The sequence below is a fragment of the Cricetulus griseus genome, chromosome 6, assembly GCF_003668045.3.
Source record: "Cricetulus griseus strain 17A/GY chromosome 6, alternate assembly CriGri-PICRH-1.0, whole genome shotgun sequence".
NCBI lineage: Eukaryota > Metazoa > Chordata > Mammalia > Rodentia > Cricetidae > Cricetulus > Cricetulus griseus.
The window spans coordinates 87,993,625-88,062,836 of NC_048599.1; the positions used below are offsets into that span (position 1 = coordinate 87,993,625).

At 38.4% G+C, this 69,212-nt stretch overlaps 3 protein-coding genes and 1 pseudogene across 3 annotated transcripts; 3 read left to right on the forward strand and 1 right to left on the reverse strand.

The window, feature by feature from the left end:
* Positions 1–8,120: 8,120 nt before the first annotated feature.
* LOC100770446 lies at positions 8,121–18,374 on the forward strand (annotated as a pseudogene).
* Positions 18,375–21,678: 3,304 nt separating this feature from the next.
* On the reverse strand, positions 21,679–22,608 carry LOC100758769 (olfactory receptor 4P4). The gene has a single exon (XM_027421114.1). It carries the CDS (start codon positions 22,606–22,608, stop codon positions 21,679–21,681), a length of 930 nt encoding a protein of 309 aa, XP_027276915.1.
* Positions 22,609–39,091: 16,483 nt separating this feature from the next.
* Positions 39,092–40,027, forward strand: LOC100770727 (olfactory receptor 4C46-like). Its single transcript, XM_027421115.1, has one exon. It carries the CDS (start codon positions 39,092–39,094, stop codon positions 40,025–40,027), a length of 936 nt encoding a protein of 311 aa, XP_027276916.1.
* A 14,481-nt stretch (positions 40,028–54,508) lies between these two features.
* LOC100771015 (olfactory receptor 4C46-like) lies at positions 54,509–55,444 on the forward strand. The gene has a single exon (XM_027421116.1). It carries the CDS (start codon positions 54,509–54,511, stop codon positions 55,442–55,444), a length of 936 nt encoding a protein of 311 aa, XP_027276917.1.
* The last annotated feature ends 13,768 nt before the right edge of the window (positions 55,445–69,212 follow it).

Genomic DNA, 69,212 nt, shown 5'->3' on the forward strand with positions numbered 1-69,212 from the left:
CATGATGCCTTAATGGCTAAGCAGGCAGCAGACTGTGAATCGTTAGAGATGGCATGCAGCCGCTTAGAAACTCAGCTAGGCTCTCTCTCCTATTCCTTTGTCACTAAGGTACAAGAGACCCAGAATAGGCTTCAACAATCAGATAATGCCACTAAGTCAATAGCTGGGAAATGTGAGAGGGACTATAATGAACTTAGAACTGAGCTTCAAAGATTACAGGAGGAGTTACAGACCAGGGTTGTCAAACTGGAAATGTCCACCGAGTTAATGGCAGAGACTAATCGCAACCTTGATTCTAAATTTCAATCTCTGGATGGCTATTTCCAGGCCACCCAAATGCTAGCTAGGGATGAACGTATTACTCGTCTAGAAAATCTTACAGGAGAATTGTCGAAGCAAATCGAGGATTCCGCATCATGCCTTGAATCCTTCATGGTGGATGAGATTAAAGCCTCGAGTGAGGAAATTCTGACCCGGCTGACATATCTTGAACAAGAAGACACTGACTCACTCCGATCCGAGATGCACAATTCGAGAAGGTATTTCAATCACCCTAAAGTGGTTACATACACACCTTTAGTATACCAGGCCATGGTGGTGGACAAGCAACCATCTAAAAAACACTCCCAGGGGCAGACAGCATATACATGGCAACCAACCCAATTAAAGGATCTTAGGCATATTAAGGAATCGGTTGTCTCGTATGGTCTTCATAGCCCATATGTAAAACAGCTGTTGCATTCTTGGGCCACTTTTAACAGGGTGACGCCCGCAGATTGGGTGGGTTTGGCATCAGCTGTCCTCGATAATTCCTGCTTAATTGAATGGGGAGCATTGTTCAGGGAAGAAGCTGGAATCTTAGAACGGCAAGCCGCCAGGGACGGAGTTGATGCACCTCTCCAAAAAATCCTAGGAGAAGGCATTTATTCTGACCCACAGATTCAGGCTGAATATGACGACAATACGCTGTCCCTATGCAGAAGAGCAGCACTAAATGCATGGGACAAGGTTCGTGAATCAGGAGAACAGCTAGAAGCTTTTACAAAAATAGAACAGGGACAAACAGAACCATTTAAAGACTTCTTAGACAGATTGACCAGAGCTGTAGACAAACAGGTAACAGATCCAACAATAAGACATCCAATTGTGTATAGTTTAGCTTATCACAGTGCAAACCCAATGTGCAAAAGAATACTTTTGCCTCTAAAGATCAGATCAGCTCCACTAGAAGAATGGGTTTTGCATACTGCCCATATTGACTGTAACATACAAGATACTGGAATCTGGGCAGAAGAAGCTGTCCCAAGAGGTTTCAACAAACAAAAGGAGATTAGAAAAGATAGTAACAGAAGGACTTGGGAAGGAAGAGCACCTTACAGGAGCTCACACAGGTACCGTGAGGCCAGTGCTCATTGCCACCTTGACCCAGAGCCTCGCATAGGAAGAGCACACTCCGGAAGTCCATGGAGGCGTCAGGAGAATAGATGTTTCAGCTGTGGTAAAATAGGACATACAAGGAAAAATTGTAGACAGAGAAATTCACGCGACAGGTCGTTGCCCTCTGGATTATGTAGGAGATGTGGTAAGGGCAAACACTGGACTAATGAATGCAGATCAACTAGGGATTTTCAGGGGAAATTATTGGCGCCAGAAAACTCGGAAAGGGGCCTCGAGCAGGCCCCTGCCCCGAGAACAGTTCGATCAGTAATAGTGGAACAGTAATAGTGGAAGACAATCTCTCACAGGATGAATAGATAATTCCTTGCCTATGGTGGAAAATGATACTGCTCTAGAGGGTAGTTTAAATAGTGATGAAGAATCACATGTGACTGGTGAAAATGACAAACGCGTATTTTGGCAAGCTTCTATTAATGATAAAAGGCCTCAGTTACAAATTAAAATTCACAATAAAGTTATGTCTGGTTTGGTGGACACTGGAGCTGATGTGACTATTATCACTCAGAAATGTTGGCCTAAGAATTGGCCACTTAAAGAGGCCAATGTACAATTTTTAGGAATTGGAACTCTATCTAGAGTTCGACGGAGTGTTAACTCGATGGTTTGTATTGGACCGGAAGGACAAAAAGGAATATTGAAACCTTACGTAGCAGATATTGCTATAAATTTATGGGGTCGTGATTTATTACAACAGTGGAATACTCAAATTAACATCCCTCCAGTGTCAGATATGAATTCTAGACAACTGAGGGATAGTAGAAAAGATCGGGTAAGATGCCATGGAAAATGGTTACCAACTATCCGGGCTGTACAGACATTAAATACAAATGACAGGCCTTCAGAGGAACCAAAGGCCCTGCCATTAAAATGGCTTACAGACGAACCGGTCTGGATAGGGCAATGGCCTTTGACCTCTGAAAAGCTAGAGGCTCTAGAAAAGTTAGTACAGGAACAGCTAGAGGCTGGTCACATAGAGCAATCTACCAGCCCTTGGAATTCTCCTGTATTTGTCATCAAGAAGAAGTCAGGTAACTGGAGAATGCTGACAGACCTGAGAGCCATAAATAAGGTAATTCAGCCTATGGGCGCTCTACAGCCTGGAATGCCATTGCCTTCCTTAATACCTAAAGGATGGCCGATCATAGTAATTGACCTTAAAGACTGCTTTTTCACTATACCATTACAAGAAAGTGATAGAGAAAAGTTTGCATTTACGGTGCCAACTCTTAATAACTCACAACCAGTTCGGAGATACCAATGGAAGGTTTTACCTCAGGGGATGCTAAATAGCCCTACCTTGTGTCAACAATTTGTACAACAACCTTTGGAAATAATTCGTAAACAATTTCCACAATCTCTTGTTTATCATTATATGGATGATATTCTTTTAGCAGATTCTAGTGAGGAAACTTTAGAACGTATGTTTACTATGGTGAAGGAGGTTCTGCCTAGATGGGGTTTACAAATTGCCCCAGAAAAGATACAAAGAGGAGATTCTATTAACTATTTAGGATATAAGATAGACTTACAAAGAATCAGACCTCAAAAGGTACAAATTAGAAGGGACCGTTATCAAACTCTTAACAGTCTTCAGAAGCTACTGGGAGAAATATCTCAATTACAGACAATTATTGGTGTGGAAGGACATGACTTAAAGCATTTAAAAATGGCACTAAAAGGTGATAAGGACTTAAACAGTCCACGAATATTATCGGCTGAAGCAGAAAAAGAGCTACAATGGGTAGAAAACAGAATATTGGAAGCGCATGTAGATCGGATAAACCTTGATCTAGACTGTATTCTGGTCATCTTGCCATCCAGAGAATACCCTTCTGGGATTCTGATGCAGAGGGAAGACACTATATTGGAATGGATATTCTTGCCACATAAGCAGAACAAAAAGTTAAAGACGTATATAGAAAAGATTTCTGATTTGATTTTAAAGGGCAAATTAAGACTTCGTCAGTTGACTGGGAAAGACCCAGCAGAGATTATAGTACCCTTAACTAATGATGAGATTTCCTCCTTATGGAAGGATAATGAATATTGGCAAATAGCTCTCACCGACTTTTTGGGAACAATTAGTAACAACTATCCCAAAACCGACAGAATTAAATTCATAAAAAAGACAGTTTGGATTCTTCCACGCATTGTAAGACAAACTCCCATTTCTGGAGTTCTTACCTTCTACACTGATGCTAACAAAACAGGTAATGCTGGTTATAAAGCAGGTGAGGTAAGTAAAATAGTTCAAAGTCCATACACATCTGTACAGAAAGCAGAATTATATGCAATTCTTATGGTGCTCATGGATTTTACAGAACCTCTTAATATAGTTACTGATTCCCAATATGCAGAAAGAGTCGTCTTGCACATAGAGACTGCAGAATTTGTCCCTGATAACACTGAACTAACCTCGTTGTTCTTGCAGTTACAGGAAACAATCAGAAACAGAAGTAACCCACTGTACATTACGCATATCAGATCCCATACGGGTCTGCCAGGCCCACTGGCACAAGGCAATGATGAGATCGATCGTTTATTGATTGGCACTGTGCTAGAAGCCTCGGAATTTCATAAAAAGCATCATGTAAATAGCAAGGGTTTAAAGAAGGGCTTCTCCATCACTTGGCAACAAGCCAAGGAGATAGTGAGAAACTGTCCTACTTGTTCCTTTTATAACCAAACTCCACTGCCAGCAGGATGTAATCCTAAAGGCCTTCGGAGGAATGAGATCTGGCAAATGGATGTTTTTCACTTTACAGAATTTGGAAATTTGAAATATGTGCATCATACCATTGACACATTCTCAGGTTTCCAATGGGCTACTGCTCTCAACTCTGAAAAGGCTGATTCCATTATTACACACCTACTGGAGGTGATGGCAGTTATGGGCATACCGGCGCAGATAAAAACTGACAATGCTCCAGCATATGTCTCCACAAAAATGGAACAGTTTTTCAAATATTATAACATTAAGCATGTCACAGATATATCACACAACCCTACAGGACAAGCAGTCGTCGAAAGGTCTAACAGGACACTTAAGGAGATGCTCCATAGGCAAGCTGGTAAGTCGAAACCCCCCAAACATAGATTGCATAATGCCTTATTAACGCTAAACTTTCTTAATGCCAATGACAGTGGGCAGACAGCTGCGGAAAGACACTGGACTACGGAAAAAACAGCTGAACTGAACCAACCAGTGTATTACAAAGATGTGCTGACCTCGGTATGGAAACCTGGACATGTATTACGTTGGGGTAGGGGTTTTGCATTTGTCTCCACAGGAGAAGAAAATCTTTGGATACCATCAAAATTGATCAAGATTCGAGTTGAGGGAGACAACCCCCTCGACAAGGATGACTGACAGGTATTTTCTGAGGAACCCCCCTCTATAAGTCAAAGGACATTACATGTATGGATACTCAAGGAAAGAACGTAGCTATAACCATCGAACAAAAGGAATGTGCTATACGGTAAAAATTTACAGCTGTCTCTCGAATGACTCTATGTCTATTCATTTCCTAGTCCCTATTCAACTAAATCGAGACTGGATTTAGAGTTGGGTTTGGCTTTCCTACTCTAAAATCCAAGCATGTTATTTAACAACATTTAAAAGTTTCTGTGTTATATCAAGAAGCCAATTGCTATAATACAGAATAAATAAAGAATAAGAGGACTATCTTTGTTTTTTCTTGGCTTTCCTTTTACACCCTCTCATAATCGTTGTTAGTCAAGGTTCGTCAAGGTACCTTTCCCGGTACACATACATAAACAAGTGAACATTTCTCTGATGACACTTATGTTTGAGTCCCATACAGCCATCAAGACCCAGCCTGACATCAATCCCTACATGCTCCGGAAAAGGAATTGGACTACACCTTCCCGACTACACTGGATTCAACTCACTCCGTTTCGACTGACACTCCAACCAGAACCTCGAGTAACGACTTCAATCAAGTTGAGGATTTCAATGTAGATCTTCAATCAAACAAATCATCTAACATGGACTAGACATAACTCATTAGAGACTTTCCCTGTACTGGCATTTTTTTCCACAGGGCCCCCACATGACCATCTTCGTCCCTTTTCAGCAGGAAGTAACCTAGAAGATGCTACGCCCCCGTTCCCCATTATTGTGTATTAGGGTAGTGTAAGCCTAGTTAAGAATGACCTTCTTATTGTTTAGAGTTGGGATTGGAAGAAGGTGTTCAAGTTAGACACTTTTTCCACATGACTTTAAGACTTAGCTAGAATAGACATAGGATGTATCATAGCAGATTATTGTATATTCTTGTATTCCACCCTTATGATTGTTAGTTTTGGATATTTTACACTATTAAGTTTTAATCCTCTCTTAGACTAAAAGGGGAATTGTAGGGAGTCACCCTAGCCCTGCCCAATAGTCCTGGGGCAGGTACCAGGTGGACCCGGGGACTCGCCCATAAGGGCGTGGTGAAGGAAAGCCGGGATGACGTAAGGGAGCTTCTTAAGGGGCTGCACGTGGGGACGCGGGCCCCCTTTTGTTCTGGCCGCGCTGGCTGGGTTCTTAACCTAGCTCTGGCCTGTGCTTCACCCGGATGTCCTCTGAAATAAAAAGACCTTAATCCAATAGAGACCACTAAAGAGGAAACAACAAAATCCCTTAAGGAAAAAAAGTAAAAAATTAAATGAAATGGATGAAAAGACAAACTAAATAATTCAAGAAATAAACAAATCTCTTAAGGAATCTAAAGAAAGCCAAGAAAAAACAACCAAAGAAGCAAAGGAAGCACTCGAAACAGTTCAAGAAAAGAAAGATGAAATACAAACAATAATGAAAACATAGAATGAAGCGATGATGGAAATAGAAAGGCTAGATAAATGATCAGGAACTAAAGATGTCAGCATAACCAATAGAATTCAAGAGAATGGAAGAGAAAATCTCAGTTGTTGAAGACTCTCTAGAGGATATACAGGCATCAACCAAGGAAAACTCAAGTCCAACTAATCCTTAACACAAAATATCCAGGAAATATGGGACACCATGAAAAGACCAAATCTAAGAATAATAGGTGTAGAAGAAGGTGAAGAAATCCAACTCAAAGGTACAGAAAACATACAACAAAATCATAGAAGAAAACTTTCCTAACATGAAGAAAGATATGCCAATGAAAGTACAAAAAGCCTACAGAACACCAAATAGAGTGGACCACAAAAGAAAATCTCCCACATCGCATAATGATTAAAATATCTAACATATAGAATAAATAAAGAATATTAAGAACAGCAAAGGAAAAAGGCCAAGTAACATATAAAGGCAAACCTATTCAAATTATACCAGGCTTCTCCATGGAAACTCTGAAAGCCAGAAGGACCTCGATAGATATTCTACCAACTCTAAGAGAACAGGGATGCCCTCCCAAACTACTATACCCAGCAAAATGTTCAATCACTATAAATGGAGAAAACAAGACAGTCCACTACAAAATGAGATCTAAACAATGCATATCCACTAATCCAGCCCCACAGAAAGTATTAGAAGGGAAACTCCAACCTAAGGAAATTAACTACACTCACAAAAAAATAGCCAATTGATAAGCCCACTTTACCAAAACCCAAAATAAAACGAAGGGTAAATCCACATACACTACCACTACCAATAACAAATCAAAAGCAAACAAGAATATGAACTCAATCGTCCTTAATGTCCCTCAACACTAATGGTCTTAACTCACCTATAAAAAGGCACAGGGTATGGATTTTGGGAGCCCATTCAACATAGAGGGACAGAGGCAAGACATATGAGGGAGGGCCTAGGCCCCATCCTAAAGGATATGATAGACTCTGGTGACAACCCCCAGTGAAGGCCTCACCATCATTAGGGAGCAGAAAGGGTGTGTGATAAAGAGGCTTTTAGTTGGGGAAGGGGTGGGAGTGATGGAGGGGAGGGAGGGTAACTGGGATTGACAGGTAAAACAATCTTGCTTTTAATTCAAATAAAAAAATCTGAAAAGAAAAAAAAGACACAGGCTAACAGAGTGGATAGAAAGACAGAATCCAACATTCTGCTGCACACAAGAAACACACCTCAAATTCAAAGACAGATATTACCTCAGAGTAAAGGGTTGGGATAAGATACTACAATCAAATGGACCCAAGAAACAAGCTGGGGTAGCTATCCTAGGATCTAACAAAGTAGACTTCAACCTAAAATCAATCATTAAAAGTGATGAAGAAGGTCGTTTCATATTCATCACAGGCAAAAGACATCAGGAAGAAATCTCAATTCTAAACATCTATGTCACAAATACAAAGGCACCAACATTCTTAAAAGAAACATTATTAAAACTCAAATCACAAATAAGACCTTACACAGTTATAGAGGGAGACTTCAACAACCCACTCTCACCACTGGACAGGAACACTGAAAGACCCCTGCCCCTGAGCTCTCTTAAGTTTGCCTCCTCCTCCGGTCGGTGGCTGGCGGGGCGCGTGGCGGATGCTTCCCCTTCTGCACTTCCCGATCACCACCTCCACCGGCCTTTACTTCCCCGCCGCCGCCAGCCCCGCCGGGCCCAGGGCGCGAGCCGGGACCAGCCAGCAGCCCATGAGCGGCTTAGCTCTCTCTCTCTTTCTCTCGCACACTCGGTGACACTCCCGTACGTGCGTGCACTCACATGCCCGGCCGCCGACTCCCCCCAAGCCGGTTCACCCCGGCGGGGCTCGCGCCCCTGGCATGCCCGCCTGGCACCGCGCCCCGGGGTTGGGGCCGAGCGAGGAGCCCGCAAGGCGGCGAGAGGGCGCCCTTCCCCCCCCCTGCGCCCCCGCTTGATGGGGAACGCTCCGTCCCAAGGTCAGCCATCTGGACGCGGAGGGAGGAACTGCCGAGTCTGTTGTACCCAAGATGAGATAGAGCCAAGGCCGCTTCGCCTAATTATCAGACCTTGAGAAAATGCTCTGTACCTCATTAAATTGTCCAATAGAATCCCTGTAACTATGCTTTTCGCTTCTGCACTGTGCTTTTTGCTATATAAGGACCTCTCTCCCTTGGTTCGGCGCGCTTGGCCCCACAGAAGTCGCCCTGAGTACTCGTGTATCCAATAAAACCTCTTGCGGTTTGCATCCAAGTCCGTGGTCTCGCTGATTCCTGGGTTCGGGTCTCCTTCTGCGAAAGTACCTCTTCTGAGGTCTTTCAACACCACACAGAAAATTAACAAAGAAACAAAGGAACTAACAAAAGTTATGACCCAATTGGGATTAACAGACATATATAGAACTTTCTATCCAAACACAAAAGAATATACCTTCTTTTCAGCATCACATGGAACCCTCTCAAAAATCGACCACATGCTCGGCAACATAGCAATCCTCAACAGGTACAAAAATATTGGAAAAAACCCTGTGTCTTATCAGACCACCATTCCTTAAAGATAGAATTCAAAAACAGCACAAATTGCAGAAAACCTCATGGAAATTGAACAACATGCAATTGCAGCATTCCTGGGTCAAGGAAGAAATTAAAAAAAGAAGTTAAAGACTTCCTAGAATTCCAGGAAAATGAAGACACAACTTACCCAAACTTATGGGACATTTGAAAGCAGCACTAAGGGGAAAGTTCATAGCTGAAAGAGCTCACATGAAGAAACTAGAGAATAGATATGTTACGATAAATCTTTCTGCCAAAAGCCGCCTGAGCCCCACCACCACATGTGAGCTTTACTTCAGCCGCCCACCTGAGTTAGAGCCCAAATGAATACACAGAAACTTGTATTAGGTTCAAAGCTGCTTGGCCAATGACTAGGATTTCTCATCTGTTAGCTCAGTCTCAATTATCATAAATCTATATATTTTATAAGACATCTTATCGGACACCTTATTGGCATCCCTCCTTGCCAGTGGCTCACATGGCTCCACTGGAGGAGCAGGGGGAAAAAGCAGATACTTCCTATTTCTCCTTGGATAAATATGAGTCTCCTTGCTTTGTCACTTCCTGCCTGGATCACCACTTCTCTATTACATTTCCCAGAATCCTCTTTGACTCCTAGTCCTGCCTAACTTGCTGCCATTGGCCAAACAGTATTTTATTCAACAATCAATAAGATGAACATACACAGAAGTACTTCCCCCATCATCTCCTCTTTGCTGTCTAAATAAAAGGAAGGGTAACTTATCTTTTATAATAACTAAAGAAAACTATAACCATAACTATCTGTCTTCAACTCTATCAAAGACCACAGAAGGATAATATATAAACTCTAGAATTGACAGAGACATCTTGCTACCTGGACAGTCACCCAAAGTTCCTCTGTAATGTAGGGGCATCCATCGTTAACCTATAGGCCACAGTGTGTCTAGCACACTTCTCCATTCCAACAGGAACCCTTCAGTACTGTCTTGTTTTGTAAGTTCAGCAGTCATTTTCTTATGGGTCCTGCATGTCCAGTTTATACAGCAAAAAACAGTCCAGGCAAGAGCAGTTTCTTGCCCAAATGGTTAATCATGCCATGTTGAAAGGGAACTCCATAATGAGTTTCTTCGATGCCCATCCTCCTTTCTGATGTAATTGGTGTGCCAGGAGCAGTTGTGTCTCACTGCCAAGAAAAATCCTAAACCATTTAAAGGCCATATTTCTGTAGGTCTTTGAAAGGTTTGAAGGATACCTACACATCTTAAATACATCTCTGTATATCTAGAAAACCTAACTAACCTAATTATAAATTCTGACTATTATAGGTAAAAGATCTGTATAAACATAATACCTAAACAAGAGGAGACATATACATATCACAAAATTGACCTTAAGGTTGTATCAATAAATGAAAATCTATACCAATGCAAAGTATTCATTCCTATATCCTATTCCCCTTTTTTCTTTCTTTAAAAAGAGATTGACTATGCTCATTATCATTGATAACCAACCATATTTAAATGAAAACAAACATTTATAAACAATACTTGGGAATTTGGGTGTCGTTCTTTCTAAACTGCTTCCTGCTGATTGGGGGCAATGTTCATACCATTGGAATCATGATTAAACATAGAAACCTGGCCAAGTCCTAGCTTTAGTCATCTGTAAGGCTGTATAATCTCAGCTTTAGGGGGTCTTGCTTGATCAAACCATATTAGTCTGCAAGGAATTCACAGCTTTTTATTTCCTGTGGAAACATAAGAAAAAACTTTTATTCCAAGTAGCCTGTCCTTAGACTTAAATTTTGAAGTCAAAGCATTTTTAAAATGTATAAGTTGGATTAATTTAGCAGCATTTATAATCAAATGTATTTTAGTAGCTGTAAGTCTTTCCTCGGCAATTAAAGAATTTAAAGACAACAATATGGCATATAGTATCCAGATTCTCTGTGTATTTTCCATCTTTATGTGGCTTTTTTACTATTCTACTTTTACTTCCTTTTGTTTCTTTTTTTCTGAGACAGGGTTTCTCTGTGAAAATCCACCTGCCTCTGCTTCCTTCAGCAAATCCTACCGGTGTGTGGGTGTGTGCCATCATAACTGGCTACTCTATTTCCTCCTGTTACTTTTTCTCTCACAACCTTAAATATATTTTTAAATGCATTGTAAACCTTTAGAGGTTTTTCTCTATCTGGATCTGTCTTTACTGTAAATCTTTACCTTTTTCTGGCCACCAGTCTTTTAACTGTTAAACAACAACGCCAAAATTAAAGTGGTGGCTTTCTTAGCTGCTGTCTTTGGTTTTTTTCCTGCTTTTGCTGAGTCAGGTAATCTCTCTTAAATCAGCCACTCAAGTCTCTGCTTGTCTCTAGCAAAAAAGAGGCCACCCAAGAAAACGCTGCTAATAAGAAGTCATGCTTGTCTCTGATCTTTTGCTGCTAAAATCCTTTTTTAAGCTTTTGTAAAGTTTACATGAAAGTTCCTAACACTACCTCCAGCTGCCTGGGTTCTGCCGCTGTTTGACTAGTCTCGAGAAGGAAGGAAGGAGGCTTGAGGCAGTGAGAGCTCAGAATCCTAACCCTAGAAACCTCAAGGCCTGCAGGCCATCTCTGGGGTGCGGAGTCCAAACCCCAAGAGCTCTGGGACATCGTGAACATATGGGAGCTGCTCTGATGCCCCTCAGCTGGCAGGCTGTGGCAGAAGGTTTCCCTCTTTCTCTGGAAACCTTGGGGCATGGGGTCATCCCACTCCTGACACCATTCTGTTATGATAAATCTTTCTGCCAAAAGCCACCTGAGCCCCACCACCACATATGAGCTTTACTCCAGCCACCTGCCTGAGTTAGGGCCCAAATGAATACCCAGAAACTTGTATTAGGTTCAAAGTTACTTGGCCAATGACTAGGATTTCTCATCTGTTAGCTCAGTCTCAATTATCATAAATCTATATATTTTATAAGACATCTTATCGGATGCCTTATTGGCATCCCTCCTTGCCAGTGGCTCACATGGCTCCACTGGAGGAGCAGGGGAAAAAGAGGATACTTCCTGTTTCTCCTTGGATAAACATGAGTCTCCTTACTATGTCACTTCCTACCTGGATCACCACTTCTCTACTACATTTCCCAGAATCCTCTTTGACTCCTAGTCCTGCCTAACTTGCTGCCATTGGCCAAACAGTGTTTTATTCAACAATCAATAAGATAAACATACACAGAAGTACTTTCTCCATCAGAGTCACACCAGAGAGTTGACATCATAGCTGAAAACTCTTGAACAAATGGGATCAAATTCACCCAGGAGGAGTAGACTCTGGGAAATAATCAAAATGAAGGCAGAAATCAATAAAGTCAAAAGAAGGAAAACAATTCAAAGAATCAATGTAACAAAGAGTTGGTTCTTTGAGAAAACCAACAAGATAGACAAACCTTTACCCAAACTAACCAAAAGGCAGAGAGAGAAAATGCAAATTAACAAAATCAGTAATGAAAAGGCGGACATAACAACAAAAACTAAGGAAATTCAGAGAATCTTAAATTCATATTTGAAAACCTATACTTCACAAAATTAGAAAAATTAAAGGAAATTTTCTGGACAGATACTACTTACCAAAATTGAATCAAGAAGAGATAAGCAACTTAAACAGATCCATAACCTCTAAGGAAATAGATGCAGTCATCAAAAGTCTCCCAACCAAAATAGAGGCCAGGGTCAGATGGCTGAATTCTACCAGAAATTCAAAGAAGAGCAGATACCAATACTACTCAAATAGTTCCACACAATAGAACCAGAAGGTGCATTGCCAAATTCTTTTTTCCATTCTTTTTTTTATTTGAATTAGAAAGAAGATTGTTTTACATGGCACTCCCAGTTTGCACTTCCTCCCCTCCTCTCCTACCACCTCCCCCTACTAAAACCCTACCTATCACATATCTTTTCTGCTACCCAGGGAGGGTAAGGCCTTCCAAAGGGGGTCATGAGAGTCTATCATATCCTAGGCCCACCCCCATGTGTCTTGACTCAAGGAGTATCCCTCTATGTGATTGAGCTCCGAAGTTCCACACCTATGCTAGGGATAAGTACTCAACTACTACATGAGGACCCATGGATTTCCAAGGTCTACTAACTGACACCCACATTCCTGGGTTCGGGATCAGTCCCATGCTGGTATACTAGCTATCAGTCTGGGGACCAAGGTCCCCGTTGTTCAGGTCAGCCGTTTCTATGGGTTTCACCAGCCTGCTCTGGACCCCTTTGCTCATCACTTGTTTGTCTCTGCAACTGGATTCCAGTTCAGTTCAGTGATTAGCTGTGGGTGTCTGCTTCTACTTCCACAAGCTGCTGGATGAAGGCTAATAGATGGCATGTAAGAGTCATGAATATCATTATCAGGGGAAGACATTTAAGGTAGCCTCTCCTCTGTTGCTTAGATTGTTAGTTGGTGTCATCTTTGTAAATCTTCAGACATTTCTCTTTAAACTTATAGTGTCTCCCTCAATCACATTATTTCTTATCTTGCTCTCTTCTTTTCTTCTCCCAAATCATCCTCCCAGCCACATCTTGTCTTCCTCACCCCTCCTCTTCTCCCCTTCTTATTCTCCTAGTCCCTGCTCCTCCCCCATGCTCTCAATTTGCTCAGGAGATCTTGTCCCTTTCCCATTCTCCAGGGGAACTTGTATGTCTCTCTTAGGGTCCTCCTTGTTTACTAGCTTCTCTGGCAGTGTGGATTGTAGGCTGGTAATCTTTGCTATATGTCTAAAATCACATATGAGTACATATCCTGCTTTTCATTTTGTGATTGGGTTACCTCGCTCAGGATGGTTTCTTCCAGTTCCATCCATTTTCCTGCAAATTTCAACACACCATTGTTTTTTTCTGCTGAGTAGTACTCCATTGTTTAAATGTACCCCAACTTCTCTGTCTATTCTTCAGTTGAGGGGCATCTAGCTTGTTCCAGGTTCTGGCTATTACAAATAGTGTTGCTATGAACATTGTTGAACAGATGTCCATATTATATGAATGTGTTTCTTTTGGGTATATACCTAAGAGTGAGATTGCTGGATCTTGTGGTATACTGATTCCCATTTTCCTGAGGAGTCACCATACTGATTTCCAAAGTGGCTGTATAATTTGACAAACTCTTTGCATGAAGGTACAATTACCTTGGTACACTATCAACACAAAGATACAACTAAGAAAGAGAACAACAGACCAATATCCCACATGAACATAGATGCAAAAATACTCAATACAGCACTGGAAAACAGAATCCAAGAACATAACCGAAAAATCATCCACCATGATCAAGTAGGCTTCATCCCTGGGATGCAGTGTTGGTACATCATTTGAAAATCTATCAATGTAATCCACCATATAAACCAACTGAAGAAGAAAAACCACATGATCATCTTGCTAGATGCTGAAAAAGCCTTTGACAAAATCCAACACCCCTTCATGATAAAGGTCCTGAAGAAATCAGGAATAACAGGAACATACCTAAACTTGATAGACACAATATACAGCAAACCAACAGCCAACATGAAACTAAATGGAGAGAAACTCAAAGTGATTCCTCTAAAATTAGGAACAAGACAAGGCTTTTTCCATATCTCTTCAATATTTGGCTTGAAGTTCTAGCTAGAGCAATAAGACAACAAAAGGAGATCAAGGGGATACAAATTGGAAAGGAAGAAGTCAAGCTTTCACTATTTGCAGATCACATTACAGTGTACATAAGTTAACCAGGGAACTCTTACAGCCGATAAACACCTTCATCAATGTGGCAGGATACAAGATTAACTCAAAAAATTCAATAGCCCTACTATATACAGATGATAAATGCACTGAGAAAGAAGTCAGAGTAACATCTCCATTTACAATAGCAACTAACAACATAAATTATCTTGGGGTAACACTAACCAAAAAAGTGAAAGACCTGTCCAGTAAGAACTTTGAATCTTTAAAGAAATAAATTAAAGATTATACCAGAAAATGGAAAGATCTCCCATGCTCTTGGATGGGTAAGATCAACAGAGTAAAAATGGCAATCTTGCCAAAAGCAATCTACAGATTCAATGCAATTCCCATCAAAATCCCAAAAGAATTCTGCACAGACTGTGAAAGAATAGCACTCAAATTCATATGGAAAAACTAAAGAGCCAGGATAGCCAAAACAACCCTGTACAATAAAGGAACTTCTGGAGGCATCACCATCCCTGACTTCAAGCTCTATTATAGAGCCATAGTCCTGAAAACACATGGTATTGTCACAAAAATAGACAGGTTGACCAATGGAATCAAATTGAAAACCCCTATATTAACCCACACACCTATGAACACATGATTTTTGACAAAAAAGTTAAAGCTATACAATGGAATAAAGAAAGCATCTTCAACAAATGGTGTTGGCATAACTGGATTTGGACATGTAGAAGACTGCAGTTGGATACATATCTATTGCCCTGCACAAATCTTAAATCCCAATGGATCAAAGACTTCAACATAAATTCAGCCACACTGAACCTCCTACAAGAGAAGGTAGGTGGCACCCTTAAAAAATTGGTACAGGAGACCGCTTACTGAACATAACACCAGTAGCACAGACATTGAGATCAACAATTAATAAATGGGACCTCCTGAAACTGAGAAGCTTCTGTAAAGCAAAGGACAGATTCAACAAGACAAAATGCCAGCCCCCAGAATGGGAAACGATATTCACCAACCACACACCTGACACAGGGCTGATCACCAAAATATACAATGAACTCAAGAAGCTAGCCACTGAAACACCAATCAATGCAATTAAAAAGTGGAGTGCAGAACTAAATAGAGAATTCTCAACAGAGGAATCTAAAATGGCTGAAAGACAAATGAAAAAGTGTTCAACATCCTTAGCCATCATAGAAATGCAGCTCAAAACCACTCTGAGTTACCATCTTACTTCTGTCAAAATGGCTAAAATCAATAACACCAATGACAATCTATGCTGGAGAGTATGTGGAGAAAGAAGAACACTCCTCCATTGCTGGTGGGAGTGCAAACTTGTACAACCAATTTGGAAATCAGTATGGCTGTTTCTCAGGAAAATGGGAATCAGTTTACCTCAAGACCCAGCAATTCCTCTCTTGCGCATATACCTAAAGAATGCACATTCATACAATAAGGACATATGTTCAACTATGTTCATAACAGCATTATTTGTAATAGCCAGAACCTGGAAGCATCCTAGATGCCTAGAGAAAATGTGATACGTTTACACAATGGTATATTACTCAGCAGAAAAACAATATGGAATCTTAAAACTCACAGGCAAATGGATGGAACTAAAAGAAACCATCCTGAGTGAGGTTACCCAGTCACAAAAAGAAAAATATGGTATTTACTCACTCTTATATGATTTTAGACTTAGAACAAAGAATTACCATTCTACATTCCACACTGCCAGATGACCTAGGAAACAAAGAGGACCCCAAGAAAGACTGCATAGTCCCTCGAAGAAGGGGAGGGGAAAAGAACTCCTGAACAAAGTGGAATCCATGGCAGAGATGGACAGGAAGTAGGTAGTAAGGGAAAAGGGGGAGAGGGAGGAGAACTAGAGGACTGAGACAGGTGAGGAATAAAGGAGGGCAAGAAAGGAGATACCTTGATAAAGGGAGTCAGTATGGGTTTGGAGAGAGGTCTGGCACAAGGGAAATGTTAGGGGATCCACAGGGATGATCTCAACTAACAGTATAAGCAGTGGTGGAGAAAATGCCATTGATGCCCTTCCCCTATAATGAGATTGGTGTCTAACTTGGTTACCATTCCTAGAGCCTTCATCCAGTAGTTGTTCAAAGCAGAAACAGTCACCCACAGCTAAACTCTGAACCATACTCCTGGAATCCAATTGTGGAGACGGAGGATGGAAAAACAAAGCAGCCAAGACAGTGCTTCAGAAACCCTCAGAAACAGTTGTCCTGACCTACTGATAGCAAAAAGAGCTCAGGACATCAGACTTGGTGGTTAGTGCCTTTACCCATTGAGACATCCTCTCAGTCCCGAAGTCTCATCTTTACGTTATGTGCATTTGAGTATGTGAGTCCACTGTTATTGTGAACCTTTAGCTTGCCTTAGTAATGACTCCACCATTCTCTTACTGGAAGTCTTTATACAAAAGTTTCCCTTTGACTAGTTTCAGAATGGACTTCTATTTTAAATATTGCAAATGTTACAGGCAATCACTTCTGCTGGATAGAAGCCATTATTTGATAAGATTTCCCAGTAGTGATTATCTGGGTGTCAATCTTATTAACATAACCCTATGAGTTATTCTGTGGAGGTAGTTTTGTTCTATTTGTTATTATCTCCATTGCATATGTGGTTGTTTCTAGAATTCTCTGGGGGTTTTTTGTCTCTGTGCAGAATTGTTAACAACGTTTGTATTCACTAATATATGCCATAACCAATTGGTTTAATTCTAGACATGCTAAATTTTTTACAACTGTATAAATCTCCTATTACAGTCACCCTAGCATTTTCTCTGAAGTATCCTATTCTTTTAATTTCATTTATAATTACATTATAATTATAAGTACATTATATTTTAAATCAGTGATATATAAAGAACGTATTCAAATATATAACAACACTAAATGGAGTACTACAGAAACACCCTATAAAAATATAGTGGGAAGATTATACTGTGGATTTATATCACAACTTAGTATCCACTAGTGGAACAGATAATCTGACAATTCATAAAAACAAGGGATGATTCTCACAGACTATCATATAATAATATGATAGATTATAACTTGTGTGGTATAGTTCTTATAGACTATCTTATACTAAGCATAATAGACTCTGACTTTTGATAAATGATTCTCACAAATTATATTATAATAATAAGATAGAATCCAACTTGTGTAATTTGTGCTATACTTAGTCTCAAATGTACAAGACCATGTCAAACAAAGTATCTTGTAGATGGAATTTGTGATTAAATTTAGAATATATCATGAAGTGGGCTTCTTATAGAATGCTAACACCTGGCAACACATACTGTGCAGAAAAGATAAAAACCTCACTGGCACTGCCCGATATGCTAGCATCAATGCACATCTCGGTATTGAGCAGAGTCGCTGAGATGACATGGAATATTTAGGCTATGTGTTTTACAGAACCAGTCTGCCATGGCAAGGGCTAAAGGCTGCAACAAAGAAACAAAAATATGAAAAGGTTAGTGCAAAGAAGATGTCCACTCCTGTTGAAGTTTTGTGTAAGGGGTTTTCTGCAGAATTTACCATGTACTTAAATTACTGTCATGGGCTTTACTTTGAGGAAGCTCCAGATTACATTTATCTGAGGCAGCTATTCCACATCCTTTTCAGGAAACTGAACCTCCAATATGACTACACATTTGATTGGACAATGTTAAGCAGAAAAGCTGCACAGCAGGCAGCCTCTTCCAGTGGTCAGAGCCGGCAGGCCCAAACTCCCAAAGACAAGCAAACTGACCAAAGCAAGAGTAACATGAAAGGTTTCTAGGCATGAATTGCAGAAGAGCAACAGCTGAGCAGATGATTGGAGCAGCATTTGTTTCACCCCAAAATAGACATTTTAGTTCATATGTACACTAGCCAGTGGTTGTAGGCAACCATTTATTGGTGTAAAGAACTTACTTTCAGTATAAACTGGCCCTGAGCAGTAAAAGACTAAAAATTAACAGAAGTAGCAAGATGAGGCCGGTATGTAGTTCAGCAACTCCACTCTTAGAGGGCCATAAATAGTTAAATTCCAAATGTTTTAGATGACCACAGACCTCCCTGGCAGTTCATGGAGAAACCCCTGATAGATTACCCCACTGTCCACTGCATTGGGAGCTGATAGGCAGGATCCTTGTGAAACAAAGGGCCAGCAACTGCCATTTACTTAGGCAAGATTCATTAGCACCTCCTGAGGCCTGAGGGTTTTACAACCAGTGGGATCTGAGGCCATCTGATTCCTAGCCCTCCCCTCAAGACAAAGGGCCTCCTAGGAACCCATGACTCTGGTCATGTACTCAACGATCAGAGAGTCGGAGCCCCTCCCTAAGCTTGTGGTTTTTGCTTTTAAAAATGCCTGTGCCTGGAGATGGGGGCTTCTCTCTAGCTTGCATGCTGAGAGGGACCCTTTGTACAAACGCTTCCGTTCATTAAAGCCTGTTGCTCATTGCATGAACTGGACTGGATATTGAGTTCTTCGGAGACCAGCCCCATAGGGGCGACTCCTCACCTTGAGGGTCTTGCAGGCAGTATTTTTGATGCTGATCCTGCGCTATAGCTGCCGTAATTGTGGATATTATCTGAGGTAGTGAAACATGGTGTCCGGTTTTCTATTGCAGTTTTTTTTTTTTTCAAGTGGAAAAGTTAACTAAATGGTTGACACACACAAACTGATGGAGAAATTGTGCATTTGCCAATTTTTTGTTAAAACCTTTTATTTTGAACTAGATAGCTTTGAGATCTCATTTCAGAAGAATGGCATGAACAGTCTTTAACCACAGATGTGATGGTTGTAAATGTTCACAATTGTGTGTCCTTAGGGTTTTCCATCCCTCTGGTTTGCAAGTTGCTAACTTAGAACATTCTTTAAATGCCTGGCTTCTTGTTTGCAAGCCAGCAGATATGGTAACAACCAAAGATTCCAGTGTTTGAGCATGTGAAAGACTTTCTGCTTACCTATCCTAGAAATAACAACATTCTGAAAATTTCAGAAAAAAAAAACCAATAGGGACAACTAGATTATCCTTAGATTATCCTAGATTATCCTTATAACTCTGTGTTAACTCTATAATATTCTTGCTATTAAAACAGAACATTTGTCACAGAAATTTGGTTACCATCTTACAACTGAACATGTATGTGTGTTTCTTAGATAAATGTAATCACTGTAAATATCTACATGATCTGGGATTTTGTTTTTATTTTGAAATGGGAGCTTTTTGTTTACAAGTTTAGAAACTAAAAACTGAAAAAAAAGAATGCTAACACCTGTTTCTTAGTTGTCAGTTACATAAAATGCTGTGTATATAAATACATAAACAGTACATGAGTCTTTATGCACAGTATCCTATGGCTTTAATGTTTGTAATAGCTTTTAAAATTTGAAGGCTGCTATCGCCATTTACTTTGTGTTGCTCTGATAAGACACTATGACCAAAACCAACCTTGGAAGGAAAGGGTTTATTACACCTTACAGGTTAGAGTCCATCAATGAGGGAACCAAGACATGAACTTGATCGGACAGTATAGACAGAAACTGAAGCAGAGCCCACAGAGAGATGCTGGTTACTGGCTCATTTCCATATGCAGCTTTCTTTCTTATGTAACCCATGGCCACTGGCCTAGGGATGGCACCACTCTGAGTGAACTGGATGCTCTCACATCAGTTACTAAACAGGAAAATATTTCATAGACACACATGCTTACAGGGTAGTATGCTAGAGGTAGTTTCTCAACTGAGACTCTCTCCAGGTGACCAGTTTAGAACAAAGTTTCAAAAATAAGTAGCACAGTAGCATTTTATTCATCCCTTCATGTTGTTATAACATAGAAAATATATCTTTAACTCATTTTCAATGAAATGTTATGTAGAACTTTGTGTGTGTGTGTGTGTGTGTGTGTGTGTGTGTGTGTGTGTGTGTTTTAAGGTATGCCAGCTGGGTGAAAATGTTCCTCCTAAAACTATAGACTTTCTTACAAAACCTCAGTATCAGGAATGGGAAACTTCTATTTGAGTTGTTTGTCAGAGAGTCCCAGAAACCCCAGACAATATATGCTACTGCTATTGTTCTTGATGCCTTCCAAAGAAAGAAGATAAAACACAATCTCTGAAGACACTACACCCTTTGGACACAGTATTTAGAGAAATTGATCTATATCTTACCTGGAAACTTCCTCACTCAGGACTAGCTCTCATAGTTTCATGGGGAGCCATGGAATCCACAACTAGTGAATAGCAATATAGCCCTATTCTTCTGTAATATTTACAAACAAAATATAACAGCATGAAAAGATATTCTGAAAACTGCAATAGTGGCACTTGTATTCAGGGGGAACACAAGTCATCTATTTGGACTTATGGCCTAATCTATAGGAGGAATTCATGTGTGACACTGTATATTTAGCCAGCCACCTAGGGATCATTAAGCTATGGATCCTAGATGAGAACTTACTATTACCCAGCTACTGAATAAGTAAAAGCTGTCACTGAATTCTAAATACTTATCAGTATGTCCACAGATAAGTGTATTTCTCATCTCTCTGCAGCAAGGAAGCTTCTTTTTACAGCAGACAGAGACCATTACAGAAAGCACAAATGGTGAAATTATAGAGATGAGCTGACCTTGGAATACGTGCCCCCAGCTAATATATTTACAGCCCAACCCCAACACTCAAATCTCAGGAACATCATGGTGTGGAAACATGGTGTGGAAAGATCATAAAAGCCAGAAGACCAGGGCAATGTGAGAACATTTCTTAAAAAAAATAAACAAGATCATAAAATGGAAAGGAAGGCAAGGGATTGGGTCTGGGGCGAATGTGAGGGAACAGTTGTATACAGTCAAGATGCATTTTAAGAAATTCTTTAAATATGAATTGTCAGAATACAGTCATAACTACTATGTAATTTACAAGAAGGCTTATGTGAGAGTAATACTCAGGCTATTGATGAAGGGTCCATGTAGAAACATAATTCAAGAGAGCAGATGTGCTTTCTGTCCACTTACCTTTCCATAGAATAAGAAAATTATTTTGCATGCACTCTCTTATGGAATGTAGTTATAGAAAAACAGAAGTAGCTCAGAAATTTACCTTCCTTTCAGAAATACTTGATGACCCCAAACTTTCTGTAGGGCATTCTTCATCTCTGTGTTTCTCAGGGTGTAGATCAGAGGGTTAAACATGGGCGCTATTATGGTGTAGAAAAGAGCAAACACTTTGTCTTCTGGGAATGTGGTGGCTGGTCTGATGTAAATGAATAGTGCAGGTGCAAAAAACAGGACTACAACAATCAAGTGGGAGCTGCAAGTAGACAAAGCTTTGCTTCTGCTCTCCACAGAGTATGCCCTTATGGTATACAATATGAAAAAATAAGACATCATCAAAACAACAAAAGTCACTAAAGCAATTAAGCCAGAGTTAGCAATGACTAAAAGACCTATTATGTGTGTATTAGAACAGGCCAATTTCAACAATGGGTACACATCACAGAAATAGTGATCTATCTCATTTGGGCCACAAAATGGTAAGAAGACAGTGAGAAGAAGCTGACTGGCTGAGTGCACAAATCCCCCAGTGCAACAAGCCATGATTATCATGTTACATCTATGCCTGCTCATGATTATGGTGTAATGCAGTGGTTTGCAAATAGCCACATATCGGTCATAGGCCATCCCTGTGAGGATAAAGATTTCAATTCCTCCAAATAAATGAGTTGTAAAGAGTTGTATCATGCAGTTATTATAGGAAATTATTTTTCTTTCTGCCAGTGAGTCAGTCATTAACTTAGGAGTCACTGTGGATGTGTAGCAAAGGTCAGAAAGTGAGAGATAGTTGAGAAAGAAATACATGGGTTGATCAATTAGCTGAGTGCATGTGATAGAAATCATTATGAGTACATTGCCCATCCAAATAGCAATGTAGCAAAATAAAAAGAATACAAAGCAGAGGACTTCAGTGTTCTTATTTTGGGAAAGTCCCAACAGAATAAAAACTGTGATATTGCTGCTTCTATCCATGCTTCAGTGTAGAGAGAAGATGCAAGTCACCTGAAATGACATGATTGAGGAATTTATGTTTAGAAGTGTCTTCTAATAGTTTCTTAACCACATTCTTAAGTGCTAAGTAGTCCTAATCTACTTCACCCAAATTAATCAGGTAATAAAAATCTGATGTTTAGTTGCAATAGCTTTCAGGACTCTGTGAAAATACAACAGCTGTTTTCAGATAAGTCTTAAATCAAAGTGAGATTAGTGTTCTATAATTGTCCAATGCAATGTTTATCCAAATCCATATACTCTGTAGACAGTGACAATAGCAAATAACTGTTATTAACAGAGTAAAAAGTTTCAATGAAGGCTGTGTTCATTTTATTCTTCTATAATCTGCCTTTACTTTACAACAACTTCATGTGATACGCAATAGAATATACTCTGCTCTGATGATAGGTATTGCATTCATAGAATAATACAGTGAATTTATTTGTGAATTCTAGTCATTTACATAGATATTACTATTTAGATATTGGGAAGAACATTTGGTACACTTAACACTGAAAATTACCATAACATTCGAGATGTTAAAATATTTTGAGCCTAGTGTCTTGCAGTCAGTTTTTCAATTGTGTTCCTTCACAAAAGAAGTGTTTAATTTTAACACAAAGAAATATATCAAGAGTGGATTCTCATTATCAGTCAATAAAAATAATAAAAACTTGAAAGATTTGGCTATATGAACTATGAAAATTGTAGTAGATAGTGCACAGACCTAGTACTATCCTGTTTGAATCATGGAAAAAGCCAACTCATTAACAGTTTGCACATTTAAATTTTAGTACTTCTAAATGAAACATATTAAAATTAATTCTTACCAAATAGTCTCAAAATGTGACCTTTAAGTTTCATGTTCAGCTCCAATTTCACATTCAGATTTTCAATGAAATGCTGTTTAAATCCTTCTACTACTTGGTATACTATTAAGTAATACTGCCATTCACATTAAAATTAATGGCTTTTTTATTGAAAATAAAGTTTTACCTAGTTTCTTCTACCTCAGCTTCTCCCAGATTATTTTCATCTCTACACCCAGACAGCTCCTTCCCTTTTCTCCCTCTTTAGAAAGCAAACAGGTAAACAAACAAACTAAACAAGCAAAACACAAAAATATCCCAAAGAAACCAGATTTTTAAAAATAAAGAACACAGAAGAAATAAATACAAACCACAACATAAAATCCTAAATTGGATACTGTGACGTGTATCCAAAAGATCAGCAAGACAAGAAATGCCAAGCAAATCAATATGAGGCAAAAACTCTGCAAAATATCATTGTCCTTGCTTCTTATGATACTGAATACGAAATGAAGACTTTCAAGAGGCAGAATTAGAGTAAAGGTACTGGATTTTGCAAAGTAAGTTCTAATCTTTCTATAAAGCAAATAATAGTAATATTTTGCCATTAGAAAAGAAAATATGTATTTAATTATTCTTAAAATAAGTTATTGATATAAATTTTCACAAGTAGAATCATACACTTTTATAATTTGTACATCTATAAATCACATAAATATTTTATGCACACAAATATATACATCTGTATGAATATAACATATATTACTAAAGCTCATAGAATTCTCAGGCAGTCTGTTCCTTTTCTTTCATTTATTAGGCATTTACTAAAATATATTGCTGGAATCTTTTGAATTTCCGTGACTCAGAAGGCTACAATTGATTACTTTTTTGTATAATTTTATTAATATTTTGAGATTAGAATATAAATATAACATTTCACCTTCTCTTCTTTTCTCCCAACCCTTCTCTATGCCCCTCTTTGCAACCTTCAAAATTGTGATCTCTTTTTTTCACTTTGATTCAGCCTGTTCACAAACATAGAAATACTGAGTTTAATTGCCCATGTGTTAGTGTTTTAAAATATTACTGGTAGGAATTTAATTACTCTTTTTACTTTAGATACCTCCTTGGTTAACATGGCAAATCAGTAGATGACTTCATATATGATCCTTGTGAATTTAAATTTAAAAATAAGCAGTTTGCTTTTAAAAAGGACTTTAAAGTTGAAATAAAGACATAATCTTCCTTTATTATTAGAGATTGGATCTGAGTATCAAGTTTCAAAATAGATTTAAAAAGATACTTGTTAAAAATATTTTTGGAATGACATCATTGTGATAGTATTGATGTGCCATTTAGAAAGGTAAATAAAAATAGCTATAATCTTATCCAGGAAGATACTTATACATGGTAACACAACCGGTATATAATCAACTACATATTGAAAAGAGAGTTTTCTGACCCTGTATCCTGAATTCAGTACCAACCTCTTTATATGTCCTGTCCAAAGTCAAGAAAAAGTAGAGACCAATTGAACATTTATTCTGCATTGCTAAATTTTGAAGTCTGTATATATGTTTGAATAAGTCAAGCAAACTGATACATTTTCTGAATTTCAATATTTGCTTCATAGCCATTATTTTAAATAGAAAACTTTTGTTTAGAAAATGAGACTATAAACCAATTTGAAGTCTGCTCACAAATCACGAACTAAATTAGTTCTGAAATCCATAACTAGCCCTGGAAAGTTGCAGATACACAGTTCTTACAAGGGTTTTGGTAGCAATATATCTTATTCTCAAGAACAATTAGTGATATTAAATTCTCAGATATTGGTCATGTGAGAAAAATGAGAGAGAGGAGAAATTTGAGTTCAAGTCCTAATAATATCACTTCTTATATTCAGGACTTGACAATTTTAGTTTATAAAATGAAGGAGGTAGAAATAATAGTCTTTAAGTATTTTTCCTATATAAATTACTAACACAGGAGTAAAGTTATTTCCAATATCACAAATTTATGAATGATAGAAGATAATGAAATTATTTACTCACGCATGTCCTACTTTTATTTTAAATATGTTATTTTACTTTATATTCATGTCTGTCCCCTTGTCAGGGAATTAGTCATGTAACTGCTTAAATTATTTCCTTGCAGCTTCTTACTTAAAGGCTTCAACACAAATAGCAATACTGATGTTTTACTTTCTATTTGACCAAGATTATGCATGAAAAATACAAATTGAATAACTATGTGTCAGCTATCAAGCTCCTAAACCCTTAATTATAGGAGGCTGTCCATTCTAGGGAGAAAGCATTTGACACACCAAAATATTATTTTTATAATAAAATCCATTATAAACTCTATAGAAACAGTTTAACTCTAAGACTTTCTAACTCAACTGTCAAGCAAGATTTTTGGCAAGCATTATTTCTTAAAGGCAAATTTTAATTTCCTCTGAAGACAGTATTAATGGAAATTTTACCATTCACATATGTTCCAGTTACCAACTCACCAGTTTAGCAACATTCTTTGATATCCAAAGTGTCAGAGCAAATTCTGCAACAGGATTATAAATGTTCTTTTAAAACATTGTTTCCCACTCATGACAAAATTTTTATGATGGTTAGGCAATTTGATGATTATGAGATTTGAGTTTCTTTTCCCTTCTTTGTAATATGGGATGGAAACTACAGTTATCATCATGCTGAGAACTAGCCTCAAGCAGTTCACACAGAGCTTTTTTGTTACATTCTCTAGGGAGGTAATATATGTTCAAGTGTGTTTTATATATTTATTTTTACAATTCTGGAAATGGTGTCTAGGGCATTGCTTGTGACAGGCAAGTGCTCTGATACAGAAAGCTGCCTCAGTGCCTTCTGTGTGCCAATACATTTCTAGTCAATTGTGAAGAAGCATAGATAGTGAATGTTGGAAATAATAGGCTAAACATACCCTGTGTAACTCATTTATGGATTGAGTTTACCAACTTTTTTTTTTTAAACAGACACACAGAAGATGCTTAAGTCTACAATTATAGATATTTTGCATGCCAAGTTTGTGTGTCCTCCAAAACCTACTCTAATATTGTTTTACTTGAAATAAGCTTACATATCATTTTCATTGCCTATATTTTAAATATAAATGCTATTCTACAATATAATGGAGTTAAGATATATAGAAAAATATATTATTCTAGAATTAGTGTGTCACAGTATAGGCCTGGCAAAGATTGCTGTTCTTTGAGACATCTGCCTCCAGCGGTAATGGAGAAACTTGGGTATGGCTAACTGTATATGAACTGGCTTCTAACCAGCTTCTGTCACTTTTTAGTAGATTCAGATAGAATATATACTTCTCAGATGTCTGAAGTATTAATGGTTGTCAACTTGGCAGCATCAGACAGTCAGATCCACTAGAGTCAGCATGCTAGCTGATAAAATAGTGACTATCTACTGTTCAGGTACAAGCTCAAGGTTTTTAGGTTTATTTTGGTTGTCATCTAAGTACAAACTTAAAGGGCTTTTCATCGGGCCAAAGGCACCTCTGTCCAATCTATACCAGGCTCTCTGGACAGAAGAAAAATGTACATGCTTATAACCCAAATCTGTAGTTTTTGCTAGGGCTCAAAGTTATAAATATGTTCCTGCTGTTTGAACAGATATCCAGATATCTGCTTTTTCTGCACTGTGGGCTTCAGTAAATAAGTTTTAACCTCTGTTCCTAGTTTAAACATGTCTTAAACAGGTTTCTGCTTCTGGCAGACATCTGAGTACCAGTTGCTGACTACAGGCTGTTCTAAGTAGACTGCAAACCCTGGACTTTCTGTGGATGTGAACCAGTCCAGCTGATTGGACACCCCTTGTCTCTGCAACAGACTCTGCCAACAGCCCCTGATGGATTCCCCATTGCCTAAATTCCTTCTTTTGTGTTTGACTAGCATTTCAACCTTCTGGGGTCCCTAACTTCATCCCAAAGTCAGCAGGAAGTAGCATGGGAAAGAATACGCTGTCCATTTTCCCTGGTCAAAATGCTAAGTCAGAAGGGACTCCCTTGCATGGGGATGTCAAGATCTCTCACTCCCTGATGGAGGCACTAGAGAGACAGAAATTCCATGATTGGAATTTCAAAAAAAAAAAAAAAATGGGGAAATGAATGGACCAGATCCCCTTTTCGGCAGCCATGGCAGTAACACATGCTTGCCATGACCTTGTCTTAGTCACTAAAAGTCAGATGCCTGCCTTGTGGCAAGGAACAAATCAGAAGTTAGCTGGTGGCTCTATGCTTTATGGCTCTGGGTGTGCTTTATGGACAAGTGCACAGCAATGATGAGCAGAGCATAGCAAACACCCTGGGAGGGCCTATGGGCCATAACATCCAATTGGCCAATCAACACAGGGCAAGCCCTCCAAGCCTGGAGGCACACCAATACTGAGCCTGTGCATACCCCTAGACATTCCCCTTATGCTGCCCTACAAGATCTCTCGGCAGCTGTTTCGAGCTGTCTTTGCTAGCCATCCGCCATGGTGAGTGGGTGAAAGACCCGAGCTAACATGGGGTTAGCTCGTTAAACAATAAAGCCTCATGCAGTTTGCAGCAAGTTTTTGAATCTGCCTGGTGATTGGGGTGACCACGGTCCTGGGCTAGGACCCCGGAGCCCTGAGTTTTTCCTGGGGTCTAAAAAGAGAGATGAATAAAGACATGTTTAAGATACTCCAAGCATTAGAAGTGTGTACAACAAAGAAGATACAAAACTTAGGGAGAGATGGCCTGACATGAAAGTTCAAATGGTCAGCTGGAACAATCAAAATTAGGTGTATTATTTCACTAAAATGTATAGAATAAAAATATAGTTTATAGTAAAAAAAAGAAATAAATGGAAAGATGAATAAAAACTTTCAAAATTTTAATTCTAAAAATTTACTGAAATAAAAACCTTAAATAATCAATTGCTGTATTTAGAAAAATACAAAGAAATCCATAACCATCACTGCACAAAGTTCAATTCCAATGGGATCACAGACTCAACATAAAACCAGATACACTGAACCTGATAGAAGAGAAAGTGAGGAACAGCATTCAATTCTTTGGAGCAAGAAAATACTTCTGAAAATAACACTACTATCACAGTTCATCAATTAATAAATGGGACCTCATGAAACTGAAAAGCTTCTGTATGGCAAAGGACATTGTCATTTAGACAGGCTACAGAATGGGAAAAGATGTTTGTCAAATTCATATCTGAGAGAAAGGGCTAATACAAAAAATATATAAAGAGCTAAAAACTGGGCATCAAAAAGCAACCCAATTAAAAACTGGGGTACAGATCTAAATAGAAAATTCTCAAAAGAGGAAGTTCACATTTCTACGAAGTACTTAAAAATGTCTAACATCCCTAGTTACCAGGAAAATGTAAATCAAACTACCTTGAGTGCCAGGGCCCAGTTGTATCAGTCCCATGCCTCTGTAGAGACTTATCTATTCCTGACTGATGTCCTTGGTGGATGTAATAGGAGCCATCTGAACAGCCTTGAGTCCATCCCTGAGTGGCGGTGCATGGACCTGCAAACTCCTAGCTACACAACAGCAATAAAGACCAGACACAGACATCTTGTCATTTCAGGAGGGTTCTCAGTCCATGCTGGAAACTGGAGTCTCCAGTTTACTCTAGCATCCTCCTAAATAGCTTTCCAACAGTGGGGGGGGGGGTGACCATAGAAGGCATCTACTATCATGTATATATCTGATATCAAGTAGTTCTTTTAATTCAAGAGTCACCAAAATAGTCCCTAGGCACATAGGACCTCAGGACAGGTGTGACCACACCTAGGGCCTAGGTGTGTTGTTATGTAAACTAGGAGACATTCTCCACTGAAGCCAAGCCAACAGGGGACAATTTAGCCAGCATCTGCAAGAAAATGGATATTCTGGCTCCGGGAAAATGGAGTGGAGGTTTAGACCCCAAGAAACTTTGTAATCAATAATTTTTGGTCCCTGACACTTGAGATCCCATTTTATACAAGTCAAGATGGCCTAAATCAAACCACAAGTCGGCTAGTATGGCTGGGCCAATCCACCCCCACTCAGGGGAGAGGTGAGCTTGAGCCCCTGTTCTTAGACCCAATTTCCCCTTGCTCTGAAAGACCCTCAGATAGAGGAGTCTCCACAAATCAGACGGTCCCCCCAAAAAACTCATGTCTAGTCCAGCTGATGTAAAAAACAATAGGTAAGTTTATTATGGGACGTTTGGGCAAATGGGCCTCCCAGTCCAACAGACAAAGGAAGCCTTGTTCCTCAAAAGCAGGCTTCTTTTATAGGAAAAAACCATAGACTTTTAGGGGTTAGGGTGGTGACCAGAGTCACAGGTTCTTTGGAGGTCTCTTATCTTTGGGGCCAGATGATCTCCTGACTCAGTGGGATAGTCTGTTCTCATCTTCATGACCCTAGGGCAGGGTGGCCCTCTGGGAATTCTTGGTATTTAGTTAGGTTGTCTTGTGGCCTTGTAAGGGAGTTATTGCTGCCAGCTAGGAAATTCCAGGGACTTGGTCATTGTGACCTTGGTTAGATTTCTGAGTCAGGGCACCCTGTTTTTAGTGTGGGAGGTTTTTTCCTAAGTTTCCTTATTTTATTTCTTTGTTAATTCTTAAGTCCTTCAGCTCACCCTGGGATCTCCTGGCCTGAACTCTGCAGGCAGATCAACATACCCCCAGCAGACCAAGAAACCACAAGTAAGTTGACATCTCTGTGCTAATCCTGCTCTCACACACAAGGAGAGGGAGTACCTCAGACTGGCCTGAACCTACCCTAAAACCCATCTACTTGCACCCACCAGAAGAGAACCTTGGACCTATACCCACCAGGAGAGGAAGAGACCCCACCTTCCCCCACTGGAAGAAGGGATGGGAACATGACAATAAAAGAATATATTAAACAATAGAAAAACCGATATGATGCCACCAGAGTCTAGGGACACTACACCAACAAAACCTGAACATCCCAAGAGAGATGAAGAAGTGAATGACCTTAAAAACAACTTCATGAAGATGATAGAGACCCTAAAAGAGGAAATGAGAAAATTGTTTAAAGAAATAGAAGAATAGAAAAACCAAAAATTGCAAGAAACAATTCAAACAGTGAGAGGTTTGAAGGCTGATATGGAGGGGAAAAATAAGTCTGAGGGAATGCTGGAATTAGAAAAGATGGGTAGACAATCAGGAACTACAGAAGCAAGCATAACCAACAGAATAAAAGAGATGGACAAGAGAACTTCAGGCATTGAAGGTACAATAAGGTAAATAGATTCATCTATCAAAGAAAATCTTAAGTTCAACAAATCCCTAACACAAAATGTCCAGGAAATATTGGACCAATCTGTGAAAAGGCCAAACCTAACAATAATAGGTATAGAAGAATGTGAAGAAACCCAACTCAAAGGTTCAGAACACTTATTCAACAAAATCATAGAAGAAAATTTTCCCAATCTCAAGAAAGACATGACAATGAAAGTACAAGAAGCCTACAGAACACCAAAAAGAGTGGACCATAAAAAAAAGTCCCCTTGTCACATAATAATCAAACACTAAACATACAGAATGAAAAAAGAATATAAAGAACAGGAAAGGAAAAAAGCCAACTAACATATAAAGGCAAACCTATCCGAATTACAGACTTCTCCATGGAAACTCTGAAAGCCAGAAGGACATAGATAGATATTCTACAAAAAGTAAGAGACCACAGTTGCCAGCCCAGACTATTATACCCAGCAAAACTTTCAATCCCTATATATGAAGAAAACAAGATGTTTCATGGATAAACCAGATCTAAACAATGCGTATCTGATATGAGATGTAGATACATTGCCCTTAGATATATAACTCAAAAGACATTATATCCTATTATAAGATACTTGTTCAACCATGTTCACTGTTGCTATATCTGTAATAGCCAGACAATGGATTCATGGCAAGAGCTGAATGGATAGGGAAAATATAGTACATTTATACAATGGAATATTACTTACCTCTTCAAAAAAATTAAATAATGAAATTGTTAAGTAAATGTATGGATTAGAAAAGTCATCCTAATTGAGGTTGCCCAGATCCAGAAGGACAAACATAGTATGGATTTGCTTGTTTGTGGATATTAGCTGAGAAGTCTTTGATAAGCAATGGGACAATAGGGGTGGAGGCAAAAGACTCCTTTTAGGAAGGAGAAACAGAGATGGGGGAGGATCAAATGAGAAGGGAGATGGGAGAGGGGGAAAGGGAGAAGCAGCTAACACTAAGGGCATTTGAAAGGTTTGTATGGATATGTGATACAGAATAAGTTTCTTAAAATATATACATATATGGAGGTTATCTACATGCAATCACCAAATAATGGAGATACAAAGGCCCAGTTGGACATCTCTTGTCATCAAATGAAGCTTTCAAGACCAAAAAATGGGATACATCTAATCAATTTGTTGTCCAATGAGGTTCCATTGGAAAATCTAAACAACCTAGTCTATTGTCAAGGTTATTGGTTTCTCTCCACAAACTGAAGGTAAGGTCCTATTGCTGAAGACAACACCTATACAACTGGTTGAACACTAAGAAGTTGAGCTGGTGGCTATCTAGGGCCTTTCAATGTTGATGATAATGAAAGGTACTCCATCCACATGATAAAAATAAATAAACGTAAACATCAACCTTGTCACAATGAAGATCTTCCTGAAAGATATGCTTGGGCAATAATGACACTAATTTTTTGTTTTGTTTTGTTTTGTTTTGTTTTTTGAGACAGGGTTTCTTTGTATTGTTTTGTAGCCTGCTCTGGGACTCATTCTGTAGACCACACTGGCCTCAAACTTATGGAGATCCTCATTCCTCTGCCTCTGGAGTGCGGGATTAAAGGCATGTGCCAACAATGCCCATCTGTAATGACACTAATCTTAAGAGAGTATCCAACCAATATCTGATTTAGTTTAATGCATACTGCATGAGATTCAACCCATAACTGATACTGCTTGTATGGCCAAGAAACCAAGACTCTCAGAGAGATCAGGGACTTAGAGGAAATGAATACTATTGTTATCCAAAGGAACATGGCAATAAAATGATTCCTAACCACATTCTGCTGTACTCATCAGTGAAGCTTCATCCTGTAGCTGATGAAAACATATAAAGAGATCCATAGCCAGAAAATATGTAGAGTGATAGACCTTGGTACACTTAACACTAAGAGGGATGTTTTATTAAATCTTTTCCTTTCCTCCTGGTTCATGGAAGTCTGTAGAAGTGGAGGCAGAAAGAGTATAAGACCATGCTGAAATCAGTATGACTGTTTCTGAGGAAAGTGGGAATCAGTCTACCTCAAGATCCAGCAATTCCTTTCTTGGGCATATACCCAAAGAATGCACACTCCTATAATAAGGACATATGTACAACCATGTTCATAGAAGCATTATTTGTAATAGGCAGAACCTGGAAACACCCTAGTTGCCCCTCAACTAAAGAATGGATAGAGAAAATGTGCTACATTTACACAATGGAGTACTACTCAGCAGAAAAAAAACAAAAACAAACAAACAAACAAACAAAACAATGGAATTTTGAAATTCGCAGGCAAATGGATGGAACTAGTAGAAACCATCCTCAGTGAGGTAACCCAATCACAAAAAGATAAACGTGGTATGTACTCACTCACTTTTGATTTTTAGACAGAGCAAAGTATCACTAGTCTACAATTCACACTGCCAGAGGAGCTAGAAAACAAGGAGGACCCCAAGAGAAGATTGCATAGTGCATTCAAGAAGGGGATGGGGACAAGAATCCCTGACCAAAGTGGGAGCCTGGGGCCAGGGAGAGGAAGGAGAGCCTTCATCCAGTTGCTGTTCAAAGCAGAAACAGACACCACAGCTAAGCACTGAACCATACTACTGGAATTCAGTTGTGGAGAGGGAGGAGGGATGAGCAAAGGAACCAAGACAGGGCTGGAGAGACCTACAGAAACTGTGGACCTGACCTACTGAAAGCATGGAGACCCTAGTCATGAAGCTGGGGAACTAGCATTGGACCAAACCAAGCCCTCTGTGGGTGCCAGCTAGGAGGCCAAGACAGTCTATGGGACCTCTAACAATGGAGCCATTCTTTATCCCTAGAGAACAAATGGACTTTGGGAGCCCATTCTCTATAGAGGGATACTATTGCAGTCCAGATTCAGCAACGAGGGCCTAGGCCCTCTCCCAAATGATATGACAGATAGAGGTGGAAGGCCTCACTATCCCTGAGGAGTTGGGGGTTGGGTGGGGAACATGGGAGGATGGGAGGGCGAAGGAATGGGGGAATGGATATATAAATATGAGTAGTAATTAAATAATTTAAATTAAATAAAACAGTATAAGACCCAGACAGGATGGAGGGCACCAAGGAAACAAGGCATTCTAAACTCAACTGATGGCCACACATAGTAACTCACAGAGACTGAGGTAGCATACATAAATCTGTACAAGATGGTGCCCTAGAGCGGAAAGAATTGTACACAAGCAGCCATACCTAACCCAGAAGCAATCTTCAATTGATAACCATTTGCAAATGAAAAATTAGTTTCTGGTAAGGGAGAGTCAGTGAGAAAACAAACCACTCTTATGGATAGACTGCATGTCCAGCAGGAGGTGGCCAACACAAAAGGAACTCAGTGAATCTTTGGAAGAGCTTTGTCTCATTATGTTGTGTCAAGGTGTTCCTTTCCTACCTCTTTCCTTCCCTCCTTCCCTCCCTCCCTCCTACCCTCCCTCTTTTCCTTCCTCCCATTCTCCCTCCCTCCCTTCCGTCCTGGTCTATCTTCTTTCTTGTCTCACAGGTCCTTTTCACATATTTTATGGCATCTAATTATCTAATTTTGTTTCTGTGGGATTCCTGTGTGCGCGCAAACGTGTCTCTGCTCTCTGCATGTATATAGGTTTCTAATGTCCCCCCCCCCCACTTTGGCTCTTTTTGTTTTGTTTTGTTTTTTTGTTTTTTGTTTTTCGAGACAGGGTTTCTCTGTGTAGCTTTGGAGCCTATCCTGGCCCTCACTCTGGAGACCAAGCTGGCCTCGAACTCACAGAGATCCACCAGCCTCTGCCTCCCGAGTGCTGGGATTAAAGGAGTGCGCCACCAACGCACCGCTCTTTTGTTGTTGTTGTTGTTTATTTGTTCTATTCTGATGTTTTTGGTTTTGTTTCATTTCGTTGCATTTTCTCATGTTTTATTATTATTTTTCCTTACACGTCTCTTTGTTTTCTAACAGATATGGAAAGGGTATGAAGCAGTAAGAGTGGGGATACAGAAGAGCAGGGAGGTGCTCAGGAAAGGAATGTCATAATCAATATATTAAGTGAAAATTTATTTTCAATGAAATAATAAATATACTTAACCAAAAAATTAATTTTCCAGTTTACTACTGTGGTAAAAGTTGAGGCTCAATTCACACAGGTCTGCACTGAGAGTAAACTACACTTAGCAGCTAATTTTCAAAAGACAGATTAGGGAAAATAAAGGCAGCAAATTTCTTGTGATGTGAAATGGTAGTCAGCACTTTAACAAATTGACTATGGTTATATGAGGTTTCGCTTCTGTAACATTATCCCCCAAAAGAGCTCAGATTAGGGTCATTCATTATTGTTTCTGCTTTTTAATGGCTTAAAGAGCAAAAAACCTGTAAAATTGAGAAATGTTTAAGATCAGAGAAGACTTACAAGGAAATCAGGAAATAAAATGCTATGTATAAATCATAGTATACTATAAATAAAATCATAGTATAATGCTATGATTCATATTCGGAACTAAAGAGAGACTAGCAACTATAATAATGATAATAACAATAATAATATTAATAGCCAGGGTGATATCCAAATACATTCTAGAGTTCAGTTGATCAGGCTGTCTTAATGCCAGTTTCTGAATTATAGCAAGTTAACTATGAAAATGTAAGTTTTGATAAAGGGGAAAGTGTATGTGAGGTATTTGGGTCTGTTTAATCTCTCAAGTTTCTGCATATCCAAAATTATTCCTAATTAGGTTTCATTTCAAAGTCTTCACTGGCAATTGAACTTTAACTGACCATACGTGATGGCTGATGTAACAGTTTTGTCTAATGTGTTCCCAGTCAGAGGTAAGAAGTGAATCCAGAATGATGGAGATAATGACTAAAACAAATCCTGTTTGTATAATGCACAATTTTTCTCAAATTAAAACAGGTTTTGCAAAACTACTTTTTCAGGTAACCTCAAAACTTCCCAGAATGTAGTCAAATAGAGAGTTTTACAATGGTGGGTATAAAAATTATTACCATTTGTGTGTGTGTGTGTGTGTGTGTGTGTGTGTGTGTGTGTGTGTGTGTGTATGTTTGAAACCACACCTATTTGCAACATTGTTTCTCATCTTAAATTTCGTATTCAGTGTTACACATCAACATTCCCCATGCCATTAAAATTTTTCTGCATATTATTTTGCCCAAAGAAATCTCACTTAGCTGCAAGACAGAGGATACGTACATACATAGGGAAGGTATTTTAAATAAGAATAGTGAAATTCACCCTTATAATAATACATGCTTTTGTTCATACACTCCCTTTAAAAAAGACAAAAAATCAGTGTCAGCTTGTTTTATTAGAAAAACTTTCCAAGAGGGCCAGAGGGATTAGAGGCTTATAGTTCAAGGGTGAGTTGTATCATCCACATCAACCTGAAAGCTGGAAGTGGCTGAACACACCTGTAAACCCAGCACTGGGGGTGATTGAAGGCTGTGGGAGAGACAGGAGTATCTCTGGACAGCCTTGGTAAAATATGGCAAGCTCTAGGTTAGGTGCTAAGTGCTGCTGGTATGTGGGTTCTTAACAAGAAAAGCTCAAATTAAAGAATGGAATAAAAACTTAAACTTTCCAGGTACTAGAAACTCAGTCCCCAGTTGAAAAACTGGCAACTGGCAAATGTATTTCCAGAACACCAGCATCTAAGAGAAGTTATTTCCATCACAGGATATAATGAATTCCTGTGAGAGAGGTCTCAGATATAAAACTGCTGAAATCTGAAAGCATACGATTTTAAACATTCTTTTAAAGTGGAACACAGATGTTTCCTCACTGAAAGATTGACCACTAGTGGTTCCATTTGGATGTTTTTCTTGCAACTTAGCTACCTCCTATCTTTCAGGACCAGAATCAGGAAACAAAAATCTATAATGCCCTCTAAGCATCTAAGTTCATACTTTCTCTGAAATAATTTTAATTTGTGTAACAGAGGAATATTTTTCTTATGAAGACACTCCCAGAACACATTTGACAGTGAATTACCCAAGGAGTTTCTTATGAAATATATTCATATTATTTCATAGTAAAAGTATCTTTTCTTTAGGGGAGGCCTCACTGAAGGTGCTATTGATGTGAACACTGAATATTCAGAACCATGGTCAAGATCATTTCCAACTACTAAGGTATGTTTTTTAAATATGCTTATTAGATATTGTGATTTTTCACATATTGGATCATCACCTCTCAATGTTTGTCAAATACAGTCACAGAAGTTTCCCACTTCACACTAATTTTTAAAATTTAACAGATAAATGTTTAACCATTTTCATTAGATAATGTGAAATAATAGAAATTAAACAATTAATAAGACATACCTTACCATTACATGAAATATTATTTTGCCCCTGTATACTTTCATTAATAATCAGAATAAATCATGAGGATAAGAATGATTAGTTGTGCCTCTCAGTCATAAGTTCAAAAGATTGGTATTAATTACATTGTTATTAAGTTATTGAATCTAAACACAGACACAGATAACGCATTGGGAGACCCATCTCTGGTTTCTTAGAAGGGAACGGAAGGGTTCTTCTTGAGTTCATGACAGGGTCAAATGTTTCTCCATGTTTTTACCCACTCACTTAAGATTATCTGGTAAGTGTACACAGCTTTAAAAAATAACTTTAAGACTTATTCTTGTCACTGCTGTACATGTTTTTCTATTTCAACCAACTGTCACAGTAAATTACAAGGCAGTTTTCACTTTTTAGACAGATGATGAAATAGCATCTTGAGGTTTGAGGAAATGAATGTAAAATGAGAGGAGTGACAGGAGGGAAAGCTGGCTTCTTTCTTGCTCTTTTCAATTCCTGAATGGAGGTGTTTGGCCACAGCTTCAGCAGTCCCTAATGGAATTCTGGGACCCCCACTTTATAATAATGTTAGCAAAAGGTAATCTTAAGACAGTCCAAGCTAAAAGAACAATTCCAAGAATCCAACAGCTTGAATTTCTTAGTACTTATAAATATGTCACAATGCTTCTACATGTTTGCTGAAAAAATTAGTCATTTGAGCTTATCACCCAAATCATATCAAATGCAATGGAGTGTTGTAAGCACACTCAGAATAAATTATGAATGCCATTTGTATAAAATTATTATTATGGAGTATAAAGTTTAGTAATAAAAGTGTGAGTAATAGTAATAATATTGGTTAAAAGTTGAAGGGAGGGGGAGGAAGAATGGGGAGTAGAAAAAATGCATAGTTCAGTATAAAACTCGTCAGGCAAAATTAAGTACTAACAATCAAAGTAATCAATTTTCTTCTGGTTTCTAGCATAGTAACATTAACTCATCTGGTTTTATATTATATAAAATGACTATACATATTACAATAGTAATTATCAAGTTGTTTTGCAACTGGGATTTAATGAACAAATACATAAAAAATTACTATTAAGAGAAAGTTTTGTCATTTTATTTAATATTGATATTGATCTTATAAATGGTTCTATTAATCTATTCCATACTTCTAAATTAGATAAATAACAGCAGTAATACAGGTTATTAAGAGAATGAGGAATAAATGTGTGGCAACAGTAAAAATATTTTATTATAGCTATTTTAATCCTTTCACATATACTGTCAATTATTATACATTATTTTATTTTATAGAAAATATGTATTCCTTTATTAAATAGTTTCTATTATTACCGGACCCTTCTTCATATCCACTATTGGGCTGTTTTAATTGTGATTTGATATTAATTTTATAAAAGTATATCAAGATGAATGTTTTTCTAGATCCTGGTAATTTGTCTGAAAAAGATAGATTCATAACTTATTTGTATCTTGCAAAGCAAAATTCCCTTATTAAGTGATGAAAAGAAAACTTGATGGTCTAATTCCTAATATTCTTCCCTGGGTTGGATAGAGACCTGAACTTAACTCTGTTTCTTCAAAGGCACAAAAGTCAGTTTACTATAATGGTGTCCAGAGTTTCTTATTCAAATGGTTTGTTGGTTGTCGAGTTATATTTTCTTTTATGCTTCCCTGTTTCATAGTTTTAAGAAGCAACTTATTTAGCTTCACATTGTGGCCACTACTTTGATCTTCCACTTACTTGAAGTGCTCCACTTCCAGCTTTATTTACAAAAGTTGTTCCTATGTATGTTCTTTTCAGCTGTCTTCATCCAGCCATCCAGGAGTCATTTTGAGTAACACAAAGTATGGAGGATAACTTTGTTGTACATGAAAAATAACAACATCAATATTCACAAAATTTTACCACTGAGTAGCATCTAAATGTTAATTATGAGACTGCAGATATCAAATGAAGTTGATGATTCATTATTTTTCCTGGGAATGTGATTAACTTTCCAATGAAGCAGATGGAAAAGAGGAATGTGACTGAGTTTGTTCTCCTGGGGCTCACACAGAACCAAAGAATGCAGAAAATTGTATTTGCAGTGTTTTTGATCATTTACATAGTTTCTGTGGTTGGAAATTTGCTCATTCTGGTCACCATTACACAGAGTAGGTTGGTCCAGTCCCCTATGTACTTCTTCCTTGCCTATCTCTCCTTTATTGATGCCTGCTATTCTTCTGTCAATAACCCTAAACTGATTTTTGATTCACTTCATGAAAAAAAGACTATCCCATTCAATGAATGCATGACTCAAGTCTTTGGGGAGCATTTCTTTGCAGCTGCTGAAATCATCCTACTGACTTCAATGGCTTATGATCGCTATGTGGCCATCTGCAAGCCCCTGCACTATGCAACCATCATGAACCGAGTAGTATGTAACCTGCTAGTGGGAGTGTCATGGTTGGGGGGCTTTCTTCATGGAATCATACAGATCCTGTTCATTATTGATTTACCTTTCTGTGGTCCCAATGTCATAGATCACTTTATGTGTGATCTTAACCCTTTGCTTGAGCTGGTCTGCACTGATACCCACATTCTGGGGCTCTTTGTTGCTGCCAACAGTGGGTTTATCTGTCTATTAACATTTCTACTTCTTCTGGGCTCCTACACAGTTATCCTGTACTCATTAAGAAACCACAGGGCAGAAGGGAGACGCAAAGCCCTCTCCACTTGTATCTCCCACATCACAGTTGTTGTCTTATTCTTTGTGCCCTCCCTATTTGTGTACCTGAGACCCGCAACTACTTTACCCATTGATAAGGCAGTGGCTGTGTTCTATACCATGATAACTCCCATGCTAAACCCTTTAATCTATACCTTGAGAAATGCTCAAATGAAAGATGCTTTTAGGGGATTGTTCAATAGAAAAATTCATTCAGAAGGCAAATAAATATATTTCTATTCACATCAGAATAAGACTCAATGATCATTTTCAATCGACTCCATATAGAGCATTTACCGAATGAAGAATAAAACAACTGTCCTTTATGTTGTGGACATGAAGAAAGCAGAAATAAGAGCCATTTAATGGAAAAACCTATCCAAGTTTAGGTTATAACTTTACTACTCTTATATATTTCTTCTCTCTAATGCTTAATCAGTACTAATTGATTATTCTGTCTCAGTTTAGAAATGCTTGTTATAATGAGGTGAGCTGCAAGTCATATTCAGGTCCTAATATCTTTATTTCAATTTCAACTCTATTATTTATTATCTAATCCCACAGACTATGGCTTTGGGTGTTGAATATTTGCTATTGTCTCCTCCCACCTAAACTCCATTATCAAATTTCATTAATATGTTCTGGTTGTGTTATATTTTTCTTCATTAAGTCCTCACTAACAGTAAAGAATGATAGCAGAAACATTCATCATCCATTCTCTCAGTCATAACTGTCTTTCTCCAGTTTTTTTTTTTTAAACAAAATTATGTCTACTATGCTTTTTTAGGTGAGTAGTAGGGTTTGGATTATAAATACCACCAACATTATGATTTCATTGATCCTTGAATCTCTCCTTCACCTTCTTTAGGTGAGGAGCTTTTCAACATTTCTAATTTACTCACTGTGGGCTCTACATTTAGCCATGCCACAACCCAATTTATAAACAATGAACTCATCACTAACTGAGCTATACCATTAAATGAAGGCTCTTAGTCTAGTAAGTCTATATGGTTAGAGCTGATTTGATATAGCTTGAAGTTTGCTCCACCATGATCAGACATGTTCTTGGGTAAATTAAACAGATCATGAAGTTCTTTGATATGTAGTGCAACTGGGTGACACTGTACTCAAAGAGTCTTATTGGAGTAGAATATAGTTATTGTTTCCGAAGCACAGTAGGGTTTTGAGAGTGAATTACATAAACTATTTTTCTTTAAGATTTTCAATGTGAGATTATAATTGCATCATTTACTCTTTGTATATATTCCCACATACCTATCCTTGTTCTCTTTCAAACACATGGCCTTGTTTAACAAACAGTATTGCTTAGCAGGACCATTCCCTCAGAACTTGCCAAAATAATTTCCCCAGGCATTGCAGTTGTGTACTTCAGGCAGACAGCTACTTCAGGAAGAAGGCACTTCTATTGAGTTCATTTATCACCTTTAAGTATTCTTTTCATTCTGTTCAGTTTTCTTAGTTTCTTCCTCCTGGAATCAAGGAAGCAGAATTCATATTATTAAATTTTATTTGTACTAAAATTTATTTGTTTCTGAGAACTCTATCTCCATGAAGCTTCTTTACCTGTAGAATATATTATGGGATTTTTCCTTCTGATTTGAGATATATAAACTTAATTTTTCTCTATGAAAAAAGGATTGTCCCACCCCATGACATGCAGCCAGGGTGCACAGACCTCAGCAAAACAGGAACTAGGAACCCTAACCCTGACCCACTGGACTCTAGCAAAGCATCCATCCCATGCCATGTAACCAGGGTGGGCAGAACTCTGTCAAATGAACCTACCAGGATCCTGCCCAGTGTCTTGGTGCAGGGCAGTTGGGCAGTATAATGATCTTTTTTTGATGAGGAAGCATGGCCCAACAAAGTATAATGGTGTCCTGGGTGGGACAAGGAGACCCACAGACAGGGCTGGGGCTGTCCTCCCCTTACTCACATGGTACCTTGTAGTACCTCTCAGATGGGCACCATTAGAGGGAGCATAAGTATAATATGGTATACTGTTTTATGAGAGAGAGAGAGAGAGAGAGAGAGAGAGAGAGAGAGAGAGAGAGAAATGGTCCAGGTCCTGTGGACAGAGGCATATCTGAACAGATGAGAGAGGAAGGATACAGACTGAGATCATGGGGGAACTGATTCCTTGACTACTAGCAGCTCACAGGACAATGAGCTCTGCTGGACAGCACAGCAGAGATGACCTTGTTGAGAGCACAGGTGAACCAATCTTGTGAATATGAGCATGGGAAACCTAGCACCACACCTTATCTGCCACTTGGCAGCATCACTTGGGAGAGATGCCCTTCCCCCACCCCCACCCGTCAATGTCTAAGGCAGGTGGGAGAGTCAACCCTGAGGTAACAAAACTTTCCCCGCCGCACACAAGCTGCAACGCTTTGAAGGCAAGGCCTTGTACCTCTCCAGAGTAGCACAGCAGAGCCAAACCTGTTAACTGAGGTGTGGGTGAGCCAAACTCGATGTTGTGAATATGGGAAAGTTGTGTCCATTTTTCATCTGTCTGGAGGCAGCATGGAGGGGGTAGAGATGGCCTCCCTTACCCACCAAAATTTGAGACAGTTGGGAGAGCTGGTCCTTAGGTCACAAGAGCCAGAGAGCAGGCCCTGCAATTTACCTTGGTAACACAATAAACACAACTCTATTGTTGGGGGTGTGGGTGAGCCAGGCCCTAGGTTGTGAACAAGACAGAGTTGCCCCATTATCCATCACTCCTAAGGCAAATGTTGGGAGCCTAATATTGTGCTATTAGAGGATTTCTCAGGGTCCAAAGCTCTGGAGCTCAGGTCTTCATTGTATTGAGGATGCTAACTGATTTGCTATTGAATAGCATAGCCTCAGTGGAGAATGTCTCCTAGTTTGCATCTCTACAGAACTAAGCATTCGAATAGGCCTGCACCAGGGTGGAGGGCTAGGTGTATGTGACAAGGGAGGATAGAGAGTTAGGAGGTATCTGGTGGAGGAGTCTACCAGAGGAGACACAGTTGAGAGAGATCTGCTGATAAGGTCTAGGAAGATGGAAAAGATACTATCTCAGGGTCAAGGAAGAATGGTTAGAAAGCAGCCAGGAAGATGCTGAATAAAGAAGAGACTCTGGTTTTGGAGCATGGAACTGAGAGTGCTCTAAAAATGACAAGATGCCCGTGTCTGATCTTCATTGCCATTAGGTTACTAGGAATTCCCGAGTCCATGCTCCCCCACTCAGGCTGGAACCCTTGTGGCTTCTGTGGTTTGGGGCTGAGACATGCCAGGCCATGACAGGCAACATGGGTGGGGAGAGTGATCCTCTTCCCTGCTCCCCCACCCATCAACACTGAGACAGATGGGAGAACTGTCCCTGTGGTTGTAAGAGTGGGAGAGCTATCCCTAACCCCACCAGCTTCAACACTTGGGACAGCAGGTCTCAACAGAGCCAACACTGTCAGCTAAGGTGTGGGTGAGCATAGGAGAGGTGTCTCCTTCAGCCCATTCCTCTCTCCTTCTCTCTCTCTCTCTCTCTCTCTCTGTCTCTCTCTGTCTGTCTCTCTCATTCTAGCTCTTTTTCTTTCTCTTTGTCTTTCTCTCTCTTAAACACACAAAGTTTGGAAAACATAATATACACACAAAAGACCACCAAGACAAAAGATATCTGTTTTCTCAAAATGATTACTTGGATTTTTTTAAAGTTTAGAACTACTCACCTTTCCATATCCCATTTGCATCTTGCCAGGCCATATTTACAGTATTCATACACTATGCAATCTTTTTTACCTCATCCTTTGCCCTGCCTTCCACATGCTGCTACCAGCAAAAAAGATGAATTCCTTTCAGCAGACTAAAACAACAGCAACATCAGAAGCCTAAGTTCTCCAAACTATTAACCTCATCATAGTATCTAAAGAACAATGCTATTATGTTCAATATTCCATACTCTATAGAAAGAAGAGAAGACACCAAAAGGATATTGGGCTTCAGATTTGAGAGTGATCTTGGTTGACCTTGAAGGGCACAATCCCTGTCACCCCTAGAAAACTGCCTGGTAATCAAGATGGAAAATGTGGAAAGGTTGAAATTGCCTCACTTGGTGACAGCAGAAGGTCTTGCAACATAGACGAATCCTATCAGCAGGCTTAGGTATGCAGGCTATTTTCCATCAACATGACTCAATATAGAGTTATCTGAGAAGATAAAACTTCAGCTGAAAAAAAATACCCTCATAAGATTAGCCTATAGAGCATATTTTTCATTGATGACTAATGTAAAAGTGTCTAACCTACCTCAAATGATGCCTTCCCTGGGCAGATGTTCCTGGGGTGTATAACAAAACAAATTGAGGAATCCAGGAGGAGTGAGTCAATAAAAGGACCCCTCCAGGGACTCTGCTTCAGTTCCTTCTTGTAGGTTCCTGCCTTGAGTACCTGCCCTGACTTATCCAGATGATGGACTGAATACTGTAAGGTAAAATAAACCCTTTCTGCTCAAAGTTGCTTTCTGTCATGGTGTTTTATTATATCAATAAAAATGCTAAAACATTTTAGGGAATGGTATTGTAGTCAAAGCAGAGATAGATAAAGGCTCATAAGATCTCACAAATAGAGATAATGTTAAAAATTAACATAGCCTAGAAAGTTAACCATGATCTATACCATCTACAATAATCATTTTGATAACATTGCAGTTACAACCTAGTGCAGTATTATAATGAAATTTATTTGGATGCAATGCTTTTGCCAGACAACACTCCCTTGACTAAGATACTGAGCAATTTACTCATACAATTTGATATATTCATCACTCAAAATGTTTTGGGTCATGAGTGCATTACAGGGTAATATGTTGGAGGCCACTTCCATGTGGAAAAAACTAGGATGAAGTCCACATATATAGGTTCCTTGCTGTGGCACTTCAGGAGACATATTCCCTTTTCCTCGCAATAAAGTAGTGAAGGAACCGGCTTCCTTTTGGCAGCCATAACAGCCGAACACGTGCTTGCCATAAACCTACCTTGGTCACGTAGAGGTCAGATGCCTGTCTCGTGACAAGGAACCCATCAGAAGTTAGTCACTAGAAAGTCAGATGCCTGTCTCGTGACAAGGAGCCAATTGGAAGTTAGCTGGTGGCGCTATGCTTTACGACCCTGGGTGTGCTTTACAGACAAGCGCATGACAATGACGTAGAGAGCATAGCAACCACCCTGGGAGGGCCTATGGGCCATAACAACCAGTTGACCAATCAACACAGGGCAAGCCCTCCAAGCCTGGAAGCACACCAATCATGAGCCTGTGCATAAGCCTGTGCGTACCCCTAGACACTCTCCTTACGCTGCCCTATAAGATCTTTTGGGAGACCCAAGGAGCCGTCTTTTCCACCATGGCGGGTGGGTGAAAGACCCGAGCTAACATGGGGTTAGCTCGTTAAATTACAATAAAGCCTCGTGCAGTTTGCAGCAAGCTCTCGAATCCGCCTGGTGATTTGGGTGACCGCGAACGTGGCCTGGGACCCCGAATACTTGAGTTTTCGGGGGTCCAACAGTAGAAGTTGGAGAAATCTGACACAAACATGATTTGGTATAAAATCAAGGAAAAAGAACTACATATTCATGTCTGACACATGATATCCAGTGTATCAGTTATTCCTATCATATAACTTCCAGTGAATATAAATAGTCATAAAAATAGAAAGGGATAAGTAATCTAGATAGTCAGAGTAGCTTTTGTGAAATGCATATAAGAATATAATTACTGGAATGTAAGAGGACCACAAATCAGTATCGTTACTGGAGAAGTCACTGAAGGATTAATTTAACAGAATTCAGAAAGATAATCACATAAATGTATTATGGTTCTTACCCTAAGAAGTAAGGACACCCAATCTGAACTTTTTTTTTTTTTTTTTTTTTTTTTGGTTTTTCGAGACAGGGATTCTATGTGTAGCTTTGGAGCCTGTCCTGGCACTCAATCTGTAGACCAAGCTGGCTTGGAACTCACAGATATCCACCTGCCTCTGCCTCCCGAGTGCTGTGATTAAAGGTGTGTGCCACCATTTCCCGGCCAGTCTGATCAAATTTATGAAGTTGAAAGATATCTATCTCAGTTCTGTACTGAGGAAAAAATATTACACTCAGAGAATATTAGTATTAAAGCAGGACTCTATCTTGAAACCAATCACAATCACCCAGGTAAAATATGATGTTGATTTGACATGAGATAACAGCTGGAAAAGCATTTAAAGTAGTATCATTTGGGATATGTGTTGACGATGAAGTCAACAAGATAAGGACACTGAAATAAGAGATAGAGGAACACTACCCAGGAAAAGGAATTTCATTGGCTTTCAGTTGGGACACAGATAACTAATTCAGAGTAGCAGGTAGGAAATGGCACTTAGGTGGGTGGATGGTGAATTTATGAGATCAGCTTTCTATTCTTACATTATACACTTTAAAAAAGCATGGATCATGTTGAAGCTATACATTTTAATATATATTTTCTCAGTAATTATTAATAGTAGAAAGTTCTTATATTTTTCCCACAGAGTCAAGGTTTGTCCTAGAAGTCAAGTAGATTGGAAAATGTAAGGTATTCAGCTGTTAAGTAATTAATTTAATGAGTTGGTCTAATGTGAATTAATTCAGTGGGTATGCAGAACATAGAAGAGATTTTGGAAATTATATTGACAATTGACACTTCATAATTTCAATATGAATGATCAGCACAGCTCACTTATGTTAACGAAATGTAAAATACTATTATTAGGCAGGATGTATATCCCCCTTACTTAAATGTTAAACACTTAATACAAGCAATGTCTAAGGATTTTAATGGTAATTTCTAAAGATATCCAGAAGTCCATGAAACTTTTTATTTTTATTTATATTGAAAAAAGCCAATTTGATATCTATGTTGTGCTTGGATTTAAAGATTTAAAAATAAAATGGATGCAGAAAATGTGGTATATTTACACAATGGAGTACTACTCAACAGACAAAAACAAACAAACAATGGAATCTTGAAATCACAGGCAATGGATGGAACTAGAAGAAACCATCCTGAGTGAGATAACATAGTCACAAAAAAGACAAACATAGTATGTCCTTACTCATATATGGATTTTAGAAATAGATCAAAGTATTACCAGCCTACAATCCATACTGCCAGAGAAGCTAGGAAACAAGGAGGACGCTAAGGGAGACATACATGGTCTCCAGGAGAAGTAGAAATGGAGAAGAGCTTCTGAGCAAATTGGGAGCATGTGGGAGGGAAGAGAGGATTACAAGAAAGAGGATGAAGAGGAGGGGAGATGAGAACATGAGAAAACAGGAAGATCCAGTCAGTGGAAGAAGAGAGGAGAGCAAGAAAAAATATACCATAAAAAGGGAGCTACTATAGGTTTAAAGAGAAATCTGGCACTAGGGAAATGCTCAGAGATATACAAAGGTGACCCCAACTAACAATCTAAGCAATAGTGGTGAGGCTACCTTAAATGATGTTCTCAGATAATTAAAGTGATGACTACCTTATATGTGATCCTAGAGCCTTCATCTAGTAGCTGATGGAAGCAGAAGCAGATACCCACAGATAAACACTGAGCTGAACTCTTGAATCCAGTTGTAGAGAGGGAGGAGTCATGACCAGGCTGGAAAAGCCCACAGGAACAGCTGACCTGAAAAATGGGGAGCTCGTGAACCTGAAATTGATAGCTGAGAAACCAGTATAGGACTGTTCCAGACCCCCTGAAAGTGCATGTCAGTTTGGAGATCTTGATATTCAATGGGGCCTCTTGTAGTGGACCAGTATTTACCCCTTGTATATGAATGGACTCTGATAATCCACTCCACACAGAGGTATACTCTCTCAGCCTAGACACACACCAGAGGGTCTAGGCTCTGCTCCAAATGACAGATTTTTGAAGATCCCCAATGGAAGGCCTCACCATCCCTGGAAGCAGAAAGGGGATGGGATAGGGGACTACTGGTGGATAGGTGAGGAAGGGAGGAAGAGGAAACTGGGATACACATGTAAAACAAGCTTTTTTTTCTAATTTAAATAAAATAAGAAACAAAAATTTCTAACATCCCTAGTCAGTCAGAAATATGCAAATCAAACTACCTTGAGATCCCATTTTATACCAGTCAAGATGGCCTAAATAAAAAAAAAAAAAAAAAAAGACAGATCAAGCTGGCAATGATGTGGAGTAGTGAGAACACTTACATAGCAGGTGAGACTGCAAACTTATACAGCGACTAAGGAAATCAGTGCGGCAGTTTCTCAGTTAGCTGAGCATAGATATACCTCAACATACAGATAAATTGTCCTTAGATATATAACTCAAAGAACATTATATCCTACTATAAGAAACTTGTTCAACCATGTTCACTATTGCTGTATCTGTAATAGCCAGAAAATGAATGTCTGGCAAGAGTTGAATGAATAGGGAACATATGGTGCATATACACAATGGAATATTAGAAGACTTAGAAGAAAATGGATACTCCTGTTTTCCAAAGAAACACTTTTAAAACTGAAATAATGAAATCATTAGGTGAATGCATGGATTAGAAAAGTCATCCTGATTGAGGTTGCCCAGACCCAGAAGGACAAACAGTACGGATTTGCTTTTTTTGTGGATATTAGCTGAGAAGTCTTTGATAAACAATGGGACAATGGGGGTGGGGACAAAAGCCTCCTCCTAGGAAGGGGAAATAGAGATGGGGGAGGATCAAATAAGAAGGAAGATGGCAGAGTGAAAAAGGGAGAAACAGCTAACACTAAGAGCATTTGAGAGGTTTGTATGGATATGTAACACAGAATAAGCTTCATAAAATATATACATATATGAAGGTGATCTACATACAATCTCCAAATACAAAGTCCCAGTTGAATATCTCTTGTCATCAAATGAAGCTTTCAAGACCAAAATGGGAGACATGATAATCAATTTGTTGTCCAATGAGGTTCCATTGGAAAATCAAAGTACCCTAGTCTATTGCCAAAGCTATTGTTTTCTCTCCACAAACTGAAGGTAAGTTCCTTTCGCTGAAGACAACACCTAAACAAGTGGTTGAACACTGAGAAGTTGAGCTGGTGGCTATCTAGAGCCTTCAGTGTTCATGATACTGAAAGGCACTCCATCCACATGCTACCAAGAAGAAAGGTAAACATCAAAATTGTTGCAGTTAGGATCTGCCTGAAAGATATGCTGGTGTAATAATGACTACCTTGTGGGAATAACCAACCAATATCTGATTTAAGGCACACTGCATGAGATTCAACCCATACTTGATACTGCTTGTATGGCCAAGAACCCAAGACTAGAGAGATCAGGGACTTAGAAGAAAATGAATACTCCTGTTTTCCAAAGAAACACAGCAAGAAAATGACTCCTAACCACATTCTGCTATACTCATCAGAGAAGCTTCCTCCTGTAGCTAACAAAAAAAAAAAAAAAAGTACAGAGATCCACAGCCAGAAAAACATGTAGAGTGATAGACCTTGGTACACTTAACACTAAGAGGGATGTTTTATTAAATCTTTTCCTTTCCTCAGGGCTCAGGGAAGTCTGTGGAAGAGGAAGCAGAAAGAGTATAAGACCCAGGGGGGATGGAGGGCACCAAGGAAACAAGGCATTCTAAATTCAACTGATGGCCCCACATAGTAACTCACAGAAACTGAGGTAGCATACATAAGTCTGCACCAGGTGGTGTCCTACTGAAAGTAGTGTACACAAGCAGCCATACCTAACCCAGAAGCTATATTCAATTGATAACCACTTGCAAATGAAAAAATACTTTATTGCAAGAGAGTCTCAGTGAGAAAACAGACCACTCTTAAAGATAGACTGCATGTCCATCAGGAGATGGCCAACACAAAAGAAACTCAGTGAATCTTTGGAAGAGCTTTGTCTCATTATGTTGTGTCAAGGTGTTTCCTTCCTTCCTTCCTCCCTCCCTCCCTTCCTCCCTCCCTTCTTTCTTTCCTTTCTTCCTTCCTTCCTTCCTTCCTTCCTTCCTTCCTTTCTTCCTTCCTTTCGTCTGTCTGACTTTCTTTCTTCTTTCTTTTTTGTGTTACAGGACCTTTTCACATATTTTATGGCAACTAGTTTTTTGTTTTTATGGAATTCCTGTGTGTGCAAACATGTGTCTCTGCATGTATATAGGTTTCTAATGTTTTTCCTTTGGCTCTTTTTTTGGTTTATTTATTCTATTCTAATGTTTTTAGTTTTGTTTCTTTTTTTATTTTCTTGTATTTTATTATTATTATTATTCCTTAAATGCCTGTTCATTTTCTAAGAGATACAGAAAGAGTGTGGATCTGTAAGTGTGCAGGTACAGAAGAACTGGGACGAGCTGGGGGAGGAAAAGTCATAATCAATATATTATGGGAAAAAGTTATTTTCAATGAAATAAAAATTATAGTTAACCAAAAACAATAATTATCCAAAAAGGCAAGGCTCAACTCACACAGGTCTGCACTGAGAGTAAACTAGACTTAGTAGCTAATTTTCAAAAGACAGATTAGGAAAAGTAAAGGCAGCTGCTTTTTTTGTGATGTGAAATGGTAATCACTACTTTAACCAACTGATTGACTATGGATATAAGAGGTTTCACCTCTATAATATTATCCTCCAAAATAGCTCAGATTAGGGTCATTCATTATCGTATCTGCTTCTTATTGGCTTAAACAGCAAAAAACTGTAAAAGTGTGAAATGTTTTAGATCATAGAAGACTTACAGGGAAAGCAGGAAGTAAAATGTAGTATGATGCTGTGGGCCATAGGCTGGACTATAGAGAGACTGGTAATTATAATAACTATACTAATAATAATAACACTGGTGAAGTACAAATATATTCTAAAGTTTAGTTGATAAGGATGTCTTAATGCCAGTTTCTGAATTATAACTGAATTATAAGTGAACTATGAAAATGTAAGTTTTGACAAAGGGGAAATTGTATGTGAGGTATTTGGAACTGTTTAATAACTCAAGTTTCTGCATGTCTAAAGTTATTCCTAGATAGGTTTCATTTCAAATTCTTCACTAGCACTTGAACTTTAATTGACCATACTTGATCTCTGATATAACAGTTTTGCTCTAAAGTGCTCCTAGTCGAAAGTAAGAAGTGGATCAAGAATGATGGAAATAATGACTAAAACAAATCCTGTTTGTATAATGCATAATTTTTCTCAAATTAAAACTAGTTTTGTAAAACTGCTTTTTCAGGTGACATCAAAACTTTCCAAATGCATTTAAAAAAGAGAGTTTTACAATGGTGAGTATAAAAATCATGACCATTTTACTGTATGTGTATGTGTGTGTGTGTGTGTGTGTGTGTGTGTGTGTATGTGTGTGTGTGTCTGTGTGTGTGTGTTTGATGCCACACTTATTTGCAACATTGTCTTTCATCTTGAAATTTGTATTCAGTGTTACATATCAACATTCCCTATGCCATTAAAATTTTTCTGCATATTATTTTGTCAAAAGAAATCTCAATTAGTTGCAAGACATAGGATACATACATACATAGGGAAGGTATTTTAAATAAGAATAGTGAAATTCAACCTTATAATAATACATGCTTTTGTTCAAACAATCCCTTTAAAAAAGACAAAAAAAAAATCACTATCAGCTTGTTTTATTAGAAAAAGTTTCCAAGAGGGCCAGGGGATTAGAGGCTTATAGTTCAAGGGTGAGTTGTATCATCCACATCAACTTGAAAGCTGGAAGTGGCTGAACACACCTGTAAACCCAGCACAGGGGGGTGATTGAAGGCTGTGGGAGAGATAGGAGTATCTCTAGACAGCCTTGGTAAAATATGGCAAGCTCTAGGAAGGTGCCAAATACTGCTGGTATGTGGGTTCTTACCAAGAAAAGTTCAAATTAAAGAATGGAATAAAAACTTAAACTTTCCAGGTACAAGAAACTCAGTTCCCAGCTGAAAAACTGGTGACTGCCAAATATGTACTTCCAGAACACCAGCATCTAAGAGAAGTTCTTCCCATCATAGAAAATAATGAATTCCTGTGAGACAAGTCTCAGGTATAAAACTGCTGAAATCTGAAGGCATACAGCGATAAACATTCTCTTAAAGTAGGGCACAGATGTTTCCTTATTGAAAAATTAACCACTAGTGGTCCCATATGGATGTTTTTTGCAACTTAGCTACCTCCTATCTTACAGGACCAGAATCAGGAAACAAAATCATTGTTCTACAGTGACCCCAAAGCATCACAGTTCATATTTTCTCTGAATTAATTTTAATTTGTGCAACATAGGAATATTTTTTCTTATGAAGACACTCCCAGAACACATTTGTGAGTAAATTATCAAAGGAGTCTCTTAGCAAATGTATTCATAATATTTCATAGTAAAAGTATCTTTTCTCTAGGTTGGTGTCACTGAAGGTGCTATTGATGTGAACACTGAACATTCAGAACCATGGTCAAGATCATTTCCAACTACTAAGGTATGTTTTTCAACTATGCTTATTAGATATTGTGATTTTTTACATATTGAATCATCTAATCCCAATGCTTTTCAAATACAGTCACAGAAGTTTTCACCTTCATCCTAATTTTTAAATTTTAACAAGTAATTGTTTTATGATTATCATTAGATAATGTGAAATACAGAAATCAAACAATTAATAAGACCTACCTATCCATTTCATGAAATATTATTTTGCTTCTGTACACTTTTATTAATAATCAGAATAAATCATGGTGATTAAAATGATTTGTTGTACATCTCAACTATAAGTCCCAAAGTTTAGAAATAATTACATTATTATTAAGTTCGTAATTCTAAGCACAAACACAGAAAACCCACTGGGAGACCCATCTCTGTGACTCCATAGATGGTAAGGTTGGGAAGGATTCTTCTTGAATTCACGACAGGATCAAATGTTTCTCCATATTTTTGCCCATTCACTTAAGATTATTTGGTAAGTGTACACAGCTTTACAAAAATAACTTGAAGCCTTTTTTTTTTTTTTTGTCACTGCTGTACATGTTTTTCTAGTTCAACCAGCTCTCACAGTAAATTATAAGGCAGTTTTCACTTCATAGACAGATGATGAAATAGCATCTTGAGGTTTGAGGAAATGAATGTAAAATGAGAGGAGTGACAGGAGGGAAAGCTGGCTTCTTACTTGCTCTTTTCAATTCCTGAATGGAGGTGTTTGGCCACAGCTTCAGTAGTTCTTAATGGGTTACAAAAGAATTCTGGGACCCCCACTTTATAATAATGTTAGCTAAAAGTGACCTTAAGATAGGACAAGCTAAAAGAACAATTCCAAGAATCCAGCAGCTTGAATTTCTTAGTACTTGTAATATAAATATGTCACAATGCTTCTCATGGTCGCTGACAAAATTGGTCATATTATCACCCAAATCATGTAAAATGCAATGAAGTGTTATAAGCACATTCAGAGTACATTATGAACACCATTTGTATAAAATGATTATTATGGAGTATAAAGTTTAATGGTGAAAGTGTAAGTAATAATATCTGTTAAAAGTGGAAGGGAGGGGGAGGAGGGAAGTTAAGTGGGGAAAAATGTGTAGATCAATATAAAATATTGGCAGGCAAAATTAAGTAATAACAATCAAAGTCATTTTTCTTCTGATTTCTAGCTTATGTAACATTAACTTGTTTGGTTCTATATTATATCAAATAATTATAAAAGTTGTAGAAAAATAATGATACTAATCAAGTTGATTTAGAATTGGGATTGAATGAACAAATATCTATAAGAAACTACTAATAAGAGAATGTTCTGTCATTTTTTTAATATTGACATTGATCTTATAAAAGAACCTATTCATCTTTTCTTTACCTCTTAATTAGATAAATAACAGCAACTATACAGGATATTAAAAGTTCTAAAAAATGAGGAATAATGAGAAGCAGACAGGAAAAATATTTCATTGGAGGTATTATAAGACTTTCTAATATACTGCCAATTATTATGCATTATTTCATAGTAAGATATTTATTCCTTTATTAAATAGTTTTTATTATTGCCCTGGCATTCTTTATACCTATTATTGGGATGTTTTAATTGCTTATTAATATTTATTTTAGAAGAGTAAATCAAGATGAATATTTTTCAGGTCCCATTAATTTGTGTGAAAAAGAATCATAACTTAATTTTATATGTTTCTTGTAAAGCAAAACATCTTTATTAAGTGATGAAAAGAAAACTTCATGGTCTAATACCTATGCTTTTTTCCCTGGATGTGATGGAGAACTGAACTCAATTCTGTTTCTTCCAAGGCACAAAACTCAGTTCAGTATATTGGTGTCCAGAGTTTTTTATTCAAATGGTTTGTTGGTTGTCGAGTTATATTTTCAATTTTCTTTTATGGTTTCTTATTTCATAATTTTAAGAAGCAACTCCTTTAGCTTCACATTGGTGGCCATTACTTTGATCCTCCACTTACTTAAGCACTCCACTTCCAGCTTTATTTACAAAAGTTGTTTCTATTTATGCTCTTTTCAGCTGTCTTCATCCAGCCATCCAGGAGTCATTTTGAGTAACACAAAGTATGGAGGATAACTTTGTTGTACATGAAAAATAACAACATCAATATTCACAAAATTTTACCACTGAGTAGCATCTAAATGTTAATTATGAGACTGCAGATATCAAATGAAGTTGATGAATCTTTATTTTTCCTGGCAATGTGATTAACTTTCCAATGAAGCAGATGGAAAAGAGGAATGTGACTGAGTTTGTTCTCCTGGGGCTCACACAGAACCAAAAAATGGAGAAAATTGTATTTGCAGTGTTTTTGATTATCTACATAGTCTCTGTGGTTGGAAATTTGCTCATTCTGGTCACCATTACACAAAGTAGGTTGGTCCAGTCCCCTATGTACTTCTTCCTTGCCTATCTCTCCTTTATTGATGCCTGCTATTCTTCTGTCAATAACCCTAAACTGATTTTTGATTCACTTCATGAAAAAAAGACTATCCCATTCAATGGATGCATGACTCAAGTCTTTGGGGAGCATTTCTTTGCAGCTGCTGAAGTCATCCTACTGACTTCAATGGCTTATGATCGCTATGTGGCCATCTGCAAGCCCCTGCACTATGCAACCATCATGAACCGAGTAGTATGTAACCTGCTAGTGGGAGTGTCATGGATGGGGGGCTTTCTTCATGGAATCATACAGATCCTGTTCATTATTGACTTACCTTTCTGTGGTCCCAATGTCATAGATCACTTTATGTGTGATCTTAACCCTTTGCTTGAGCTGGTCTGCACTGATACCCACATTCTTGGGCTCTTTGTTGCTGCCAACAGTGGGTTTATCTGTCTATTAACATTTCTACTTCTTCTGGGCTCCTACACAGTTATCCTGTACTCATTAAGAAACCACAGTGCAGAAGGGAGACGCAAAGCCCTCTCTACTTGTATCTCCCACATCACAGTTGTTGTCTTATTCTTTTTGCCCTCCATATTTGTGTACATGAGACCTGCAACTACTTTACCCGTTGATAAGGCAGTGGCTGTATTCTACACCATGATAACTCCCATGCTAAACCCTTTAATCTATACCTTGAGAAATGCTCAAATGAAAGATGCTTTTAGGGGATTGTTCAATAGAAAAATTCATTCAGAAGGCAAATAAATGTATCCCTATTCACATCAGTAATGACTCAATATGCATTTTAGATTGACCCCATATAGAACTTTTATAGAAAGAAAAACAACAACAAATGTCCTTTAGAATGTGGCCATGAGAAAGCAGAAATAAGAACCCTAAAATGGAAAAACCTAGCCAAGTTTAGGTTATGACTGCACTACTGTTAGAGTACACATTTCCTCTCTCTAATGTTTATTCAGTACTAATTAATTCCTATGTTTCAGGTTAGAAAGACTTGTTGTAACGAGGTGAGCCACATGGCTAGTCAGGTCAGAATGTTTTATTTGTATTTCAGCTTTCTTATTTATTATCTAATAAGAAAATCTGTTCCTTTGGAGTTTGAAAATTTGCTATTGACCTCTTACACCAAACCCCATTACTAGTTTTTCATCAGTATTTTCTAGTTCTATGATATTTTTCTTCTGTAAGTCCCCACCAAGTGTAAAGAGTGATAACAGAAACCTTCATGGTCCATTCTCTCAGTTGTTACTGTCTTTCTCAAGGTTTTTAACAAAATAATGTTTCTGAGCTTTGCTAGGTTGAATACTAGGGTATGGATGGTAAATGGCACTAACATTTCTATTTCACTGATCTTTGAATGTCTCCTTCACCATTTTTAGGTGTGAGGATTATCAATATTTCGAATTTACTCACTCTGGACTCTGCTTTTTAGCTATGTCACAACCAAATTTATACACAATGAATTCTGAGCTATACCATTAAATGAATTCTCTTGGTCTAGTAAGTCTATATTCTTAAATCTGATTTGATATAGCTTGAAGTTTGCTCTACCATGACCACACATGTTCCTGGGTAAATTAAACAAATCATGAAGTTCTTTGAAATATTGTGCATCTGGGTCACAATGTACTCAGAGAGTCTTGGTAGGTTTTGGGAGTGAATTACTTAAACTTTTTTTTTTTAAGTTTTTCAAATTGTCTGTTTTAATTGTGAGATTATCATATAATTACATCATTTATCTTAGTGTAAACTCCCCAAATACTCATCCTTGTTCTCTTTCAAATATATGACCTTATATAACAAACAGTATTGCTTAGCAGGCCCATTTCTTCAGAACTTGCCATAATAATTTCCCCAGACAGTGTTGGTACGTCCTCCAGGCAGACACCTACTTCAGGAGGAAGGCACTTCTACTAAGTGGAGAAAATTTATCACCTATAAAGATTCTTTTCTTTCTGTTCAGTTTTCTTAGTTTCTTCCTCCTTGAGTCAAGGAAGTAGAATTCATCTTTTTTTTTAATCTTTGTATTGAAATTTGTCTCTGAGAACTCTATCTCCATCAAGCTTCTTTACCTGCAGAATATGACATGGGATTTTTCTTTCTAATATATATAAACTTATAATTTTCTCTTTAAAAGTGGATTGACCCACCCCATGACATGCAGCCAGGGTGCATGGATCTAAGCCAAGCAAGAGTGTTGGGGACTAAAATTACCAGTTAGAATTTTTCCTGTGGCTCCATCTTTCAGAAACCTGAACCTCCATTGTATTGCAGATGCTGGCTAATTGCTGACAAATGGCATGGTCTCAGTGGCGATTGTCTCCTAGTTTGCATTAGAACAGGCCTAGACCCTGAGTGGGCTGCACCTGTGCTGAGAACTCTGTTTATGTGCCTAGAGACTGTTTAGGTTACTCTTGAATTAAAACAATTACTTGATGTCAGCTCTATACATGATAATAGATGCCTTCTGGTATTGCCCCTGCCCTTGGAGAACTATTTAAGTGGATTGTTAAAAAACAAACAAACAAACAAACAAACAAACAAACAAACACACTGGCTTTTTTGGTATTCGATGGAAGCCCTCCTGAGATGATCTGGTGTTACTTGTCTCATCCTTAGCTCCACTGGTAGTTAGCTTCCACAAGTCCATACACTCCCACTCAGAATTGGACCTCTGGCTATTTGTATGGCTCTGATAACAGCTGTCAAAGACATCAGTCTGGAATAGATAGCCTCTGTAGCATGGGACTGATACAAGCTGGGTCACAACACATAAGCCTCAGCCAAGCAGGAGCCGGTGATCCTAACACTGATCGGCTAGACTCTAGGAAAGCATTTCACCCATGCCATGTGGCCATGGTGGGCAAAACTCAGTCACATGAACCAACCAGGAGCCTGTCCAGTGCTTTGGTGCAGGGCAGTTGGTCAGCATAATGATCTCTTTGTAATGAGGAAGCATGGCCCAGCACAGTGTCATGGTGACCTGAGTGTGACAAGAAGACCCACAGACAGGGCCGGGGCCTCTACTCCTGGCCCACCTGGTACCTTGAAACACCACAGAGATGGGCACTACTAGGGAGAGCAGAAGTATGGTATGCTATTTTATGAGAGAGAGAGAGAGAGAGAGAGAGAGAGAGAGAGAGAGAGAGAGAGAAAGAGAATTAGAGAATGGTTCATGTCCTGTGGACAGAGGCATATCTGAAGAGATGAGAGAGGAAGGGAGCTGGCTACATTCATGAGGGTGTTGACTCCTTGACCAGAGACAACTCAAAGGACAATGAGCTTGCAGTTTGGGCAGCACAGCAGAGATGACCTTGTTGTTGAGAGCACAGGTGAGCCAATCCTGAGAACCTGAGCATGGGAGACCTAGCCCAACACCTTATCTGCTACATGGTGGAATGGATGGGGGAAGAGATGCCCTTCTCCCACTCTCACCCATCAATGTCTAAGGAAGGTAGGGAACCAACCCTGAGGAGTGAGAAAATTGTCCCTGTCCCCCAAAAGTTGCAACACTTTGAAAGCCAGGGCCTAAAACTTTCGAGAGCAGCACAACAGACCCAACCATGTTAACAAAGGTGTTTGTGAGCCAAACCTGAAGTTGTGAGAATGGGAGAGCTGCCTCCATTATTCTTCTGTTTGGTGGAAGCATGGATCAGGGAAAGATGACCTATTCCTCTACACCAACACTTAAGTCAGGTGGGAGAGCTGGCCCTGAGGTCACAAGCACAAGAGAGCAGGCCCTGAACTTTACCTGGGCAGCACAATAAACATAATTCTATTGGTGGAGGAGGTGGGGTGAACCAGGCCCTTGGTATTGAACAAGGAAGAACTGTCCCCACTACCCGTCAGTCCTAAGTCAGCATGGAAGGGGAGAGTTATCCTCCTCCCTGCTCCCACCTATCAGCACTGAGACAGATGGGAGAGCTGTCCCTGTGTAGAAAGAGTGGGACAGCTCTCCCTGATCCCACCAGCTGCAATACTGGGAGAGTTCTTTTCCTCACCAAAGAATCACAATAGAGCCAACCTTGTCAGCTGAGGAGTGGGTGAGAGCATAGGAGAGATGTCCCCACTCCTCATCTCTCTTGTGGTGGCAAGAACAGGGAAATGGTACCCTTTCTTCAACCATTCAATTCCTGCTACAAGTGGGAGACTTGGCACTGTGATCATAAGTGTGGGAGATCCATTCCTGTCCTCCACCAGCTGCAAAACTCAGGAGATCAGGCCCTGCACCTCACCAGGGCAGCACAATAGAGCCACCACTGTTAGCGAAGGTATGGATGAACCAGCCCCCAACTTATGAACATGGAGAAGCTGTTCCCATTACCCATCTGTCTTGAGGCCCAGGAGAGTTGCCCTTCTCCCCCATGCCCATCAATATCTGGGGAAGGCGAGAGAGGTGGCCCTGTGGTCATAAGAGCAGACAGCCAACTCTATCAGGCAGGTGATTGGTAAGACAGCATGGAAGTTATAAATATGGGAGAGCTGTTCCCATTTTTAATCTTAGGAATAACCTTAATACTGCCCCAGCCTAGATCCAGGTTTATTACTTGGCCAACTCCAACATCTACCCCATTCTATAACCTGCTGGAGCACATGAAGGAAGCTACCTACAGACCCAAAGTTGCAGGATCTCCACAAACAGGGCAACAAGAAGATACCAGGAATAGTCCTAGTGAGCATCCAGCATTGATAGTGTAGTACAAACCAGAGACCTCAAACCCAACCAATGATTATTTTCAAAGAAGATTTGCATGACACATGGACAAAGGGGCATACAGTGTGACTCACTGGTGACATTTCTCATTTTTTCTTTTTAATTGTTTTCCTTTATTCTCCTAAGGTTTTTGTTTTTTTTTTAAATTTGGAAGAGTTCAGGCATGGAGGGAGAGTGGACACAAAGGGATGCAGAAATAAATGTGATAAAGATAAATGATGTAAATGCCACATAGAATAAATAAAACTATCTAGCATATTTCAATATTTAATTTCAGTTTTATTAATTTGATGATAACTATAATTTAACTTTTCATTATCAGAGGTGCAGAAAACATTAATAAGCAGTTAAATGCTTCATTGAATAGTTACTGTGCCATGCATTTAGAATAGCAGCCACATTTAATAATCAAGTCTTTTCCCACTGAAAGATCCCCAGCTTTGTATTTTTGCCATTTTTTAAAATCCCTGCTATACTTATTAGACCCATGAATTTTTCCAAATTTAAATCTTTACTGTTTAAATTAAATGATAAAGTATGACATCATAAATTTGAAATTTGAATTTTTACTTTGGATATGTTTGAGTAAAAATTAACAAACTATCACTTCTGTGTTCACTATAAACTGTAGTAGTATCTAGGCAATTAGCAAGTTTTCTGCTGACATTGGTCTATTTCACAGTTCTAGTGAGTCTAGGGAAAATTGAACTCAAGTTATCCATAGCATGTGGCAGTTTCACTGCTGGCTTTAAATAATGTTACTTAGTAACTCATTTAAGAAAGGGTATGTGATAGGGAGGGTTTTAGTTGGGGTTGGTGGTGGTAGGGGAAGAAGGGAGGGAGAAGGGAACTGGGATTGTCATGTAACTCAATCTTGTTTTTAATTCAAATAAAAAATGATAAAAAAGAAAATGACAGTGTTCTAAGTACAAAAATGATTCAGTCCAGTAGATGATATTCTACATGGTCAAGATAATGAGAATCCTACATTAAATTAAGTTTTAAAATGCATAAATTTCTTAATAATTACCAGATGTGTAAAGACTAAAATCAGAAGTATGCACATAGTTCTACTCATTAATAAATTTTCTTTTGACAAAGTCAGTTATGCTTCTATTCCACAAAACAAACAATAACAGTTTAAAAATGGTGATTGGATGGTAACTCTTTTCAGTCAAAGTAAGTTTTTCACCTCAGAAGGTAATTTTTTTACCCTAATATCCTGTGACCTAATATCCTCTGTCTAGAACTGATCCCTATTTTAAACTGCCATTTAATCTGGATTCATAATCTAAAGCCATTTTTTTTCTACATGGTGTTTTTCATTTGAATCCATTAAATTCAAAAATGGAAAATGGTTGTCAGTTTAAAGGATATTTAATAATCATTAAGCAGAGAAAAATGCTTGGAACCAGTAATGTTTTAATTGTTTCATATTTTGGAGGATTCCTTAATACCTTCAGAATGGGATCCAAATTTCAACAAGGAAGGATCCAATGGTTCACTTATATTTTTCATGGCTTGAAAACAATTTTATGCATTTTTAGCACATCTGTATTTTGACTGCAACCTATCACAAAATGAGGTGTGGAATTGTCATTTTTGAAATCATGTCTGAACATAGTTGTCAGATTTTAAAGTGCTTTGAGTTTGAATTTTCACATTACATATGCTCCACTTGTGTCATAAATGTTAAATACTAGTCAGTAGTTCCCAACAAACTTCTATTTCTTTATTATTATTATTATTATTATTATTATTATTATTATTAATTCAAGTTAGGGAACAGGCTTGTTTCACATGTAATTCCCCTGTCTCTCTCCCTCCCCCAAACTTCTATTTTTAAGCTTAAAAGTTACTACAGTGTTAAGGTCATACTGAATTTACCAAATAATACTATCACAAATTTGAATGGATCCTTAGTAAGTCCTTCCAAAGCTGCAGAATTTTCCAGATGATTTTTCTCTAGTTGAAGAGTCTGTTCATTCCTTCAGTACTTTTTTAGTCATTTGGCTTTTGCAATGTTTTCTTGATGTTTGTTTCCTATTTTGCTCTTTCTGCAAGGCTTCAGTCATCTTGGGCTAATTCCAGGACAATGAAACACTAAATAATTTTACATTTACTACTTGATGAATGTAAACCTCTCCAAAGTGTGGTCAAATTAAAGAAGACAATAATGAACAGTCATCTAAATTGTAATGGCTCAATGATAATCTCAGGGAAAAATTAGAGCTCACTCCTCCCACATGAGCCCCAGTTTCTTGTGTGGTATGAAGATACTTGACATAAAGTCTTGGGCTGACTATGTTTTGGAGTGGACTCCAAAGGACCCATTAAACTTACTTACAGTAGTTATCTCAGCACCCATGCTATTGTTCCTAGCTAGTGCTTCATTATAGATGAAGGGCTCTTAAGTAGCCCAAATACAAAGACACCTACACTTGTAAAAAACACATAAGACCCCACAAACAAATAGTGGGAGACTTTAACACCCTACTGCCACAATTGGATATGACTACTAGATGGAAACTTAACAAAGAAATAAAGAAACTAACAGAAGTTATGACTCAATTAGTTTTAACAGACATCTATAGAATATTCCATCCAAACACGAAAGAATATACCTTCTCTGCACCACATGGAACATTCTCTAAAGTCAAACACATACTCAGCAAGAAAGCAAACCACAACATATACAAAAAAACTGGAATAACCCCATGTATCTTACTGGATTACCATGGTTTAAGTTAGAATTAAATAACAACACAAATTGCAGAGCCAACAAAGTCATGGAAATTGAACAATGCTCAATTGTATCACCTTTGTGTCCAGGAAGAAATAAAGAAAGAAATTGAAGATTTCCTATAATTCAATGAAAATGAATTTAAATAAAAATAAATTATATAAACAAAAATAAAAACAGAACAAACACAAACTTATGGGACGATTTGAAAGCAGTACTAAGAGGAAAGTTCATAGCACTAAGTGTCCACATAATGAAACTGGAGAATAGTCACACTAGAGACTTAACATCACACCTGAAAGATCTATCAAAAAATAAGCAAACTTACCCAGGAGGAATAGATATCAAGAAATAATCAAATTGAGGGCTGAAATCAATAAAGAAGAAACAAAAAACACAAAACAAGGAACACCTAGAGTTGATAAACACCTTTAGTAAAATGGCATGATACTAGATTAACTAAAAAAAAAAAAATCTGTAGCCCTACTATATACAAACAATAATTGTGCTGAGAAAAAAAAGAGAAATGTCACCATAATAGCCACAAGTAACATAAAACATCTTGTGGTAGCTATAACCAAATAAGTGAAAGACATGTATAACAAGAACTTTAAGTCTTTAAGGAAAGAAATTGAGGAAGATACCAGAAAATGGAAAAGATCTCCCATGCTCTTGGATAAGTAGGGTCAACATAGTAAAAATGGCAATCTTGCCAAAAGCAATTTACAGATTCAATGCAATCCCCATCAAAATCCCAGCACAATTCTTCACAGACCTTGAAAGAACCATACTCAACTTTATATAGAAAAAGAAAAAACCATGGATAGCCAAAACAACCCTGTACAATAAAGGAACTTCCTGAGGCATCACCATCCCTGACTATAAGCTCTACAATAGAGCTACAGTGATGAGGACAGCTTGGTACTGGTACAAAAACAGAAAGGTAGACCAATGAATCAAATTGAAGACCCTGATATTGATCCACACACCTATGAACACATCATTTTGTACAAAGAAGCTCAATTATACAATGGAAAAAAGAAAGCAACTTCAACAAATGGTGCTGTCATAAGTGGATGTTGACATGAGAAGACAGCAGACAGATCCATATCTATTGCCACGCACAAAACTTAAATCCAAATGGATCAAAGACCTCAACATAAATTCAGCCACCCTGAACCTCTTAGAAGAGAAAGTGGGAAGTACTCTTTAATGAATTGGTACAGGAGACCTATTACTGAACGTAACACCAGTATCACAGACACTGAGATCAACAATTAATAAATGGGACCTCCTGAAACTGACAATCTTCTGTAAGGCAAAGGACATACTCACCAAGACAAAATGGCAGCCCACAGAATGGGAAAATATCTTCACCAACCCCACATCTGACAGGGGGCTGATTTCCAAAATATACAAAGAAATCAAGAAGTTAGTCACCAAAACACCCAATAATCCAATTAAAGAAATGGGATATAGATCTACACAGAGAATTCTCAATACAAGAATGTCAAATGGCTGAAAAGCACTTAAGAAATTGTTCAATGTCCTTAGCCATCTGGGAAACACAAATCAAAACAACTCTGAGATACCACCTTACACCTGTCAGAATAGCTAAAATCAAAAACACCAATGGCAGTTTATGCTGGAGAGGATCTGAAGAAAGGGGAACACTCCTCCATTGCTGATGGGAGTGCAAACATGTATAGCCACTTTGGGAATCAGAATGGTAGTTTCTCTGATAAATGGGAATCTGTCTACCTCAAGGTCCAGTAATCCCACTCTTAGGGATATATCCAAGGATACATATTCATACCAGAAAGACATCAGATCAACTATTCATAGCAACGTTATTTGTAATAGCCAGAACCTGGAAGCATCCTAGATGCCTCTCAACTGAAGAATGGATAAAGAAAATGTGGTACATTTACACGATGTACTATTACTCAGTGGGAAAACAAACAAGCAAACAAAAACCAAAAAAAAAAAAAAAAAGAAAACCAAAAAACAATGATATCTTGAAATTTGCAGGCAAATTCATAGAACCAGTAGAACCCAGACACAGAAAGAAAAACATGGCATATACTCTCACATAAGTGGATGTTATACAAAATGCAAAGGAGAGCAAGTCTATAATTCACAACTCCAGAGAAGTTAGGAAACAGGGAGGAAACTAAAAGAGATAGATAGGGTCTACCCAGAGAAGGGGGAAAAGGACAAAACCTCCTGAATAAATTGGGAGCATGGGGTGAAGTAGGAGATAGATGAGGGGAGGGGCAAAAGAGGAGAACAAGGCAGATGAGGAAGGTCAAGTTGGGGGAAAAATAGAAAAATACAGGAAGGAAATAGATACCTTAATAGAGGAAGCCAACATGTAATAAGAAATCTGGCACTAGCAAAATATCCAAGGTTCCACAAGGATGACCCCAACTAAGAATCTAAGCAGTATTGGAGGGGCTACCTTAAATGTATTTCCCCAATAATGAGATTAATGACTAGTTTATAGGTGATCCTAGAGGCTTCATCCAGTAGCTGATGGAAGCAGAAGCATAGATTCACAGCTAACACTGAACAGAACTCCTCAAATCCAGTTATAGAGAGGGAGGAGTGATGAACAAAGAGGTCAAGACAATAATGGGGAAACCCACAGAGACAGCTTACCTGAGCAAGTGGGAGCTCATAGATCACAGAATGACAGCTGGGGAACCAGCATAAGAGTGAAACAGGCCCCCTGAACTTGGGTGTCAGTGGGGGGCTTGGACAGTCTATGGGGCCACTGTCAGTGGAAGCAGTATTCATCCCTAGTGAAAGAATGGGCTTTGGAAGCCCATTCTCTGCGGACAGATACTCTCTCAGCATAGACATGAGGGGGGGTGGTAGCTAGGTCCTGTCCCAAATGATGTGACAAACTTTGATGATCCCTCGAGGAAGGCCTCACTCTCCCTTCAGGAATGCTTGGGGAGGGGATTGGAGTTGGGGTGCAGTGGGAGGACAGGAAGGAGAGGGAAATGGGATTGGTATGTAAAATGAGATTGATTTAAATTTAAGTAAAATTAATTAAATATGATTTTAAGTAAAAAAAGGTTTTTTTTAATTTAAAAATATATTATTCATTCTACATACCAATGAAGTTACCTCTCTGTCCCCTTCTCCCACTCCTTATCTCCCCACTTCCTACCCTCTCATCCACTGCTCCTAGGGGTAAGACCTTCCTTGGGCAGTCAACAAAGTCTGACATAGCAAGTTAAGGCAGTAATAAGCCCCTCTCCACTGTATCTAGGCTCCCTGTCTATTTTTGTGCCAATAACAAGCTGTTTTCAGTACTATAACTCAATAGTAGAACTTGAACTCAGGAATGGTGATGCCTTTGGAAGTTCCTTCATTGTACACAGTTATTTTGGCTATCCTGGGTCTTTTGTTTTTCTATATAAAGTTAAGTACTGTTCTTTCAAGGTCTGTGAAGAAATTTTCTGGGATTTTGAATGGGATTGCATTGAATCTGTAGAATTCTTTTGGCAAGTTTGCCATTTTTAATATGTTGATCCTACCTATCCAAGAGCAACAGAGATCTTTCCATTTTCTGGTATCTTCTTTAATTTCTTTCTTTAAAGACTCAAAGTTCTTGTAACACAGGTCTTTCACTTCTTTGGTTAGAGTTACACTGAGATATTTTATGTTGCTTGTGTCTATTATTTTTTATTTTTCCCTTTTTAAAAAATTTAAATTAGAAACAAACTTGTTTTACATGTTAATCCCTGTTACCTCTCGCTATCCTCTTCCACTGCCCCCACCAACCCACTATCCCATCCTCTTGATGCTCCCAAGGAAAGGTGGGGCCTTCTATGGGGGAACTTCAAAATCTCATATCATTTAGAGAAGGGCCTAGGGCTTCCCCCTTGTGTCTAGGCTGAGAGCTTATCCCTCTATGTGGAATGGGCTCCTAAAGTCCATTCTTACACTGGGGATAAATAATGATACACTACTAGAGGATCCATAGATTGCCTAGGCCTCCTAACTGACACCCACATTCAGAGGGTCTGGGTCAGACCTATGATGGTTTCCCAGTTAGCAGTCTGGGGTCCATGAGCTCCCCCTTGTACTGATCAGCTGTTTCTGCGGGTTTCTCCAGTGTGGTCTTGACCTTTTTGCTCATCACTCCTCCCTCTCTGCAACTGGAATCTAGGAGTTCAGCTCAGTGTTTTGCTGTGGGTGTCTGCTTCTGCTTCCATCAGATAGTCAATGAAGGCTCTAGGATGCCATATATGGTAGTCATCAATCTCATTATCAGGGAGGGACATTTAAGGTAGCCTCTTGACTATTTCTTAGATTGTTAGTTGGTGTCTTCATTATAGATCTCTGGATATGTTCCTAGTTCCAGATTTCTCTTTAAAACTAAGATAGCTCCCTCTATTAGAGCATCTCTTTTCTTGGTCACCTGTATTCTTCCCCAGACTTGATCTTCCTGCTCTGTCATATCCTCCTCTTACCTCGTCTTCTGCCCTTCTGTCTCCTAACTCCCTCTCCCCGTCCCCCATACTCCCAATTTGCTTGTTCCTTTCATGTTCTTCTGGGAAACAAATATGTCTCTCATGGGGTCCTCCTTGTTTCCCAGCTTATCTGGCAGTGCGGATTATAGGACAGTAATCCTGTGCTCTATGTCTAAAATTGATATATAAGTGATTACATACCATGTTTGTCTTTTTTGTAACTGGGTTACCTCACTCAGGACGGTTTCTCCTAGTTTCATCCATTTGCCTGCAAATTTCAAAATTTCATTGTTTTTTTTTTCTGCTGAATAGTTCTCCATTGTGTAAATGTATCACATTTTCTCTATGCATTCTTCAGTTGAGGGACATCTAAGTTGCTTCCAGTTTCTGGCTATTACAAATAATGCTGCTATGAACATAGTTGAGCAGTCTTTTGGCTTTATGCCTAAGAGTGGAATTGCTGGTTCTTTTGGTAGACTGATTCCCATTTTCCTGAGAATCCATCCTACTGATTGCCAAAGTGGCTGTACAAGTTTGCACTCCCACCAGCAGGAAGAGTGTTGCCCTTTCTCCACATCCTTCCAGCCTAAACTGTCATTGATATTTTTCATTTTAGCCATTCTGACAGGAGTAAGATGGTATCTCAGAGTTGTTTTGATTTGCATTTCTCTGATGGCTGACGATGTTGAGCACTTTCTTATGTGTCTTTCAGCTATTTTAGATTCCTCTATTGAGAATTACCTATTTAGTTCTGTACCCCACTTTTAATTGGATTAATTGGTATTTTGGAGACCAGCTTCTTGAGTTCTTTGTATGTTTTGGAGATCAGCGCTTTGTCAGATATGGAGTTGGTGAATATCTTTTCCAATTTTGTGGGCTGCTGTTTTGTCTTGTTGAGTGTGTCCTTTGCCTTACAGAAGATTTTCTAGATTTCCTCATTGTCCATTGCTATGTCTCCCATTTCATTTCTGATTTTTTAATTTGAGTGTTCTTTCTCTGCCTTTTGATTAGTTTGGATAAAGGCTTGTTTATCTTGTTGATTTTCTCGAAGAACCAATTCTTTGTTACATTGATTCTTTGTTTTGTTTTCCTAGTTTCTACTTTATGGATTTCAGCTCTCAATTAGATTATTTCTTGGAGTTGACTCTTCTATTGTGTTTGCTTGTTTTTGTTCTAGAGCTATCAGTTGTGCTGCTAATTCTCTACTGTGACTTTTTTCCAGTTTTTTCATGTGAGCACTTAGGGCTATGAACTTTCCTCTTTGTACTGCTTTCAAAGTGTCCCATAAATTTGGGTATATTGTGTTTTTCTTTTCATTGAATTCTAGGAAGTCTTCGTTTTTTTTATTTCTTCCTTGTCCCAGGAATAATTCAATTGTGCATTGCTCAATATCCACGAGTTTGTAGCATTTCTGCAATTTGTGTTGTTGAATTCTAACTTTAAAGCATGGCAGTCTTGTATCTGTTGTGGTTTGCTATGTTGCTGAGTATGTGATTGATTTTTGAGAAGGTATATTATTTTGTGTTTGGATGGATTGTTCTATACATCTGTGTTGAACCCAATTGGGTCATAACTTCTTTTACTTCTTTTGTATCTTTGTTAAATTTCTCTCTGGTGTTCCTGTCTAGTGGTGAGAGTGAAGTGAGAAGTCTCCCACTATAAGTGTGTGAGGTTTTATGTGTGATTTGAGTTTTAGTAATGTTTCTTTTATGAACATGGGTGTCTTTGTATTTGATGCATAGATGTTCATAATAGAGACTTCATGCTGATGAATTTTTCCTGTGATGAACATGAAATGACCTTCTTGGTCTTTTTTCATTGATTTTAGTTTGAAGTCTAATTATTTAGATATTAGGATAGCTATATCAGCTTGTTTCTTTGATTCATTTTATTGAAAAATTTGTTTCCAACCCTTTACTCTGAGGTAATGTCTGTCTTTGAAGTTTGGGTGTGTTTCTTATATGCAGCAGTAGGATGGATTCTCTTTTTGTATCCTATCAGTGAGCCTGTGTCTTTTGATTGGTGAGTTAAAAACCATTAATTTTGAGTGAAATTAAGGACCATGGAATGTTAATTATTGTTTGTTTTGGATTTGTTGTTATTGGTGGTATTGTGTGTGGGTATGCCCCGGTTTTTCTTTTGGTTTTGGTAAACAGGGATTATCTATTGCCTATGTTTTATGAATGTTGGCAACTTCCTTCAGTTGGAATTTTCCTTCCAGTATGTTCTGTAGGTCTGGATTCATGGATATGTATTGTTAAAATCTGGTTTTATCATGGAATACCTTGTCTTCTCCATCTATAGATATTGAAAGCTTTGCTGGGTATAGTAGTCTAGGCTGGCTTCCGTGGTTTCTTATTGTTTGTAGAATATCTATCCCTTCTGGTTTTCATAGTTTCCATGTAGAAGTCAGCAGTAATATTGATAGGTCTGCCTTTATATGTTACTTGGTCTTTGTCCTTTGCTACTCTTAATATTTTTTGTTTATATGTTTGGTGTTTTGATTATTGTGTGACATGGGGACTTCTTTTCTGTGGTCCACTTTATTTATGTCCTGCAAGCTTCTTG

Bases quoted from the DNA above. Each gene is read 5' to 3' on its own strand.
- LOC100758769 (XM_027421114.1), bottom strand. From the start codon at position 22,608: ATGGATAGAAGCAGCAATATCACAGTTTTTATTCTGTTGGGACTTTCC.
- LOC100770727 (XM_027421115.1), top strand. From the start codon at position 39,092: ATGAAGCAGATGGAAAAGAGGAATGTGACTGAGTTTGTTCTCCTGGGG.
- LOC100771015 (XM_027421116.1), top strand. From the start codon at position 54,509: ATGAAGCAGATGGAAAAGAGGAATGTGACTGAGTTTGTTCTCCTGGGG.